We start from the raw sequence: 72,089 nt of genomic DNA on the forward strand, positions 1-72,089 counted from the left end.
GAGCATACACAGCAAGGGTCAAAAAAACAAAGTTATAGTAAGGATCAAAGATGGGGCTTAAAATGTCCCAGCCTGTTGTGGAGCTGCAGAGTCAGAACACTGCCTATGAATATGTTATTTGGTTTTTTCCCCTGCAGCACAGTTGCTGATGAACCATTTGTGTAGCCATGTCTTGGCAGTAGCATGCCGAGCTCTGGTCTTGTCCTTTACGATGGACTGGAAAATCCTGCCATGTACGTGTTTAATTAAGTATCGCCACTAACACTTTTCACTTTACAGACCTAGTGGCTGTCATCACTCACCCTTCTCTTACATATCGCTTCATTCTGCAGTGATGTGTAAAAACTTCCATAATGCCAGTGCCTTAGAAGCGCAGATATGTTCTTACTCTAAAATTCAAGTTCTCCAACTGTCAGCTGCTAGAAGAAACTTCATTGATCGTGACCAGGCTCCTCTGTTTTTCTAAAGCTTTGTGCTGCTGAACTGACCTAAGACTTGCTTTACATCAGTGTAGTAGCCTGGCCTAGTGGGACATGTCCCTGCCTGAGACAGGGGTATGATCTTTCAAGTCCTTTCCCACTCAAACTATTGTATGATTCTGTGACTTACTTTATTGGGGTTTCTCTAACTTTTTTCTGTAATTGAACATCAGGTAGGTTCAAATTATCAGATATAACAGGCCTTCTCCCAGGGAATACCTTTGTTTTCCAATGTTTAAGCAGGAAACAGAAGAAAAGGCTCTAGGGATGACTGTAAAGGACTCTTAATTTGTCACTCCCTTCCACCCTGTGAGTTCTTCTGCTTATAGCATCATTTCGAATAATGGTTGAAATGTACCATTACCATTTGGAGTTTATTGTGCATCAGGGCAAGGCAGTGTTCTAGTTACTTGTAAATATTCCTCTGTCAGGAGAAGTGAGCAAAAAAAGAAGCTAGGTTCAGTTGTCAGCCTGCTGTGCTGCATGGTTGATGACCTCTAAATTAATGGGAGGTGCTGTGTTTTCAGAGTGCCAGCAACTTGGCAAGAACAGAGGTGCGCTTATTTTGCAAGGTAGAGTGCTGGGCAGTACTGAAAAAAACCTTAAAACTTACTAAGGAAATGTTATTCAAGTCGATTATGGATGACAAGTTTACTAGGGGCTGTCTTCATAAACTATCAGTTGCTATCATCTACTTGTCTTTCCCTCTATAACTTACAGCTCAGTTCCCGTGACAGGCCTGTGTTGTAATGTATGCCCTGTATTTGATTTAAAAAAAATATCTATATACTGCTGATGTTCTTCACTGTTGAAGGTTTCTTAGCTCTCTCTATGCACCATGAGTTGGAGTAAGGACTGCTAAGGTTTGGGGTATACCCTACTGTGTTCTGGGAGTAAGTTGTTTTCAAGGCATTAAGGTGATAACTAGGTAGTGTGACTTGCATTATTTATTCAGATGGGGACTATATTTACATCCAGGAACGTGAATAGTAAAGGATATGCATATGGAAATGAAATATCACAATTCTTTTTCTGTGCTGTGTGTTTTGTTTTAAAGGTAAATAATTGCTCTGAGTGTAAAGCAGTTGTTTTCAACACATCAGAGAAGTTTAACCTTTCTTGACTTTTTTTCCTTTTGGTCTAGATGTCTTTTCAGCCAAGTGGTCCATTTATTGCCTACCAGTTGAGCCAATTTCTCCTTTCTGCTTGAGGGGGCAACATCTAGATTGCATCAATGCCACCAGCAGGGACTGCTTGAAAAAGTCACCTTTCTGTGAGATATGAGTGCTGCTTATGTGAGCCCTTAAAGCAGAAAAATCTGGAGGCTGAAGTATTGCGTTCAGCAGCAGTGTGTCAGCGCATGCATTCTGATCAAGCAGTGTCCCTATTGGTGATATGCCAGTCATCCCAGGATGTCTACAGAGTTACTTTGAGTGTCTCAATGCTTAAGGTACTCTGCTGGAAGATGATCATAGTTATGTTAATTGTGGTATTGAAATCGCTTTCCATATGCACATACAGAATGCAGTTTGTTAGCTCGATGAGAAAAGTAAGAAAAAATAACTTTACAAGCTCTGAAATGCTCCATCTGGTATCTGTGATGACAGCAATAGCAATCAAAATAATACACAAAACGGAAACGATCCTAAAACTGAGGGAAAGGGGAGAGGCTGAGCTGGCAAGTTTTAACTGTAGATGAAGCTCGTTTATCTTTCTTTTTGAGTTTACTTCTTTCTGTAAAGAAAGGAATTAGGCATTTCTCAAATTTCCTACTGCCACTTTCTTTGCTTTCTATGCAAACGAGGTTTGAATTCCTTACAGTAAACTGTGCTGCAGTTTTAAAATATCCCGATTGTACTCCATGGATGCGCTGTCTCTATCTATGGTGCTTTTAGCCTGCTTGCCCATGTGTAAATCAATGTTTTGGCACGTGTGGGTTGAGGTCACTTCTTGCATGTATAATTTGGGTCATTGAGCTAGAAAATAAAAACAGAAGATGAGGGAGCCTAACATTGTTCAAGAGACTTCTTTTGGAATTCCTTAAATTCAGCTTTTATTGCAGACCTACTGCAATGCTGTAGTCTTCCAATGTAACTGTGGCAAGTCACTTTGTATCTGTCTCTTCTTCAGCTTCCCACAGAGGAAAATGGTACCTATGTCAGTTACTTTATGACCCAGTGGAGGAAATGGGGTCATACAAGCACTTGTGGAGATGTGGTTCTGGTAAACAAAGCTGGAATTCTGTATGCCAACTACTCCAAGATAAAATCACAACAAATAGTTTATGAGCAATCTTCAGGCATCTTTTGAGTCACTGAATCCAAAAAATTTTTTTGAATAATCAAAATGTCTTTCAGTGAAAGGTAATAATACCTTCTAAATCCGCTTTGAATAGCTTACTCAGCCTCTAAAAGGGAAGGTATTGGAGCAGCTCATCTATTGAGTGACAACTAATAGGATGCTCTGAGTTCAGCATGGGTTGTCGGTTCTGGGTGAAGCTGCACTAGATGCTTTCTACAGCAATCTAACAGCCGAGAGGGTTGACAACTACTGTCATGTATGTGACACACATTGATTAATGTCTTCTGTAGAAAGAAATTTGTGGCAAGGGTGGCATAGGGACGTTAAAGTCATTCTTCTTGTCAGTCATAAATGCTGCTTGGTCTTCTGTGCCCTTCACAGTGGTCTGCAGCCTCTTGTTCTTAGAATCACTTCAGTTGTCTTTTGTTTCACTGATGCGGGCACATAAAAATGGAATTTGTTATGATACGAAACACATGAGAAATAAGTAACTAGTATGAACCAAATTTCTCTACTGTTTAAAACCAAAGGGCAATAATGAAATAGAAAGCAAAGCAGTATTGCGAGACTCAAATTCAGCAGACTAAAACTGTTGATCTTGCTGTTTCTTGATGGGAATGATTATCTCCAGCTTGCGGTTTGTCTTGCTGGGGGGCAGGTGAGGGAGAAGGGAAATTGGGGATGAGTTGCTGTTTGCTTTTTTTTCTTGTTTGCTGGGTGTTTTGGGGTTTGGAGTGTTTTGTTGAGTAGATGAAAGGAGGTGTGCTTCCCCAGAATGATTTTTTTTTTTTTTGTGAACTGGTCTATTTTTACAGCTTGTATGGACATTTTAGGCTAATGCATTAATTTAGTATTAGGTTTGTGTACATTTGCCAAATGTAATAGGGGCAGATACCATTCATGGTTGTAACGGTATCATCCACCTCGGGGCAAACAGATCTATAAGTTAAGTTTATTTTACTTTTCTGTTTGTTTAATGGATGCTCATTAATTAATTTGCCATTTATTAGTGAAAGAATACTGATGAGAGGATGCTGCTTCCAAGTCTTAAACTGCAGAGTTTATGAAAAATCGTTTAAATTGATGGCATTTCAGTAAATGCTACCAGGGGACTAAAATGAATAGCCCAGCAATTACAAGAGAGTGTTTTCTGTCTAATCCAGTAAAATGATTTCAAAGTTCGCCTTAGCTAGTAAGAACACATGTGACATTATTTATAACATTCTCTTTAAAATCGCTTCTTGTAACCACAGTAATTGAGTGACCATGAAACAGATTTGAGATGTGAGTTATGGGATGGGGATATACAGTGTAATATACTGTCAGCATAATGTGTCAGAGGCCTGACTTTAATACAGAAGACAAATTCTAGCTTAAAGTATAGTTATACTAAATGTCTATTGTGTAATGCGTTCATGTGTTTTCTGTTAATATATTCTTTCTGAAGTATAGCTCTGCGTTTTCTTGCTGTCCAAGTCTGCCCAAAGTCTGTGCGGTATGTCTGTAGTGAAACTGGCCCTTTAAAAAGCTTGGCGTGTGTTTCTGTGGAACAGAGGAAGACTGGAGATTTGTATTAAGAGTTGATGGAGATTATCATAGCTGCCTTTTCACAATCTCTTCACTCAAATGTTTGTAAGTTTACTTCTTGTTGAGGTCTCATCATAGTGATAAGCTCCTGGCTGAAAAACTTCTTATTCGCCATGAAAGAAGGCAGTAGGAGCTGTATTGAGTACGTGAAGCCAAGAGAAAGCTTTGACTATGTTTTGCTCCAGTGGCACTTGATATAACCAAGAGAATTCAAGTTTCCTTATAGTTATGCTGAGGAATTTATAATGGATTACATTTTGTGCTGTATATTATATTTCTGCAGATGTGATGAAGACAATATGTACTTCATCCAGATTGGAAGTGTAATAAGGGAGTTACTAAAAACCAAGAAAACTAACTTTCTCTTTTGTGAGTTTTAGCTCCAATACATTGGTTGGTCATATAGTTCAGTACTAATCAGGATAACAATATGCAAGTGAAAAAAACCTGTTACTGTATGACAAATAAGAATATTCCCAAAGTCTTATTGTTCTTTAATACAGTAAAGCGTCTGTACCTTAAGGAAACTTTCCAGTGCGCTTTTATGCATAGGTACACATGCTGGGGTCAAGTTTTCATGCCTTAAATAGGCATCAGGCAACCACTAAGGTGGCAAGTCTGTTTGAATGAAGGATAATGCCTGCTGCTCTCAACTACTGAAAGGTCAGTGAGGTGACTCAGGGAGCTGGCAATTTGTATGTAGTTTCTCTGGTCAATGTAAGACTTATAAGAAGCAAGTGAACATTGGAATAGGGTTTCATGTGTTACAGGGTAGCCAGATGGCACTTACTGTCTGTGTCTGTAGTAGGGTAAGTCATCTCCTTCCCATGGGTCCTTTGTGTATGAGATTGCTCGTGCTTTGTGTGGTATATCAAAGTGTGTATCCTTATAGTTAATGTTATAAATGTGTTCATGAATAACAGAATGTTGTATATTTACTTCGTAACTGAAGACTGTGTGGCTTAATACTTCTGGACTGTGTTCCTTTGCTGAACTGGGGTTTGGTTTGTTTTTTAGTGTTTTTTGGGTTTTTTTAACTAGGTTTTCACAGTAGGTGATTGACAATGTGGTGTTCTAGAGGGGATTTGGAGTTTGTTTTGGCCTTTTCTTTATTAAATGTGATGGACTAAATTTTTGTGGGAATATACTGTTAAAATGGTCCTACAGGAAAAATAACCTTGTTGGTTATTGGCCTTGGTTTTTTTGCCAGTTACGCTTAGCCTTTCAATGTCCTGGAGCCCACAGCTGACTGTTTTGGTCTTCAAAAGACTTGGGTTTTACAATGTGTTGCCAGTATCCTGGGGTCTTCTCCAGGAGCAGTATTATGATTATGATGAAAGCCTGTTCTTCTGTCTTATGTCCACCTTGACTTAATTTTCCACTTTCTTATTAGAGTTTGCTTCCTCCTCAGTGGTTCCCAGCTGAAGATACAGACCACAACACGCTACCCTCTCTGGCCTCGGGGATAATCCAGAGGTGCCAGGCTGTTCCTGCCCACAACAATCAGGCCTAAGGATTCACAGGGGAGGAAGTAAGTCACTTGCCCTCTAGGTATTTGTTATGAGAGAAGCTGAAACCAGCTCAAGCCCAACAAACTTTTCACAAGTCCTGAGGCCCTGTTGCTGTTGGGTCAGCACAGACATCTTGTGGCAGACACTCTACTTATTGATTTTTTGGCTTGCTAGAAGTGTTTTAGCAGGGAAAAGAAATCTTGCCATTTTTCTGCACACGTTCACTAAGAGGTAAAATGTCTTTAGGTGTTTTCTGCCCATTGAATGTTTTAATGTATTATTTAGTTATGTGGAATAGATGAGAACTTTCCATCTTTGGAGAGTTCTTGTTACTCTATTTTTTAGGGTTTTGAACACTGATTAAGTATTAGCTTATTAATTTATTTGCAGATAAATGAATTGCAGTGCTATTTAGAATGCCTGAATTGGTCATCAATCATGATTTAGTTAATTGATTATGAACTTAGGAACAAATGTGGGTCAGACTAGGGATTAGTCTTGCCCAGTAACCCCTTTTGTGAAAGGTTTAATTAGGTTTAACACTTCATTCTAGTGGGTTACTGACTTCCAGGACTTCTAGCTTAAGGATGTCCCTGTCAGGTAGGATTTCTGTGTACACCTTTTATCTCACTGCTGTTCTCTGAATGGCTTCAATTTCTGCTATGGCCTTCTGAATGGAGGGCTGTGGAACTTTTGGTATTCCAGGAATGGCTAAATAGGGGATTCATGCAATGGCAAAATGATCATCTCTAGTTTTATTCAGCTGTGGCAGCTGATTTGGTGTTTGACATCTGTGGAGGATCAACCTGAAGTGTACACAATAAGCTTTCTAAGTGGTAATGGTCAGCTCACAACCTAGTGCTGACTTCACACTTTTTTGTATGATTTAGCTGATGAAGTTTTTCTGTGTGGAAACTGGGAGCTGCGGTGACCAAGAGGAGCAGTGTTGGCTTTTACTCTCAAAAATACTTCTGGAAGGGAAATAAAAGTATTGGGAAAAGCCTTTAAGTGTCAGTTTTGAAGTGGAAAAAGAAATCTTTCTTTCATTCTAGGCTGTCTCTCATGCCTTTAACTCTTCCATTTACACTAGAATGTCTCTGCCATTTTTTGAGGTTTAGCTCTTGCATTTACCTAATTACCAATTATTTTTTGCTAGTTCAGCCCTTAACACTTAGAAGTACTTAATCCTGAAGTAATTGGAGTAATAATTAAAATGGTACTCTAAATAGAATATCAGAAAAGAACAAATACAAATAATGTAATTTGGAATGTTGGTGTGCCAATACTAACTCCTCTTAAAATGACGCTCAAGATACAGTTAATACTGTTACCATAAATGTACATCTGGGTGGTCTGGAGAGTGCTCTATTTAAAAAAAAAGAAAAAAATCCTCTGATTTTAGTTCTGTATGTAGAAATAAAGCACCCTCTTGAGAATACTATCAGTGACCATTACCTGTGAATAATCTTGGCTAGCCAGCTTTGGCACAAAGTTATGTGCTGTAAACCACCTATTGTTTTATTTCCATTTATGCAAAAGTATTTATGCTGGTTTGTAGTGTATTTCTCTGTTTTGCCTTTCAGTTTATCTGTACAGAAATGATTATCTGTACCAGAGAGAAATAATTCGTTACTCAAACCTGGCTATTTTTAGCAATAAATTCATTCTCAGCAAATATAATTCCACCCAATTTGGCTTTTGTCAATTAGTTTTTGACAAAGGGCTTTTGTTTTTGAATTTCTGTAAGCTATAGCAAAACCAAAACTGCTGGGACAGGTGTCAATAATCTCAACTATCTGCTGTGCTAATGCTAAATTCAGAGCACTATGATGGAGGTAACAGCTGTTAGGAAAAGGGCCATTATCTCAATATTGTTCTATACCTTGAGAAGCCTCTGAAATGCTGTAGCAGAAAACACTGGATGACTAGCTGCTTAGAACCAGAGCAAATATCTTTGGAAACTGTGAAGCTAACTTGAAGTGCATCTGCAGGAGCTTTTATTGTGCAAGCAGGAAGCTGGGAAAGAGGCGATGTAGGTGGAAAGAGAAGCTTCCTTGGGTTACTCTGATGAAGAAGAATTCATATCATGTTCTTTCAGCACCATGGCTTATGATTAAGATTCCAAAATGTCTGGGTTCTGTAACTCTCTCAGTAGTGAGCATAATTTGATTCGGAAATCGATCCAACTGTTTTGTTGTGTGTTGCCTTTGTAGGCAAATGACTTACTGTTAGTAGGAGCTGACACACTGTAGAAAGGCAGGCTGACAGATACTGATCTATATCTAGCATGCAGGTGAGTCTTCACTGCATAGTCGTGAATGTTCTTCGCCAGAGTAAAGACGGCAAAATGTGTACCTGACTGCTAAGTGTCTTTGCTCATTGCTTTGTTGGGTCTATGTGATAGCAAATTCTCACACTTAAAAGAAACTATTCAAGTACAGCATAGGAGATATTTGGAAAAAGCTGCAAGTAATTTGCTTGTGTTTTTTTATCTGTTTTACGTAATTTTCTATTTTATTGGACAAATCAGTGTAGGAATCCCTTTTGGCGAAGATACTTGAGGCATATCTGCTAGTTTTAACTCTGCGCTGCCATCACACCTCTTAGACAGAGAAGGTTTTTTTATCATTTTGACTTTGTTACTCCTGAGCAGGATTTCAGGTGAACAGGAGCTCCTGATCATACTGTTTTATATTGAGTTGTTTTGGGACAGTAGGGTTGTTGTGTAATGTAGCCTATTGTTCCTGAGAGAATGCAGTGAAGTAAACAGACCTAGATTTCAAGCTATTACATTTGGACAGGTAAACAGAAAGCACTTTCTGCATTTCAGTTGTTTAGAGTCTTTAGCATTGTTGATATCTGCTAGAAAACACGTAATAGTTCCAAGTTCTGTTTTTTGATGGAAGACAGTATAAATGGCAAAATATAGCAATATTGACATCTATTATTTGAGAAATCCAAGCAACATTTTACAGGCAGTAGGTTGGTACACTTGAGCATGTCAAATTGCATCAGTCCTCAGTGTCACATACTCTTAAAGACAGGCTTGTTATCTGCCAGATAGCTGTTATATAGTTAACACCGTAGCAGAGTGTCCTGCTTTTGCATTCAGAGCACAGGAGCCTCATGCTGAAGCCTGTGTGAGTTGTAGTTCTTTGATTAATGGGGATTGGGACATTTTTGGCCTGAAGAACTGTGTGGTCTATAACAGTGTTGCAAAGCAGTCTAGGCGTTTTGTGGGGTATCTGATCCTGATGTGTGGGATATTTAAAGCCTTTAATTGCTTACATTGTCCACGGTGATTGTGCCTTATTGGGTATAAGAAAGAAGAAATTGTTTTTTGTTCTGTCTTTGCCACTGTGTAACAAGGAAACTGCATTAGTTCTCTAAGAATTATAATTCTGTATGTAGGAAAGGGGTGACATGAAGTAATCCTATCTGGTATTACAGTTTGTACTTAGCAAAATCACAAGGCAACAGAGAATATTAAGAATGAAGCCAATTATCACAAAGCAACTTGGAACTAGTTTTATTCCTTGTCGAGGTCTTTTAGCTCAGAGCATTAATGCATTAATTTTTAAAAAGAATGACATCAAAGTCTGATGAAAGCAGTTCACTGGAAATATGTAGAAAATCATTCAAATTCAAGTTGGTTTGAGTGTTGGCAAAAAGCATAGCACACGTATCCACTTACTATTCTAGCATAACACCAAAGTAAGGTCAAGCAGTCAGCTGGTATTCATGAGAGCACCAGGCAGCGATGCATCTGTTCCAAAAGCAGATGGTGAGGTGACCCAAAGGAAATAATAGGAACAGCAGAGGGCATTTTTACAGCAAGCCACCTAATCTTATAGCTTTAATTTAAAAGCAAGTGGAAGATGCTTGTAAAAACTGCTGTTAGGGAAGTGTTCTCTGCATATAAATATATAGACTGCAAGGTGTATATATAATGATATATTTTATGTACTATATCATTGTGTACTATGGACATAATACCATTAGTTTGTAGTATACTATATACACACATGTAAAATACCGCATATAAAAGAGAGCTGGGCAGTGATGATCTAGAAAAGCAGTTAATATGCATAATATTTCAAATTGAGAACACTCAGTATCAGTCCGTAAAACCAACCCAAGGTATACATTGGCAAGGAAGCTTTTTGTGCAAATTTGCTGCCTACTGCTTGTCCCAGTGCCACATGTTACTTTGGATTTGTAGCCTTAACAAATGTAGCTTCCCTGCTCATTTTAAAGAAAGTAAGTTACATTAAGTCATCAGGCAAGCAGCTGGCACCAAGGAGACAAATTCTCACACAAGCTGCTGGTGACACATTGAAGTGACTGTTACTGACTTGAAGCGGCACTGTTTTGTGCCCACTTGTGTCCTGCAGTTGTGGAATGCATGGTTATTAGAGGTTTTGATTGCATGGTTTTAGATCCTTTCACTCAAATAGCACAAATTTCTCTCATTCACTAGTTGTCTGATACTGTTAGCAGACAGATCCTGCCTGCATGTAAGTGTTCTGTTGACAAAGGTATCTCCTTTTAAATTTTTTTTCTTTTGCTTTTCAGGATGTTAATAAGCCTTAGGATAGAGTCAGAAATGTGTTGCTCTCTGGATCTGTGCCACAATTATCTAGAGTTCCACGTTGTTTCTCACTAATTTTGAACTTATTTACTATATTTTGCTTTAATTGATAGCATTAGGGAATCTCAGTTTTTCTTGGTTATTTACAGCTGTGGTTTACAATGTTATTTACCATTCCTGTGGTATTGATTGATCTTTCTGCTCAAGACTGTTTTGTGCTATGTTCCTGCTCTGCTCAGGATAGTTAAAAGCTGATGCAAGGCATGAAGAACCAGTTCAGTGCTCATTTCTACCTTATCTGTGCCTGTTAGCAGAACATTTGAGAGGGCACGGTCTCTATTTCATAGGTTTTACGTAGCCTGTACGCTCTTTAAAAAGCAAGTTAAAAGTTGATGTTGGCTTCTACTTGGAAATTCCAGCTTCTACCTGCCCTCTTGTCCTCCGATATGTCTGATTTAAGCGCCAAAAAATTTAGGAAGGACACTGGACAGTAACCAGAGCTATAATTGAAGCCATTAGCGACAACGCTAAATTGTTTTGCCTTATGACAAGGTCATAGAATATAATTACTGTGAGTATCAGTATTATAATTTTTAAATGAGTAACCACTCAATTAGTTGTTATTCCTACCTGATTGTTAAGATGAGAATCCTTGAATTGGATTGCACTAGTCAGTAGAATCTATAGCCAGTTTTAAGTTGTTGGGGCTTGAGAGATAACCTCTACAGAGAAGACCACCCATCAATCCTCCATCTGTAAGGTAGATGACTGGTAAGGATTTACTGAGTCTGTTACAATCTCAGCCCAATTTGGAGGGAATGTGCTTTAGACTAAGACAAGCCTTGTTGTTAAGTAGAAGCTAGTTTGGTTTTTTAATAAGAAATGTTATTCCTTTCATGTGTCATCTTGTGCTACTCATGATTTTCTGCATAACGCTACATTAGTTCCTCTTTGTGTTACTTATTCTTTAAAAAGTGGTAATTTTCTTAAAGTGAATTGTTTCAGAATAAGGGACTGGTGACTGCCTTATTATGCACTTTCTACTGAAGGTAACTAACATTAGTGCCTCATTTAAGTTTTAGTCACAGATAAAATAATGTTTTAAGTCATTTGTAAAACATATTGAAATAACCAAAAGCAAGTCATAATCTTAGTTCCTATTGTTGCTTCCTTGTGAGTAACACTGCTAAGTTTTTAGGTAAAACTTGCTGTTACTTTTCTTATCTGATAGCAGCAATGCTTAACATTGATAACACCCTGTGCTGCAGGTGCTGTCTTCAAATTTAGCCTGCTATGTAACAGTGCTGTATCTGCTTTACTAACAAAGCAGCAAAGACCAATTTCAAGCAAGTTTTCACAACCCTTGATGTGTACCCTGGAGAGCCAACATCAGGTTCTTAATTTCATAGGAAAACCTGGTTTACGTGTCACTCCTCCTGGGAATATGCAGATCACCTTGCCAGGCAATAAGAAAAGAAACAAACACAAAACCTGTCTTCAGACTTCCTGAAAAGACATTCTAATTGTGTCAATAATGCTTTTAAAAACAAGATTTAGTCATTGATTTTGAAAGCCTCTGAACATATGGATAGCTTTGACTTCTCCAACACTGTTATTGACTTTTCTTGCAGGAGATTGGAGCCTTTTTGAAGGGTGACGTGCTTATAGGGATGCACTGATTCCCAGAAATAAAGCAAGCAGGCTGAAGCAGAACAGAGGTAGTTTCTGATTGCTAATGCTTTGCATGATATTTGCAGAATGTGAAAGCCAGTACAGTGCTGGGGGGATTATTCCTAATGGTACGGCAGGTTGGTGTCCTTTACGAATGTGGCCAAGTCTTCCTGTGTTCCTCTAAAATTGAGATGGACTTGTCAATGAAAAAGGTAGCAAACTGAGACACAAATTTGATTTGCCCTAAGTCGATGTGCTAATGGCAGAGCAGGAACAGGATTAGTATCTTATTTCAAATGTCTCCGTGTACTTGCCTGATTGTGTAGAAACAAAGGAACTTAAGTGGTGTGATGCCTCTGATTTTTGGATGCTTACTTCAGGAGAAACTGATGCACCTATTTCTGAAGGAAACTTTGGAAAAACAGTGCTTCCACAAGTTCCTCAATTTGGGCTAGAAGCAACTGCAGAGAATGCTGCCACCTAATCCCTGAATATTCAAGATGCCTCTTACCAAAGATTTTTTCCTTTCTACTGCCAAATCTAGGGTATTTCTCAGAAATATTATTTGTAGTTCGGGAAACTAGAGTTGTTCTAGGATACAAGACTTGTTTTGTTTCTACTCTGTAGAAAAAAGATTGACATTTGACTTAGAGAAGACAGATGTCTCTAGATTCAATATCTCAGTTTTTATTTGCCATGTTCTGATAATATGAAGCTGGAAGAGTAAGCAAAGGAGACTGTTATAAATAATTCCATACAATATTCAAGTTGTTTTTGAGCCTTCTGATTGTTTGCCTGGATTTCTGTCATAAGAGAAGGTAAATGAAAATCGGTGCTATGTATAGAGACTGTGTAGTACCACCATTTGAGAAATAACGGCCTTCTGTTCAGAAGCCATGGGATGATGTAGCAAGATGCACAGTACATGATCCCCCCAAATGTGAGTGAAGGCTTTGCTCGTAGAACTGTAGTGACATATGTATATTTGGGATCAGGAAAAAGTGAAACACATGAAAGAAAGAGTAAATCTAATTCAGATTTCTACTGCAAATATCTTCTGCCATTAGGAGGTTCTGAAATTGTAGACTTTGGGCACTTCATTTCCAGCAATTTCTAAACTGTGTAGCTTTTAATTAGATTTCTTGTACGCTGATACAGGTGAACTCTTGATCCCTCTGCCAGGAAATTTTGAAAGACAAACAGGGCAGTATTCCTAGTCTGCTCACCATACACTTTCTACTAAAGCATTCATTTCTAGACTTTAATTTTTTACTGTTGCAGGCCGACAGCAAGTCTTAGGGGTTTTTTTTGCCCCCTCTTTTTTATACATGCAGTTTTCAGTATTAATGCAATTGGCATATTTCTACACAGAAATGTAAGAGCAAAAATGACATCAGCAGTGTATGGCAGACTTGTATGACACAAATATGTGAGCAATTTCTGCTGTAGGAAGATTGGGAAAATCGATGGCAAATTGAAATTTTAATGAGTGTCACTGGAGTGCAAAAGGCAGAAACTTCAGGTACAGTGCATTAATTGGGGTATGCAAAGGAACATTAACTTTTCTTTGGTCTGAGTTACAGCTTTAAAAGCTGAATTTGCTATAGCGTTTTGCATTCCAACAAGTGCTGTATCTGAAAATGTTTGTTGTGGCCAGGCTGATCACAAAGATCCATGTGGAAAGTATAGAAGGTTTTGTTGAAAACGCATACACTCACCCTACTCCACTACCCCTATATCCACAAATACTCATACAGAAGAAATGAAATCTAGGAAGCTCGTACCACTTTAAGTTTTAAAATTCTGCTAAGTTACTTTAAATAAGATCATAAGTATTCACATATTTCAGTTCTGTGATGGCCTTCAATGAATCTTTTCTTTCTGGCCATTTGGCAATTTGTTTTACAGTTCGTTTTTCAGAGCATGGTAGGCAAGTACAACTCTTGGGTACTTACAGACTTACTGTAGCAAAGGTATTTCTGTTCGGGCTATATTCTGTAGGGATGCTTTGCCGAGACTTTCTCTGCTTCTGTGTTTACCATTTCACTTAACCACAGTAATTTTGGTATTAGTAGGCCTTGTTTTATATGAAGTTGTACTGGTTTGTATATTTTGAAGTGCATTTGCAAGTGTTGCTGGAAGATTGTCACTCCTAACTAGGGAGAGTGCCATTAGTTCTCAAAGGACCGTGTGGAGTTCAGATGCCATTTGAAAATTCCAGGTTCTGATGGTACTTGTTGTGGTACAAGTCTTTTAATGATCCAGTAGTCTTCAGAGCTGACAACTTAGTTAATTTGAAGGCCTAATGCACAGATGTTTCATTATTGCTGTGGGTACAGATGCTTTTCCTACTTTTAATTGTAGTTACTATAGTTACAGTCAGTGCAGAAAATGATGCTATTCAATAGGTGGTTGGGGTTTTTTAAAGCATAAAACCCAGAGTTTTCTAATTTCCACCATATGTGTTCCTGGATATAAACCCTAGTGGAATTTCAGCAATTCTGATGACTTGCAAGTCCACTACTTGAAATTTTCCTGCCAGTACTGTTTAGTTGCATCATACCACCCTCCACACCCTTTCCGGATTTACCTTTTGTGCTGTGTTGTCAGGCTACTTTTTCTTGTCCTCCATCCTGTTTTGGGGATGCAAATGGTAATATCTTATCAGATAAAAACAGTTCCAGTCAACTTGATTAAGTACAAAAGGTGCTCTGGGGTGTCCACAACTCTTTTTCAGCTGAAACCTTTGTTTTTTCCTATTAATAGTGACCTGCTGTCTAATTTGTCTGTTAGCAAATCCCACTTTCCTTCCTTTCAGGCACAGTGCTCCTTTTAAATTTCCTCACCCTGTAAGTAATAATAAGCCACCTTTTCTCCCTTTTCCTTTGTTTTTACACCTCTCTGATTACAACAGTCATGTTCTTAAGTTTGGGGTTTTTTTTATATTTACCATTATAATACCATGGTGAAGCTTTAGGTATTTGTGTAACTGGACTATTTTACAAACTGATGAAGAACAACAACTGAACAGGAAGTTTGTATTTCTTTTCAGTTTTTTTGTCATGCATTTGAAGTGCAAATATTTTAATAACTGCACCGGTGCTTTCCTTGAGTTAGTTATCATGAGCTAACTCAACTTTCCTGCTGCCAGGAATGACTTTGGATGTTCTCATTAAAACAAATCAGATTATCCCACAGTATAGCCTCTAGAATGTTTCATAATAATAACTACTTCGGTTGTTTAAAATCTGCTGTAGATAATTCCTGTTTCACTTCTGTATGGCTGCTTTGAATTTTGAAGTGTTGAATTGTACCTCTTCTTTGAGAGATCCTGCAGCCTTAAAATGTCAGGAACCAAAGATAAAATTTTAAACCAAGTCTTAGAATGACTTCTTAGGATCTTTTCCTATCCCCTGTTTCCTCCTCTCCCTTTTGTTTTTTTTTCCCAAAGGGACTGATACTAAGTGTGAAGTTGGTTCCTGTGACTGTGTTGGGGCTTCTTATTCAGTTGTGTTGCAGTCCACAACAATTACTTGCATGTGAGACTAATCAGAAAAGAAACAATAAGAGTTTGAACCATGTCCCATGGTACTCTATTTAAATAGGCTTATTTGATACAGCTAACCCTATTTTGTAAATCATAAAACTATCAGAATCAAGCTAGGTCAACAGTCATTTCTTTTCTATTTTCAAGGGTGTTTTGGCTTATAAGAGTAAGATATATATGTGGTCGTGTAACTTCAGCATGAGAGGAGCAGTGAGCATAGACTCCTTCAGCAACTTCCTCCACGGTTTGATATGAATGAAGTGCACAGCTGTAACAACTGACTACTAGACAAGAAAAAATGTGATGGTGAAGCATTTATTTTGCCACAACATTAAGAAAACATTCAGTGAGTCAGTCTAATTTGAGTTGCACTAATAAACGATTATTCAGTTATTAATATAATTCACTGTAGTATTGGCTATTAAGATAACATTTAATAAGCTGGTATGTGTGTGTACCCTTTATTAGTTTTCCATAATACCTTAGAAACATTACATATTTGGATTAGCAGAAAGTTACAGTGAGTTTAAATGCAATTCAGCCAAGGACAGCAGCATTTTGTATAAAGCATTTTGTTCTGAAAATCATCCAATTCGTTGCCACTGTTCTTGTAATATATGGAACTATGGTACATTTCTGTGATAGCTAGTTAATGTTTGTAAGTGAAAAATCCTTTTTCACTTTCTTATAAGTAAAAAAATGAGATAGTCAAGCATCCTTGGGGAGAGGCCTTTTGTTTCTCAAATGTTAAAAAGCCCATGAGTACCTAAAGCTTCATTACTGTCATGCAAAAGGATGGAGACATGGCAGAATGAGATTTGCCTTGCTCCACATCCAGAGCTTTCTTTCAGTTAGAGGGAGTTAGTAGGAAAGGAAAACAATCAAACCCACAACCAGACCTAAGGAAATAAAAGGTAAATTATAGTTCAGTCCAGTAGGGAGAAATGGGTCTCAATCAGGGCTTTTCCTGCCATGACGCAGTGTGTGCAGGATTTTGGGAACTAATTGGCAAGGTGATGCTCTGCTGACAATCTCTGAGAGACTGAGATCTGACTATAGCCCAGGCTTTTACCATTTCACATGTGCATGATATATTGTTCAAGCTATCAGTTCAAAACAAATACTGGATATTGCTTTTGGGTGAGGTTTTCTTTCTACCTGTAGGTGGTCTGTGTAGTTATTCCTACAAAACCAGCTGAATGCTGATCACAGTTACAAAGTTTACTGAGCAATCTGTGTTTTTCTTTCTTAAGTAGGGGCAAAAGGCTAACATTACGAATGTTTTCATGGGATTACTTATTGTCATTTTATTTCATCCTGTGTTAAATTTCACATAGTTGTAGAATATTCCTGTGGTCCTAACTCGTCCCAATGGCAGTTAGATCAATCAACTAACATTCTTTTCTCCTTCTTTTTTCTATTTCTCCAAGTACTCAAGCGGATTAGAGAAGTGAAATCTTGGAGGCTTCTGTCCCTCGGTACAGAGGAGGTGAAAGAGATTCTTCTGTAAAGCTTGGCCCTAACAGTACAGGGGAAGAGATGTCACTAGGCACTACATTATATACTGGCATCTTTCATACTAATTCTGAAACTGTGGTTTTCAGGTTCATTGAGCCTCATCTGCCATTGCGAATACCTTTTATGATGGTATTAATGGCTTTTTTTTCTAAAATTTAATTAATTTAACTGGAGTTAAAGGTTATATCAGTATAATGAATATATAGAATAACAGTCCTTTAATTAATGAGTTCTTGCTGATGCTAGCTGGAGTCACATGTGCACGTAGATTACTTTATTTTTTCACATAGTGTCTGTGTTTATCATCTAAGTTCTTTAAAGAAGCTTCTGGACATGGAGACCATTGGTCTGTATCCCATTTCAGAATAATGCCAGAAATTATATTCACTTTATTGATTAGCTGCTAAGAAAGCATGTTTCAAATCATTACTGTCAAAACATTTCAAGTGCCCAGTCTGGCCCAGAGCTTGAAAATGCAAACTGCTTATGCAAATTCAGACCAGCATGAATACCAGTTTTGATTTGTACCCTGCAACATTTGAGCAACCACGAGCAAAGGCCAAATCAATTATTCTCTGCTTAGCAGCCATTGAATCTTGACATTTTAGGTGAAAACCAAGCATCAGTATTTTGTAGAATACTGTTACATGCCAAACTTCAGGAAAAATATAGCTTTTCATTGCAGGCAAAATTTGTTGGGCAGTGTCTTAGAAAGTTTGTGGTTTTTCTTTTTGAGTTTATTGATTTTGTTGTTTTTTTTTCCTCCAGCATTTGTAACTTATCTGCCCATGAGAGAGAATTTTGATCGTATTATAAAAGAAAATTTGACCAAAAAACTTGCGGGAGCAAATTGGCTATATCTAACAAAGACATGAAGATTGTATGATCCTGTCAGCTGTAAATTTTCCTCCAGACAGAAAAATATTTTAAAGGTAGCTGTATTTGTATTTTGTTTGGAATTGGGTCTCTAATTCGGGTAATTTGTTATGCTTTATTAAGAAAGAATGCCCTTGATATTTTTTTTTGTTTTCATGTTATTTTGGTGTTGTGACAGTTAAGCTGTCAACTAACAGGCAAACCTAACCTTGTCTTTATGAGCTGTAACGTGGCTCTATGTTCTTGAGTATGAAACTCTTATTCATAGTCTTTCTGTGACTTAAAGGTAGAGCTTGAACACTAAGCCTTATTCTACTCCATTTTTAAATGCCAGGATAACACATTTTAACATGTAATATTTTCCATATATACTTTCTGCCTTTGGGAAACTTTTTTTAATTGTCAAAACAGACTATTAGTTTTAACCTGGTTAAATCAAATTTAAATTAGTGCAGACAGCTCATCATATCAAGTGATTCACCTGCAAAGAGCAGCATCTGTGCATAATTTACTGAAATACAGAAGTTAATATCAAGAGTTTTAGGAGAAAGGAATTGCATCAAATGTTATTTAACCTAATTGAGATTGATTTAAAATTTTATTTTGAGGGGAGATCTGATTTTTTCAAAAGCAGTCTTTCCTCCACTGCACAGACTTCTCAGCATTGTTAACTTTCCTTTATAATCTTATTCTAGTACAGTAGGTAGAATAGTTTCCACACTTCCCAAATTTTATCCATTATCTAATGCTTTCAGTGAATTGCTACAATTCTCTATTTTTCCCCTTTCCTCATGGTAGCTCTCATCCATGTAGGCTTTAGTAAGCAAGATAATACAATAGTACTGTTAATCAAGTCTGCTAATTTGCCTGTATTAAGACATTTTTGACCAAAAGGTGTTGGGCTATTCTGATTTGTGCTATGACTGTATTTTCTGTAGATATTCTCTAATTTTAGTAGACTTAATTATTTGTTTTATTCCATGAATACCACTAAACCTGGTGCTCCTTAGTGAGTATAAAACTCTTATCAGAACAAGGGCACTTGGGTCTTTATACTACAGATAAAGCAAGCAAGTAATGGTAAATCTATTGGCTGATCGGTTTTGTTGTTTGTTATAATTATTTGACAATTGATGTATTGACAACATCAAAAACTATCTAATTAACAGTAACAAAACTTTTGGGAATTGCATTGTATATTTGAAAACATTCTTGGAATTTACATTCTCAGATAGTAAATGGGTGAAATCCAGGTCATTTCAGAGTCAAGAAGTTGCCATGATTTGTACAGAGAATTCTAGAATAATTCCCATATTTTTCAGCAGTCTGAACACTGGGCCTTCTGTATGTTGTTAGCTGGCTGTCAGGACCTGTTGAAATTAAATTGACTTTTGAGTCTTTGGAAATTGATTTCTGTATGCATAAATGAGCTTGTACCCCTAGCTAGGTTGAGTCACTGGCAAGCTTTCCATCATTAATTCTAAAGTTAATGGATGATGATTTTTGGCTTTGGTAAGTGTTAACTGGTTTAGTGTTTTTGTTTGTGTGGTGCATGCAGTTCTTTGGACTTCCCTCATCTTTTTTTTTTTTACCCCATTTAGTTTCCTATATTTGTTTGATTTCTATCCCACTTCAATTAAAACTTGGTGTGTTGGAAGGCTTTCTTTAACTTTTTTCAGTTTGTCTGCTCAGAATTTAAGGATTTTTGTTGATCTGTATGGAAACTGTTCCATCAGACTACTTTAAACACAGGGAATTAAGCAACTGTTACTATATAATTGAATCTCATGCAGAAACAAGAAGATTTCTAGTGTTTTAACCAAGAGAAACCAGGGATGGGATTGAATTTCATTGAACTTCAGATGTCTGCAGATCTCTAGCAACACATCATTGCCTGCATGAAAGGTAGTAATCACGAACCTTGTATTTAGTGGGAAGAACCAGATTCTTCTGGGATAAAACTTGTCAAGCTTATTTTACTTTTCTACTTAAAGTTCCGTTAGTGATTAAATAAATTGTGTTTAGAAATGCATGTTTCTCTCTGATGCAGGAGAACATCTGTATAGGTGGTATTTCAACCTAGGTGAGAAAGAGTCATTATCCAAATGAATTGCTGATGGGGCAACCGGAAATAGATGCGGGGCACCTAAGAGGACTGCAGCCCTACTTCAGCAAGACTCTTTTCCCAGCCCCTTTACAGCTCTACTTACAGTCAATCCAGTTGTTAACAATATCCTTTGAAGCAGATTGATCACATCTCAAATGAAACACTACCTTCTGAGATGTTCAGGAAAAATTCAGTCAGTTTAAAATTTTAGCTTAGTCTGGTGTAACTTATACGCGTTGGGAAGACACTAAAGAAGGAAAGGATATTTGCTGGGTGAGGGCTTCGGAGTGTTGTTCTAGACTGTTACTTCTGAGAAGGGTTATTAAATTCTATTTGTGTTCTTGGAGTGGGCTCTTGAGCTCAAAGATGTTTCCCCAGATGGGTTAGCTTCAGGTGGTCTGAATGTTTCAAAGTAGCCTGGTGAAAAACCACCTATCCAGGAAAAATAGCATCCAACATATGATTGCTGGCATTCAGTCACCACACATAAATACCACTATTTTAAGCATATTATAGTTGGTGGATCTGATACTTTCTTCACCTTACAAATTACTGATGTTTAAAGACACTTATTTCTTGTAATAAAGCTGCATTGGAGATTATGGACTAATAAGGGCGTGGATCACAACAGTGCTGTAGAATCACGAGGCTGTCATCTTAACAAAAAGAGACACATTACTGTATTTTAATGAATGTTAATTACAGTGGGTGAAACAGGAAGCTGTATGGTGTAGTAGGTGAAGACACAGTTTAAAACAAACGTGGAATTGCTACTGAGGCATGGATGAATTAAATAATGAGATTCCCTGTGCCCTGTGAACCAGGCCTTTAAAGGCAGCTGGTAACAGGATCATCAGTGGAATGATGGTTGGCATGCTGTGCAGTCAATAACCTACCAATGAGCTGGAGAATATACAGAAGCATAGAGCACTGTAACTCAAACAGAGAATTTAATTAATACCCATGAAATTTGGCCAGGCATGAGAGAGTACTACTCTTCTGTATGCTTTGGATTTTACTTAGATTTATACTTCCCTTGGTTTGTTTGATATAGCTATGATGCTATTTGTAATTTAACTTGGGCTTTTCTTTTTAGTTTCATTGCAAACCTGGAAATACTGACTGAGGAGATGGGAAGATGAGCAGATGTGAAAACTGGACAGAATTACAGTAAATATTATCAGAATTTTGATGCAGTTGATGTGTTTCTCTGGAGTGTTTGGCTTCTTTCAAATTGGTATTTGCTCTCTTAAAGCTGTTCTGTCAGAAGAGTTTTGACAAACTGTCTGCTGGATAAAGCAAACTTTTCCTGCAAGGGGATTTATTCTACTTATGATTGTGGCCTGAAGGCCTTGAGAGCAAACTGCTGTGGAGAAAGCTGAAATAAGTTTTACATTTTATTTTTTCGAGAAGGAAGAAGGCATTACAGTGACTTTCTGCCAGGAAAGCTGGTAAATTGTACTGTTTTGCTTAGCAGAATTAGTCCTACTTGATAACAAGGTGGTAGAGAGAGAGGAAGTGCTCATTTTACCTCTTTCTCATGGCTCATCTTTTGCAATCTCGGTTTATTGCCCACAGATAGGTGTTCTCATGTCCAAGTCTTTTAAAGAGAAAAGAGTACAGCAAAGAGGGTACGGAATGGAAATCTGAAGTAGTGGATTGTTTGTGTAAGGATATTGTCTTACTTTCAGTTTTTAGATCTAAAACTTTAGGCAATTAGAATTGACAAACTAGAAATCATGTATCAGTAGAGAAAAGGTATGGTAAGCACACTTAGAGATAAACTTAGAAAATAGGGTATTTCAAGAGAATATTAGTCTGGTCAGAGGAAGGGCAGAAACAATGCATGTAAATTTAGTCAGTGGCTGACAAATGGTACTTCTTAAAGAATAAGCTCCTTCTTTTTTGTGGATAAAAAGCTCTTGAAGGAGTTACCCCCGAGGAATCAATTCCCAAAAGGCTATGTAATCCTCTGAGGCTGGCTCCAGTGCTCTTTTGTCTCTAATTGTATTGACAGCTGGTAGTTCCAACTTTTGGGCAATTTATCTTCCCACTGCATATTTATTGAGAGGTTTCTTGTTGTAGTATTGACCATACATTAACAAGGAAGTGGTGGATAACAGTGAAATCCCTACGGTCCTGGCAGGTGTTTTCGTGGTACGGGAGCTTTTGCTGGCAGCAGCGGGTTTTGTGGCATATGCACAACAAAGTGAAAGCTAACATTTTTGAATAAAAATAAAGCATTGGTTAAATGCAAGAAGTGAGTCAATCATCTATATCCAGTTCTGCATTTAAAACCAGATTGTCATGGTAATTTTTCTGCATAGACACATGCAAAATTACATGGAGATACATTTAATTTAACTTTGCATATTTAAAGCAAATGCTGAGAAGCTTGTGGTGATTTCAGTTTCTTAGAAGATGATTCCAAAAGAAAAGATGGAAAAAACTTCTGAATTTAGTTATACTACTTTTTCTTAGTTTTTACCAAAACGTTCTTTAAGTGACATACTGGTATGATAAAAGTCAAAATAAATCGACCAACCCCCTTGCCAAGAGCAGAACAAAATCCAAAGTGCCTCCCCCTCCCTTTCACTACAGAGAAGGCTGAGATACCTAGGTTGTCGGGTTCTGTCTTTCGCATCTCCTGCAAAACTTTTCCCCAGATAAAGCCAATGGAAATGATTGGGTCAGGAGAATTGTTGCCAGTGACTTGAACAATGTGGAGGTGTGCTGTTCTGTTGGAATTCTATTAAGGGGGGATGTGTGTACACGTCTGCCCAGTCACCTGGGGTTGTTTTGCGGCCTGGTTACGACTGCTAGTGTAGGGCTTTGATAGTCTGAAGTATAGATGCTGTTACTTACTGCATCTTCAACTCTTCCAGCCTGGGTGAAGTGACTGGAAGAGTTTAAGACGTGACATGATGAGTGTATGACTTAAAAAACTTCTATAACACCTCTTAGACTTTTTGTGGGACACCAAAGAGTGTGTGAGTAAAACCAGCAGCTTGCAGCCAGTTCCATCCACACCAAACCAGAAGAGAAGGTTATGTACTTGTCACACATGTGCTTGCTGTTTGCATTATTTTTCCTCAGTAAAGAGTTAACCAAATGGTGCGCTGCAGCCTTTGTGTCACCAGGAGGGAATGGATGTTTTTTGAGCATCCCATTGTCAGACATAAGCTTTTTTCTTTTTAATATTATATTGCTAATGTAGATACGGTAAATTTCTCTTCATCGCAGAGAAGATGCTAAAATGTCATAGATATAGATGGATAAATCTTGTCCAAACAGGAATTTTATATTATGTGAGGAGACCTTTCTGTTGTCTGCTGCTCATTTTGTTTATGAAAGCCTGCTCGGCAAATTAGCATCTTCCTGTTAATTTCTTCTGCATGGCAGATACTTGGACCAGTCAGTACAGCACTTGAAATGGTTTTGCACAGTAACTGCTGCCTTAATGATCTTTAAGTTTGGTTATACGTATTAACATTTAATATTCATTCTATCCAAGCCACTCATTCAACCTTTTAGCAGGTACTAGGAAATACTATTATGGACACTCTAATTAAAATGCATGTATGACTTATTACCTTAGTTACAATGTAGTAAGTTCCTTCTCTTATCCATACCCTTCGCATTCCCTGCAGAACTTATAGAGGGAATCAGTGGAAGTCCTCCCAATAACTACATTGAGTCATTTAGTTTTTCTAGCTCAGTATGTACTCCCAGTCCAGTAATGTACCAGGCAAAAATTCATCCCTCATTTGCTAATCGTCTGTTAGAGCCTTTCAGTCTTGCACTTTCTTCGTTAAAGCTGTGCATCTATGATACTTTTTGTTTCTCAGGTGCTTTAGTTCGTGGTTCTGCTGCTTCTAAGTTCAGCCTGTGTTCAGCAGGTAGTTCTGTTATTTGTGAGACCAACTCTGGAGTTTGTGCTGCAGCATGTTCTGCAAGACACTTCTGCCTGCTGACTTGGTTTTGAAGCTTCGGTAGCTTGGGACGAAATGAAGCTAACGAAGGCACATGTGATTAGGAGCATTATACCTAAATGCTATCAAAAATACAGGAATGAAGTTTTGTTTAAGCACTAGCATTGAATTCCAAGCCTAGAATCATGCTCCTGAGGTTTAACAGTTTAGTTAAGCAACAAAATTCTTCACCTGTTATGAGGACGTGGAAATTGTTCAGGTGGAGCTGAAACCAAAGACAATAAGTAACTTCTAGGGATGGTTTGGCAGAGAAGATTGTAATTCAGATGGAATTGAATTTCCCCAGGGTCTTTGTCTGCCTGTGCCCAATGGATTCTACTGTGGATGTAATTCAATACACGTATCGTAAAAAAAATCAGCCTTTTTGAATTTGGCACAACCCTAGATGAGAATACATTTTTCCTTGTGGTACAGCTTCCTGGTCACATCATGGATAGCACCTTTTAGCATATACAGCCTCTAGAGAAAGTTGTATAAGAATACTACCCCCCAATAAAAGGATTGTGTGGTAAAGAGGAGAGTTATTCTTCTTTAGTTGTGGGTGCTCTTGATGATTCCAGAGAATGACATATTAAGTTTAAAATGAAAGATCTGGAAAGGTGAAGGAACAGCCTAAGACCAGAAATGAGAACAATGATGAATTCTCCAAATAAGGGGAGACTGTGTGGTACAGAATGAGACATCATTCCATTCTGTGAAAGGGTAAGCATGACATTGCCAGGTTTGGCAGAGAAGGTTGTTGCGCTTATAATAATCATGCCTGTCTACAGTAGCGTATGTTTTCTTGGCTGTAGATTTCATGCAAATAGAAAATTTTACAGATGCATAAACAGGCCTGAGCATTAACTGATTTTCTAGCTCATCTCAAATTTAAGGCTGTGCTTTCTGAATGTTCATTTACTAAATTTTAATACTTTATCATGACAACCTGTTTTCCTGAGACGTCACATTACACACCTTTCACATAAAGCAGCTTTAATCTCTGTTTCTCACATGTCTATCATTAGGTATATCCTACCCGTGCATCAGAAGGAAATCAGATTAGAAGCAGATAAGGAATGCTTAACGGTGTATTTGACTTTGAGAAAGCTGTTAATGTTGATTTCATTTTTAGGCTGTTGTGTTTTATGGTTTGCATTTTGATTATATCTGATTAACTTAAGGGGAGGCTACGGGATGAAATATTAAGTCATGTTATTTTGAGGGAGATAAAGGATGATGACAAGAATTAAATAACCCACTTGACCCAGCTCATGTGTACAGTAATCATTAGTCACTTGTGTGATGCCCATGGTGCTTCACCATCTACATATGAGCAATGCAAACTTGATATATAAATACTTTTCCAAATAAAAGCTCTGTTCACTGTCTACTTGGATTTTAAATTACATTTAATTTAATTATTTTGATAATCACGGGGTGTTGGATCAAATAATAGCGAGTCTCCAAAGCATTCTAAATTGAGGTATAAATATTCTTTTGTAACCGAAGTTTTGAAGTCTTGTTTATTATGTGACCATTTCAGACTGACCACACAGAATTAACAGTTTGCCAATGTCAGTACCAGAACGCCAGAATTTGTGGGAGAACCAAATCAAGCTAAACCTTATAGTTAGGCATTAATTTCAGATGACTGCAACATTTGTAGGTGTGGTTGTCCTGGAGAAAAATAGCTGCACGAAACTTGCATCATTAATGCAAGTGGCTTACAACTATGAGATTGCATAACCAAAGTTCTTAAACCTTGCGAATGTTTCTGTAATGCTCCTTGAGAGTACTTTCAGTAATCATCTCCAGTGTTCCTGTAATTTGAATGCTTGCTGTTGTTGCTGGTTTTGTAGACTGTATGACTGGATAAGAGAAAGCAGGATCATTGGTTAGCCCAACTGGGCCATATGTGTAGAAGCTAAGTTGGCATCTTCGCAGCGTTTGGATTTGTTTGGGGTTTTTTTAAGTGTATTTAGCATGCTGGTCCTTCTCCAAACAATTTACAATTGTTTCTCTAATTGCATTATTTTTAGAATATCACTGTCAACATTTTGTAATTTTATTTACTCTAGGTTTGAGAACTAACAACAATAAAAAGTAAAGGGCATTAAGCGAATCACGTTGTTTTGAAAGCTTCAGGACTCTGGCAACTGACATAAGGCTTCTTTTGGAATCTGGATTAACCTGGGCTGTGACAGAGCCTTTTTAATGAAAAGGGCAGCTTTTGAATGCAGTACCTAAGGCTAATTATCATTTTCTGGGATCTTATTAGCATGCAAAGTGGCAGAGGCAGAATAGCAATATGAGCCTCAAGAGCCAAGTGAGGGGACAGTAATGCATATATTATTGTAGCTTGTGCAATAATATTTAGCTGTATCAAGGGATACATTGGAAAAGACTGCTCTGGCTTATCCAAGCATTTTATAGAATTTCAATGCCGTAATATACTCATTTATTATATACTGCGATTAGATCCTCATTGTGGATTTAAGAAGGTAAGGGCTGTAGTTTATTCATTACAGAAGATTCAGTTACAGTAAACATCAACTGACTTGATGAACTAGATCCGTGCTTTGTGGCTACCTGTCTATCCATTTGATTTGGGCTTGTTTTTTAGTTTGGGGGGGGCATTTATTTAGGAGTGGATTTGGCTGTCTGGCTATTGAAGTCTCAGCTTAATCCAACTAAAGGTTACTGAAGTTCTGTGCAAATGTAATACTTGAATTCGTTTCTTTAACATGGGACTTCATTAGTACCTGGTCATGTGGAATGTAAGTTCAGCCCACTTTGAACAGTGGGGTTGGGCCAGAAGACCGATGGCAGTTACTTTCAACCTAAACAGTTGTGCGGTTCTGTATACTTGTGCGCTGCCTGTTCATGCTTTATTGTTGCTTTAATTAAAAATAGAAGGCAGTGTTGTTTATTTTTGCTACCCTTTCTAGGCATGGAAGTGTGGGCGTGGAGATGAACATTGACCTGATGTTGTTCATGGGCCTTGAAGTAATTTATTCCATGCATAGGTCAGGTGTTGGTTCATGTGGAGAAGGGCTAACAAAGCAAATTGCTTTGGTCCAATTCTATTCCAGGAACCTTGTGGTATTTTTTTTAATATGTATTATATACTTAACTCATAATTATGTAGATTCTTCGGGAGATCCCTAGTCTGCTTTCGCATTCACAATGGGGGTGGCTCTGAGACCAGACCCAGCTGGTCTTTGGGAATATATCCCAAAGATGTTGAAAGTCTCCAGGGATGGATAGGCTGGACAGCGTCTTCTGCTGCCTGCCTGTCCTTGGAGGCCAAGAGCTGCTCCTTATAGCAGACTTTAGTAACTTTCTACCCTACCTCTGTTCTTTGTTTATCTTAGTTGTATTCTGGATAGGATGGATCTAATATGGAAAAATACTCTGTGGCAGATGCAATGCTCCTGGGAAGTCCTAAGGAGGAAGCTGTCATGGATGGTAATGACAAACCAGCTATAGATGGGTGGCAAGCAGCTGAGACTTTGAACCTAGTGACTCATCATATATCCTTGTTTCCCAAGACTATGGAATATGGACAGTAAATACAAACGAAGGTCAGAGAAGCTTGGTCACAGTAAAAGGTTTGCAAAATTTTACGTTTTGGGTTTGATTGGAATGAAATATTTCAGAATGTAAAATATTTTACAGTGTATTAAGATGTCAGTGCTCCTTAAAGCTCAAATTCCCCTCTAGAAATCATAGGTTGTGTAATTGTGGGAGGCTTAAGTCTTTGAAAATATGTGAGCAATTGCACCTGCTAATGTGTATTTTTTCCTATTGCTACATGTAATTTTGTAAATGAATCCCTATTTCAGTGTAAGGGCACACTCAAAATTTAGGAATTACCTTTATTGGTCATCTGTATCTATGTTTTCAAGATATTGCACTTGAAATTGAAAACAAATGCGTAATAAGGAGGAAGAGTAAGTGGATGTTTTGGATTTCTACGAAGTGAGGAGGTCATTTAAGGCAAGGTCAGCAAAACTGTTCAGGTGTCATGAGATAATGCTACCAATGGAAGTTTCAGCAGGAAGGAATTTAATTTCTCAAGTAAACTTGAAATTTATGGTCAATAGCATAAAATAAAGTGAATAGCTGAGTCCCAGGAATCCCTTGTGCTTACAGGAGGAGGCGTTTTTATTAGCATCAGGTAACAGGTGGTAATGGCTTGGTGGTTTAGCTTGTTCTTTTCTATTTACATCAGCATTCCTTCCTCACGTGAATCAATAATGAGACATTGGAATAGCTGTTATCAGATACATGGGAATGCCAGGTTGCCTTTCCTCTGTCATAAGCACAAGGAAGGGTTAGGAGGTTGATGCCTTTACGGACTTGTTTGAATATGGGCACCCTTTCCCCTGGATCCCAAAGTTGGGAGTGGACACTTAGAGCATCAGGCTCTTTACTACTTCAGACTGCCTCCTAATGCTTACCCAGGTTCATTTAAAAGCAGTGACATTTCAATTGGAAATCTCCCTGGAAAACTTCTCTGCAGTCTGTCAAAATATTTTCCTTTGGTATGACACTATGTTCCTTTTCTGATTTCTACTATTACTGCATATAGAACACTAAATACTTGATCCATCTAGGAGTTTTCAGACTTCTGTACTTCCTCTGCTTAGCAATCACTTCCCAAATATGTGCCTGTACTAGTGGATATGGAGCAATATTTTATCTCTGTGTGGGCAGACATGGAGTTTTAGATCATCTGAGCTTCACTGAATGTGTATGATGGTCTCCAATGCCAGATACAGAGCTGTTGTTGGGTGGGCAGAGAGTATAACCAGCTTCCCATCCTGAAGACATGATGTATCTAATGTTGTTTTGTGAGCAATGTTGTTAGTTTTTTAGTTTAAATGAAAATTCATAGCATGGTTTTTAAATGCATGCATTTTTACTCAGTTTTTCTTGGCTCTTTTGTAGACAGAAATGTTCTCAGGCAACCAGTTTGTTTCCGTGTGCTATGACATCGTACACCTCAGCTCTTCTCAGCAAACGTGGGAGATCATACAGTCATACTAGACCCTTGTAGACAAAAATGTTATACATTGCAGGGGGTCTAGTGGCAGAGGTAGTTCTAGCACTGCTTTTCTGTATCACACAGCCTTATGCTCTTTCCACACTTGCTATTTTTTTCCTAGTGTTTGTTTAAAGGAAGCTGCTGGTGTAGTCTTTCTGCTGAGTATATATGAGGAGTGGCGCTTATGCAAGGCGGCTTCATAATCCTTGTACTGCATGGCTTGTGATGTTTATGTTTAAAAACTTGATATTTTTTTCTTTAGTTAATTAAGATCGAGCTGATGTGTAGTTTTTCTGCTGTCAAGTCTGATCATGTGTTAAAGCCACTAGGAAGGGCTGAGATTAGCATGAAAGGAGACAGAACTCAAAATTCACCTTCCTATGTATTAGCACCTCATGGCCAGGAACTAAAGATGACTATTTTGTGTTTTCTTAAGTCACTGAGCTTTCTAATAAATCAAGTTGGAGACTATTGTGATGCATTGGACTTAACCAAGTATCTGTTTCTAAGTATCAAGGGAACTAAGTTGCTTGTGTGAATAGTCTAGTAAAGACTATCTTGGAAAATTCTACTGTTAGTTATGTTTATTTTTCCTTTTCTTATTTTTCTTTTAAGTTAATAGCAGTAACATCACTCTTAAGATTTAAATAATTTAAATAATTTGAAGAAATGCTGAATAGTCCATCAACATGGGCAATAAGATAAACCTCCCCTGAGGGCTACCTTGCACATACAAATGAGGAAATCAAAGCTTTGTTTAAAATTTGAAATTTCAGTTATTCTCTCCTCGACCCAAATTGACATCCAACCAGTTACCCATACCACTTTTGAGAAATAAAGAGCTAATACTTTTAGAAGGTAGAGGCTGCCTTTTCCTTTGAGTTTCATTCTGTTTAGCTGTTAAATTTAAAACACTATTGAACAACTATAATCAAAATAATAACAGCCCCCTCAGGCCCTAAACTATAGCCGTTGAAGTAAAACTGTGCCTTTATTTTAAGTACTTGTGCTTCTAGGTTCAGTCTGTATAGTGATCTTTTCTAGCAGAGTTGTCAAATAATGCAAAGAAGCTGGGCTAACTTAAGCATTGACTGAAGCTTTTCCATTGCATATTTGAATTGTTAAGAACAGGTAGTATTTATGACTATGGAAAATGACAACAAGTGTTTAGACACTTAGTGTTGAAAGATACTTTGTAGAACAACAGTGTGGGACTTGTAGGATGTGAATGCCCTTTTATTTTGTCACAGAAACCAGGCTATGACTGAAAGTCACTACCACCTACAGCATCAGCTTGTTCAGCTGTAAATCATCCTTCTCCATCTGACCAGGATATTCTGACATGCATCATACACAGTACTCTGTAGCTACAAACACCTTCCTTTGTAATCTGGCTTTACACGAGTCAGGTGTACATGGTTCTCATGTAGTAAGAATGATACCCAAAGCCAGTAGGAGTAGAAAAATACTGTTAAAGTTGTAAGATAAATAATGGAAGGGCCACACTTCGGTAAAGCAGTGCAAGCCTCATGCAAGCTACAACTTTTTGTTCATGTGTGCCGTTAACAGCAGTGTCTTTTAGAGGTACCTCTACAGAACTTCAGAGCTCTTCTCTGTTTGCTGCAGCTCTTGAACATCAGAGAATTAGAAACACTCATCTTCTCAAGGTATCTGAACCTGTGCTCAGATTTACAGCCATGTTTTGTATTCTTCTCTGTAATGAAAGATGATCTTGGCAAGTTTCAAGGGAATTAATGGGAAGAATACCTAAGGATTATTACTGGGGTTTTTAAAGTAATTTTAAGTAGTAAAAGTGAAGGGCAATAAGCTTAGCTTCTTTGATAGGTATAAATATGCTGCAGACTTCTTTATTTTGAATCTTCTTCTATTATCTGAATCACCAACTGATGGTGTTGGGAACTCCAGGCATGGACACTGATTTTAGCTTTTGAGTATAGGAGCAAGAAGAGTCAGAGCAGCAACTTCCTGAAGAGGCTCAGGTAGGACAATGAAGGGTTATTTTGATGACAGGGAGGAGCTTTAGGCAGTTTAAGTGCACAAATAATTTGAGTCAGAATTTGCTAAATCTTCTGATAAGTCTTAAGTTTCTCTCTCTGGTTTGAGAAAAACAAACTAAAATATTTTGTCGTAGAAGCAGACAACAGTAAGCTGTCCATTCTTTTTTTCTTGACAATCAAAGGAATATAGTAAGCAGGATTTAAGTTGTATTTTTATTTTGAACTGTTTTCCTTAGTTCTATTAAAACCTTCACCCTAAGAAGGTTACAGCATGAAATAATTGTGGATTTGTGTTCTGAAGTATAAAGTAGTTGAGTGTTTGTGGTCGAAATACTCTTTCAAAAGTTGTTTGGACTTTTTCAAATTACTTCAAGATGATGCAGCAGCATTTTCTAATCGGCCACAGAATATTTCTATGTCGTCCTAGCCTGTATTTCATCATAGGAGCTTCCTCATTTCAGGCGCAGATGAAAGAATTGCCTTAAGTGGTTTGCAATTTGATCTGAAATTCAGCGGAAGATGTTTTAGGCTGGGATATAATATTTGTATCATCTCCTTGTAGTCCAATTAGTTACATGGAGGCTGGCTATACCCCAATAAATGAAAATTATTATTTATAAGCTTTGATTTAGACAGCCATGCATTAGCTTGGGATCTTCAGAAAATCAGTTTTGATGTCTGAAAAGTGGATGAAATAAACTGAGAAGGGTAAAAAATTTGTCTGAAGAAGATGGCATGTTCACACATATCTAAAACCGGTATGATTTATCCTGTCAAGCAAAACTGTTCTTCTGGGAACCTCAGTCCCAGCCTGTGGCAGTGTTATCCAAAGGAGAAGTAGCACTTAAACTTTACACTAGAATGTGTAGTGTGCTTCTACTTTTCCTGATGTAAGAAACGATAATGAAAAAAAATTTTCCTTTAAATTCTGGCATTAACTGTCACCAGGATTATCCAAGTTCATTATTTCAATACAGTTGCTTTCTATTAATAAATGGAAAGGTCATGGGGAATTTCCCCTTTCTGGTGGCTTATGCTGTGAAAAGGGTAAGGAAAAGAAGACCAAGTTATTTATTACGCTATTTCTAGAACTTTGCAAGTTTGAACGTTGTCCCAAGTTATTTATTACGCTATTTCTAGAACTTTGCAAATTTGAACATTGTTTCCATTTCATCTTTCTTCCATTTCCCCTGTCTCAGTTTAAGCACTTGGTATGTGAGCTGTTACAGCCAAAACATGACATCTCTGGCGTCCTAGAAATGTTCTTTCAGCCTTCTGCTTGTAAGGAGTCCTGATTCAGGAATTTGGGGGTCACAAAATAATTCTCCTCCTTGGAAGTCCTTTAGGAAAAGGCCTGCAGTACTGTGCCAAAGCCTATTGGAAGCAGAATAAAAGTCAACACGTTTTGTGAGTCGGCACTACTATGGGAATTGCTTTTGAAGTACTGTTGGTTTCAGTGGGGAGGAGAATCATCAAGTCTTCCAGAGGCTTTTGTTTTTCTTACATTTTGTCCAATGTTTGAAATGTTTTCTCAGAAGCTGAGAAGCATTACATAGTTTCAGAGAGCATGTGATATTCTTCTCCCGTATGTGCAGTGTACTTCAAAGCATGTAAGGCCAGCATTTGGAAGCACATGATACGTGGTGACAAGGATGAAAGCATTCTGTCTTCCACTACTCATCCACTGTAATACAACAATCATTTGCTTACTCGCTGTCCTTGTCCTCTTTACTGTGGGAATTGCTTTAAAAGGTTTATTTAAGAAGTGAAATATAAGAGCCATCTAGTTAACAATCGTAAGCCTCAGAGGGATTTGCAGGTCACTTATACAGGGGAAATTAAACAGGTAGTATCTTCAGTGACTGAAAAAACGGTGGGTGGATAATCACAGCTTAACTACAGAAGTTGTGTCGCGTTTGTTTCAGTTTCTTTTTTAAATCCTTGAAATAAAAGCTTTACACCCACTCCTTCAAAGAGTTTCATACCTTCTTATCTCAGTACAGTTATTTTTATTGAACTTGAAAGAACCACTTATAAATACAGTTAACCATTTTCATTACGGTGTGCTGAATCAAGTCTATTTGCTCTTACATGCAAATGTGAAGTCTCATCAACATGGCATTTTTGATAAACTGCCATGGCTTATTATTACTAAAGATCTGAAATTAACCTGGGGAGGCCTACTGTTTTTTGTTAAACCTGTAGCAAAAAACAAACAAACAAAAAAAACCCTAACCCCAAACTGAAAAAGTAATTACATTTTACTGTAGATATTTCTTGTTATTCCTTTCTGTTTGTGCCGGGTGGAAATAATGAAAATTCTCAGTATCTGTGTAAAAGGTAGGACTTGGAAAATACCTTTAACACAGAAAATTTAGGATGAGAAGGAAGCCAGTACGTTAACAGAATAAGGAGAACACGTTTACATTGAGACATAACTTGAAGTGAGAGCAATAAGCAGTTTATATATAAACCAGTAAGTTTTGCAGGTTGGATGCATAGAGGTTTAGGGCCAGGCTATTTTTCCTTTTTTTTCCTTTTTAATTAGAAATAGAGATTAGAAAATAAAGACAACTGCTTGCTTTGAAAACTGAGAGGACTCTTTAATTCTAAATTTAAGTGTAAAGACACAAAGTTTAAGGATCAGTGGCAGGCAACCACCAGAATTCAACCAGAGGCAATACCCCAAAAACTTAATTTGTCTAACGGCTGGCTTTTAAATGACTGGGGAGGTTGTGTAACATGTGCCAGCTCATGGTGCAATACTCCAGCCCACTGTCGGACTTCCCATGTCTGCTGAGAAGACCTGAGATGGATGATGTCATAGCACGCAGAAACGAAATGGGTGCCTGAGAACACCAGGTTCTTGCTCAGTTACTAAAGCCACAACTGAGGCAGCACACTTGTTAAAAGAAAAGTGTTTCCTCCCCCCACTGCATGAGTTCATTGCATGGAACATCTCCTTGCCTAGTTTTTTCCACACTTTTAAATGCAGCCTGAGTTATTTTTATTTATGCAATGTGAGGGCAACTGCAGGATATGCTTAGGACATGATGCACCCTAACAGCAGAATACATCTGACCTGGTTGTGGGATGCAACATGAGGCACAGTGTTTCTGGCTATTTATTTGGCTTTTGATGTTATGCTCCGTTTTTAAAAACACATCTAGCTAAATCAGTGCAGTGCCCAATGTAGCTTCTAAAATCTATAACTCTCCTCCTCAGTCTCTTGGAGTACAGACTGTCACTATATGTAAATGTCCTGCAGGTGTGATTTTAATGCCATACAGCTTGGAAGTGTTCCTTTAATTAGGAGGGCTCTAGGTATTTTGAGAGATACCAGGTATGGATATAGAGGTCTGTGTTCTTTCAGAAGTTTGTTTTCTTTTTCAGTAAATGGTGAGGAATAATTGGTGTGGTTAGCTAGCCGGTTCTCGTGTTGAAATGTTAATCTGTTTTATGTAGTGTGCACACTTGCTGAAATAATTGTCACTCATTTTTCGTGTGTTCATGTCAATGGTCCTTAATGTATGCAGGTATGAGGGCAGATGAATTGCAAAATACAATTTGGCAACATCTACATTTTAATTTGTCAGCTTTATAAGGGCACAGAAGTTGGTAGTTTTATGTTAGAGATAAAGAAGCAGAAGGCTAGAAAAGTGCACATCTAGCAGAAAGATTGAGCAGCTGTCTTTTATGTTTATTTCTTCATTGTCTAAACTTGGAACAAAAACAAGTTACTATGTATGTAAATGAAAAGCATGTGATGTTCTCTGTTTCTCCAACAAGAGGCTTATCGTCTGCAGAACAAACTAAATTTCAAGACAATATTTGAAATCAACAGTAACAGTATTGAACCCAAATGTTGTAAGACATCTTGCATCTTGTGTTGTTAGATTTATTCAATTCCAGAGAAGGCTGATGTTTAAATGAAGTTGGGAGGAATTTTAATTAAGTTTAATTTTAACTTTGAACACTAGGTTATTTTTCTTAGCTGGAGCTTCTTCTTTCTATATATCCTTTAGTAGCCAAACTTGATACTATTATTGACTTATCTGTCCTCTGTTGTTTTGGCAGATAGCAACATTCGGTTACATGACTGCACTCTTGGTAACATATGTACCCCAAAGGGGATTTTTTTGCCAAATATCAGTGACAACCCATTCATGGACTTGGCAGGAGACTGGGGCACACCAGAACATGTAACTGCGCAGCCTCACCCTTCACAGTCTCTCCATTGACAGACTCTGCATGTCTCCTGGAGATGATGTGAGAGAGATGTCAGGCTCTGCCAGGCAGCTAAGCAGAAGCTGTCAGCTTTTCCCAGCAGTGAACAAGTTCTGTGTAGCTTTGGATACCATTGTCAGAGCGGGTATAATAACAGCTGTAAATCTCAGTTCTGAGCGCATGCTCAAATGAAGTGCTACACAGGAATGAAACTATTCTTAATTTTGCGTTCTTACTAAGTAAATTGAGCTTACGTAGTAAACTTCCTTGAGCAGGACTGTCTAGTTTGTAGGATTGTGGAAATGACACCTACATTCACTATCTCTTGGGTTAAGATAAGTGTTACCATGCCATGTGTGAAACTTGACTCTGTGTCTGAGTCATCCATTCAGAGTAAATTCTGGCATGGAAAATCTCAAGCCAAGATATGAAGTCTGGAGAGGTTCTGAGCCTGTTAAGACAGTTACAAAACTGTGTAGGGACTTCAATTTATTGGACTTTCTGTTAGTCAACACTTCTATTTATTAGGCTGGAAACATGCGTCCCTACCTGCTCTAGCTCTGCCTCCAACAGCCAGTTAGAGCTTGTGCTGATGTCTGTAAGAAATTAAGAATTGCTAAGTGTGCGGTATAGCTAGTGCTGTTTTCTTTGTCCTATTTCGAAGCTCATCAATAGTCTCCAGCTCTAGCAATGTCTTGTGGCTGATTGGATAGTGGAACATGGGAGACAGGTGGAATTTTTGAAAAACAGTCAGAGGTAGAGATGCTTGCCTCTTCCTGACATTTTGATATTAAGATAGAGTATATACCCCTATATGTACTTAGTGCACTGTAGAAGTTCTTTTTAGTATTTGCTTAAGTTTTGGTGCCTCCCAGGTAGTCTGAAGTTTTTCTTGAATGTTATTTTGAATTGCTAAATGTAATAAAAAATTCTTTAATTCGTTCTTTTAAATAATGCATTACTGAAATATTAATACTACAAAGGGTTTTTTTTTCCACTTCCCAATAAAATTATCAGTATTAGACTGTGTTATTTTTGAAGGTTTGTGAATGTTCATTGAAGGTACCGTACATTCGTCTTAATGCAGCGAGTGCCAGGAATGACTTGCAGTTGTGATGAAATCCACTTTGTTATCAGTTATCACTGTTTATCCTGATCTTCGGTGTATATTGCTGTTCAAAGCTGGAGCTTAAGAGGGACAAAAGTGTGACCTAGTTAGAACTGAATCTTAAAGCAAGCTTATCTCCTGTTATCTGTGCTCTTCTGTTGCATACAAAAATGAAGTAGACCTGTGCATAATGCATGAATCTTCTCATTGTGGTGAGTTTATGGTGATTAAAGTGGTCTTAATTAGCTAGCACATACAAAGAGGTTAGTATTGAGTTAGACTCTATTCTCCTCTCACATCAGGTGTCCCTGTTTTCCTCTTATTCATGTTAAACCCTTCAGAGATTCCTTCTATGAGCCACAAGCTGTGAAGTAACATTCTTCAAAGGGCTTCACTTGATCCTGGCTTCTGGTCTTTGGGGAGAAAAAGCAGCTGCTGGATCAGAGAGAGGTGTTAAACCTTAATAGGTTCTGGCAGAAAGATCTATAGCGAAGTGTAGACGAGCTGTATGGATATTGATATGACATCCAGTTATTTCAATAATCTATTCAGGATAGCTCCTATTAAAGCAAAATGTGTCTGGGATCTGTGTAATCAAGCTTTCTTCTGGTCTCGGTTATTTACATAACCTCATAATGGCAGAGGAGGCAGAACTGCTCAGAGCAGTAGATAAATTTGAGGGGGACAAAGGAAAAATCCATGCTGCCAAAAATGTGCCCCTGACCCACAACCGACTCCTCTTATGTTTGAAGAGAGTTAGTATGCATATGCTTCGTGTAAGAGTCTGCAGATGTTGCAGGCTGGGACGCTGGAAATACTGCGTGCTGTAGTCTTCACTCAGTGTGGTTTGTCCTGCGTCATTCGGAGCTTCACAGGCATCATTTCACCTCCATGTGATCATTTCTGAGCCTCTTTTTCATCTGGCTCCAATTCACTGAAGTGTTTCCCACACTGTTTTTATGATTGCAGACATAATTAGGATGAGACGTAGTTAAAGTCGTAAACACTTTTTATGGATATTTTTGTGTGACTTTTGGTTGTTTACATCTGGTATCTTTGAGAATTCACCGACTTGCATACAATCTTATGGATTCCAAATAATCTAGATGAAGTGAACAGTAAATAGTAAATCATAGTTATCAATTCACTACAAAATGTAACTTTAAATCTATAGGCTTTGGGCCTAGAACCACACCCAATCCCTGTGGTTAATTTGATTGTGTGCACATACGATACTGTTTTGTGCACGGTTGGCTATTCGCCTGCACGTTGTATAAACAGGTATGGAAAGTTCTGAAACGATGGTCCTATCTTCTAGAAATAAAACAACTTCAGTAAATCAACGCTTCAAGCCACATACTTCTAATCTAATAAATCACTGCTCTTCATTTCATCACCCAACCATTTTCTGAGATTTTTTTCAATTTGACCTACTAGTATCCTTGTTTCTTTATCAGTTAGGTCAAACTCTTAAAATGTTGTTTTTGTCCGATGAGGAAAGAAAGTCACAGCTGGTGTTTTATTCATATTAGTCCCTGTGTACACAATACTTCTGTACCTGTCAAATGTTGTATTCTTTGGCTTTATCTTCAGTCTAGTAATTTACTAGTTGCAGCCTCTTAGTATCTTCTACCTAAAATAAAAATCGCAACTAGTAACAAGCACCCCTGTTCACCCAGATAATTAAGGCCTTAACAAAACCCAGTAGCATAAATAATAAAATTCAGTGCCCACATGCAGCTAGGAATGGAGTTAAGGAGTGAGCTGGCAGAATGCAAAGGCATTTAAGTATTGGTGCAAAACAGTAACCATTTAGCAGAATGAAGGTTGGGGCTTAATGAAGTTAAGTGATTTCCTTGAGGCTGTGCAGTGAAGTCAGCAGTTTACAAGACAACCATGAGCACAAGCTTTTAAAACCTTGTTTATCTACTTGGCCACCAGAGTATAGAAACATCACTTCTAGGAATGACAGCTTGGTTTAAATATAGCTCAACTAACACTAAAAATTGGTTGCAAGAGTAGCAGATGTGAAAGGATATGCTCTTTGTGCCTTTGCTCTAATACAAGGCAATGTTTTGCATTTCTTGTGATTTGGTGGCATAGGAAATTCCACAAATATCCTTAAATGCTTTGAGGACCATAACTGAAACTCATGGAAAACCATAGGTGGCCTTGTTTTCACGCCCTATATTGGATATTATTGAGCCATATACAGAATAATACCCTGCCAAATGGTGATCCCATAGCCCAATCTAATCTCTGTAGAGCAGATGGGAGTTTGACAGGGGAAGAGACAAGCTGACAGCTTTTCCTCAAATAAGAATCATACAGTGCGTTTCCAGTGCCAAGCTGGATTTGACATTTAATTAAAAAAGTACCTTAGGAAAAAAAAAACAACACCAAAAACCCCATCCCACAAGCCCCAAAAAACAAGCTAATGCTGGTACAGCTACACAATAATTTTGGTCTTACTTAAACCTGAAACCTTGGTGCCCAGAAGGTCAGTCACTGGAAAGAGGGGAGGAAAAGAATCAACCAAACCCGAAGAAAGCACTGAGGTACCATGGGGAACGCAGACAGCATTAAAAATGTATTTTGACTGCTCTCTGCAGTCAAGCCGAACTTGACTTGAGGCTATAGTGGTGCTTAATAAGCAAAAGGAATTACTATAAATACTCAGGCAGAGGTACTAAAATTGGAATATGATATTGTAATGTTGATGCTATATTTTCTGATAGGCTTGAGTACAAGAACTGTGTAATTTTTTTGTGTATGTGCATGTGTGGAATCAAGAATGTTGAAGATGGGGAAAAGCCTCAGCACCTTTGCAGAGAGTACTTGCAGTCATAGAAAATGTTTGTGTTTCAGTTGTGTTAAAGATCACCCTGTCATCCAAAACAGAGGCAACATACCAACAACCATAGTTGGCTCTGTATCCTTTTGATTGTTAGGGTGTTCAGCAGTTTCTCACCATGAGGTGATCCTGTGTTACTTTTGGGTCTCCCTTGGCAGCAGCAGTTGCTCGCACTTGATTCCTTCCTTAGAACTCACGCTCAGAGGGGAGACAGAAACACCAGAATTGGCGTTTAAAAAGCTTTAAGATTCCAGGGAAGGTGCCCCAAACCCTTGGTGACAAAACACATTCCTTACCCTCAGCCCTTTTTTATTCATAGTTGCCTGCTTCTATGGAGAACCTAAAGGTGGTGAAACTGATGACAGCAATATGAGAAAAGAACACAATTGAATTAGTAAGCTAATATTGTTCCCTTTGCAGTTAGGTGAGGATTATTAGTGACTTGCCGATTTTATGCTATTTTTTTAAGGGTTCAAGTTCAGTGTCAATTAACATGAAATTTGGGGAGGAGGGAGAGCAGCATAACACAAGTTCCTTGAGGTTTCTGTGTGACTTGGCACATAAATACATTAATTTTATTATTTTAATTTGTACATCATACATACTGCTCTGAAAGGAAAATGAGGATAGTTCATTTCCCAAAGGGCTTTTCATTGTAAGTGATGGATGTAGAGGTGACAAGACAAAAAATTAACAACAAAACCCCTCCGCATTACAGCTCTCTAGTTTAAGTAATTCTGCGTAATCATTTTAGTGATCATGTGAACTTCTAAAATCCTACACAAATAATTGCTTCACTTTGGCTAGTAATATAAAAGCAGTAGTTATTCCTGTTTCATAAAGGGATTTATTATTGAGCAAGATTTTCAAAGATGCTGAGGTAGGTTCCTGATAATGCCTTGATTTTGGAAAGTGCAATGCAAGTTCCATTGTTGTTTTATAATGTTTCTGAAATTATTTCATGTTGTGGGTGACTTCTGAAAAACTTCAGTAGTTGTCTGTTGGTGCTTTTGGACACATGGGTTTCTTTCATATTTTGTCCATGTGGAGCTTAGCTGTCATTCAGGGATACACTCAGTGTCTGGGGCTGCTGCTGAATTGCAAAGTCTGAGCAGCTCAGCCCTCGGGCATCTCCAAGCAAGAAGTAGGTGTTCCTCTAGCTGGAGCCTAGCAGGATTTGCAAATGAGATCACAGAATACGGTGGGGTAAGCACTGGCTCTTAGAAGCAAAAGTGATGGTGCCCCGTTGATGGAAAGGCAAACTGCTCGGAGCACTAATTTCATTATTTGAGTGGTGGACACATGATCAGTCACAGAATCTTTCTACCTTCTCCCTCACCAACTGGTTTAAAAACTTGCCTTTCTCAATTTTCTTGTTAGGGAAGAGTCACAAGTTGCCTCCCTATGGTAACATTTACGTCTGGAGTGGCTTCTCTTAGGTCTGAGATTGGTGGCTTTGCCTTAGAGAGGCATGGGATTTCTGAGCAGCTCCATTGTAAGCACTTTCTAATAATGCTTTTTCTTTCTCTATTTTTCCAAGCAGTTGCAAGTCGGTGTCATGACTTAGCTCCTTGACCAGCTTGTTAGTTGCTTTGAATCCCACATATTGAGCCCAGGCGCTGAATTCAAACCCGTGAGATTTCCACTGGTGTAACAGTCCTAAAATTAAGTCAATTGGCACAAGACTTCAAGGAATGATTCCTTCACTGGTATTCTACCCCTCGTTGCTTTTAAAACTAATCTTCAGTGTTCTGCTGCATAGCTTTGACTCTCTTGGAAACATGTTGCGCTTTGCTGTTTAGGTTAGCTATTTCATAAGTAAGTACCAGACATCAGCCACTTTAATTGTCATAGCAGAAATAAGCTTTTGAAACCATTGTTTCTACTTTCATTTATTTCGTACAACTTCATGCTAAGGAGGATTAGTACTGATTTTGGCTTTGTTAGCTTAAAGCACTAACTGTATTGAGATTTAAAAAAACGGCTACGGTAATAACTCCAAAATTACCAATTCTCTAGGAAGCCAAGTTTAAACGTCAATATAATGTGCCTCAGTAGACTATTTAAGTCCTATTGACAACTGATCGTGAACTTTCTTACATCACCTTTGATAAGAGCCAGTTAAGACCATCTTGACAGATTTTTGTTTTTCTCGTTGTTTTATTGAGTAGTGAAATTAGTGCCTGTGGAACTTTAATAATTTTAACCATAGCAGGAAAAGATATGTTTGCCTTTAAGTTTGTCTCTTTAATAATCAAGCAAAGGAGAGATTGGCTACTACTCTTGTGTTTCAGTGACTCTGAGATTTAATAGAAGTTGAGATGGTGTATAATGTAAGTAAAAAAAAAACCAGTAAAATGGTATGCAAGCATTCTATACTCATTGGTGTAGGTTTTGAGACACTTTATTACTGGACATTTGTAAAACTAGACTACCACAGTTTGTACCCAAAGTATGTGTATACTTACATATTGGCAATAATGGCTTTGGAGAGAAGCAATATTCTTGGAAATCTCAAAATTACATCAAGTGAATTAGTGGGGTCTTTTTTTATGAAATAATTCAGGCATGTTGGCATTCATTGATTCTTCTTCTTATGGTCCCAGTGGGTGAATCAGTGTTAATCCATACAGAAAGCTGCTCACTGGGCTATAGATGAGTGTGCCACAGCAGGGTATTACTAGGATGGAAAATGCTACAGCCAAAACCCACAGCTTTATTACATTTGGTCTAGTGTTTGTTTCTGTGAATTATTTGAAATGTCTTCTTTTTATCCCATGTTGTGGGGGACTTTAGTCGGTAACTTGATCTGTAAAGCATTGAGAATGTTTTTAATCTATGCAAGAGACAATAGCAAGGAAGAGTTCACAAGAGACCTTGAAAATTCATATCAAAGACAGCAAGTCATTATCACTAAAAATGAAAATGAAAAGCAATACTGAAGTCATAAATAAAATCAGAACTGTCCTAAAATTCAGGAATAACCTCTCTTTCCAGGCATGCTGTAAAGAATTGAAATTATACAGTTCAGAGCATTTGTTATCTGTGCAGTGGGTAGAATAAGTACGTCTTCCAAAAACCAAATGATGCTTGGATAATTGACAGCATTAGTGCAACCTCATGTAAATAGAAGTGAAAGGTGAGAAGAAGGAAGCAAATATCAGAATTTAATGACTATCACTTCTCCTTGAGAACCTGGAGGCATAACACTCGTAAAACCTTACAGACACCAAGAGATCTAATGAACACACATATAGCATCATAAAGAGATGGCATTTGCATTAAGAGGGGCTTTATCTTTGCATAATTACTTCTAAAGTTATATAGAAAACTGAACGTAAGCATTGCCAACCTAACTCACTAAATCAGAGGGAGGTCACACAGCAGGAACCTGATAATCATGCCATAGTCGTGCTTAAATGGTGCCGGGACATGGATATGGCAACAGCAGCAGATGCTGAGTGCAGCCCAGGGAGTCTGGCTTACAGTAGACTCTGGAGCTGTTCATCATGTGAAAGGAAGAGCCAAAGGAGTACTCATGACTTACTAATTTTAAGTGACAAAATAATCAGTACTTTTAGGACAGTAAAATAAAAATATGTATTTGTTTCCCAACTACTTTTCAATCAGAGAGCAAATGATCAATTCTTCTGTGGAGGTATGATCTGTATTGTGAAGTTCTGTTTCACAACAATGCTGGAATTTTGAGCCTCCAAATGTTTCTGTTATGGAAGAATACAGGCCTTTTTGTTTGTAGATGACACCAATGATTCAATGGAGTTGTGCACATGAGCAGACTGTGGTGGTGACCCATAAATATAAGGCTATGCAGCAACATGCAGAATCTGGGCATTGCATGTGAACCTGCCTACCCAACAAAAAACTTCTGCAATCCTCGTATGTGGCATCATTTTTCTCACTGTAGTGTTTATGGCAACTGTGGCATCTACCAAAAAACTGCGCCCATTTTATGTGCTTGAATATTATTTCTTAACAAAGCATTCATTTATCTGCCTGTAGCTGCAGCTGGCCTAGACCATAACAGCAAATGGACTTCATGGCTTGAAGGACCACACTGATGTTCTGCATATTTGTGTGTTTTCCTAGGGCTCTCTAAGAAGCACAGGGGGCGCGTTCATGTTGTCAGCCTTGCCATTTTTGATGTCTTATCGGTTTATGCTTTACTTAAGTCTTTCTGAGACTTCGGCTTTGTCTCTGATTGAATGCATTGATGATCTTGCCAGTATGTTTCAGGCTGTCAATCAGTTCCCTGCTCCTGTGACCTTAGTGTGCTTTTTTTTAAAGGAAGACCACCAAAGATTGTCTGTTGAACCACTTTTTTGCCACTTAATTTCTGTGTTTGGATCCTTCTCCTTTTCACAGAATCACAGAATTGTTTAGGTTGGACTCAATTTTAAAGGTGTTTTCCAGCCCTTAACCCAGCAGTGCTAAATCCACCACTAAACCGTGTCCCTAAGCACCGCATCTGCAAGTTTTTTAAATACTTCCAGGGGTGATGATTCAATGGATGATGATTCTGTAGGCAAACTGTTCCAACTCTTGACAACCCTTTCTTCCCTTGCCCTGTGTTTCACCACCTGTGTGAACTGAAGGATAAATCTTAATTTAGAGCAATGTGTCTTCATTTTGGATTTCTGGATGGAGCAAATTTTACTACTTGAAAATTTTTACTGGGGAATGATTTAAAGTAAAATTGTTCTTTGTGTTTATCTGCATTACAATGTAACAGTAGCATCCTTTCTTAGGCATTTGCAGGAAAATATTTCCATTTTTTATTTTCCTTGGATCAAGTACTTGATTAGGCTTGTGGGAAGTGAAAGGGAATGAATATTATACATGAAATACAGTCACTACAGCATACTTTCTTTTTCTGAAGCATGGGGTTTCAAGTAAATTTTACCCACTATATAATGATGTGGTGGTTTTTAGAAGGTGCTGGACACTGTGTAGTAAAGGTCTTGTCTGTCTTATATGAACCTGGGATTCAATTTTTTCATTATGCTAATGCAGTTCTCTTTTGTGAAGTGTTGCTGATACCTGTGACTTGATTTGTTCGCTGTCCTCTTGTTTTATGTTAGTAGAACTGAAGCTCGCATGTGGGCAGAAACCCAGCTTTCTAAGCTGATAAGCGTCTGTAAAACAGATATGAGGAAACTTCCTTGTGTTTTACTGAGCACTTTGGGTGTGCTCTGAACCATGAGATGGCAGCAAGGACTAGAATGTGCCGTAACAGAGATCCTGCTGAAGGCCACAGTGAAGTCATCTGATATGTTACGTACACCTTGAAATTAGAAGTCTAGGGAAGACATAGTGAGGTAATAATCAGAAAACCTGCTAAGCACTGTCATCTAAACTGTTCCAGCTGAAAGTAGAAGCTGCATGAATGTAAATGATGCATAGATTCTAAGTGCTACAAAGAACAATACTAATGTTGGTATAAGTAAGTGTGACTTCATGCCATTTGTATTTGACCCTAAAAGTTTCTCACTTCAACTCCTTGTCATGACTTTTTAGATGTTGGGTTTTTTTCACTTCATTTTTGCTCCTTTACTTTTTTTACCTCTGTGTTCCAGGAAGCATTTACTGCCTGGAATATGTATCAAATAGCAGGGAGGGGAAGATGAGGTCAACAGCCAGTACTTCTCTGCAAGTTCAGTAACTCCTGCAGTGACTGCTTCCTTGGAATACCTCTATGGGTTTCACATTACTTGGGATTTTAGGGCTTCAGATTATTGTAACTACACAAAAAAGGAGTAATAAGGATCAGAGTTCTTTGTAGTCTACAGCAGGTGACCAAGCTACCATGGGGGCTGATCCTGTGAGCTACAGGAGAGATCTGCCTTGTGATGTCCTCACAGCAGCAAAGAGAGCACTTTGGAAGTTTAAAGTTTTGTTCCATTTGTGAACTTCTGATATTTAAACAATTTTGAAAGTGATCCTGTACAAAAATACAGGAAACACAAAAGGATATTCTTCCCCTGTGGTCTTATTCCATTGCAGAACTCTGCAAACCTACCTCTGAGGTATTTTGGTTTCTGACAGGCTTCTTAAAGGAGAACTCATTGATAGGTCTGTAACATTGAAAATGTATTTCCAGGTCATTGAGTCAGTGGATGGTGTGGCATTTAATGTGTAACATATCCTGGAAAACTAAAATCAGGCTCTGATAGCAAAGTGTTCAGCTTAGTTAAGTTACCTTACTTCCCACTGTGGGTCTTCTACAACTAGTTATGGCCTGTAGGTTATTTTCTCTGCAATCATCCTTAGCCACATTATGCACGGCAAAATGCATGAAGCAGGCAGTCACCTCTAGAAGCACTAAAGTGGCAGTAGCTCTGCTGCTTTAGCACAACTACTTTTGGTCTGTTCAGCCATATCTCCATTTCTCACTGCGGTATCACAATCTGCGGAGAAGTGGGAAAACTACAGGCAGACCTCCTACACATGACTAACACGTTCGTAGGATATACAAAGAAAGACACAGTATTATGGATGTTCTGTAGCCTACAAAGAGGAGAAATCACAAGTGCCAAGGTCAGAATTTATAAATACTTTGCCAAGGAAAAGATAAAGAAACGTCACTCTGGAAGTCTGGATTCTTGTCTACTGAGAGTACAAGCACAACACAAAGTAGGTATTAGAATTTTTTTTATCAGAGTGTTTGTACCATGTGACAAACATTGACTCCTCAGGAGTTGCCATGCTCAAATCCCCTTCCTGGCTCCACCTGTGCTCCAGGGAGTAGTGCTCAGACCTCTTAAGAGAGCAGAGCTGCTAAAATCTGTATTGATGCTAACGCATTCTTGTTGGAGAGTGAAGAGCAAGGACAGTAGAACAAAGATTTCAAATCCTGTCTGATTTTAGGAACAGACTGAGCAGTGCCAGTTGATGTCAGAAATCCTGCTGCACACAGTCCATTTTCCTGATGAAAACATACTAAATAAACTGAGTCATGGTCCTTAAAATATGCAGCTAGAAGGTTCTCTGGTTTGTGGTTTAGTTTAGGTCCTTTACGTATTTAATCCAGCCTTAAAATGAAAATCAGAGGCTGGATTCTAATACTTACTGTGTTGTGCATCTGAATATACTGTATTCACATCAATGTAGTTACTTGGTACTGCTTCTAGATAAGTGGGATTAAAACCTAACTCTAAGCCTGTTCAGCAGGGTTTGCTGTTTAATTTCTTGTTCAGGGAGGTTGGGAAATAAAGTTTGCACTAAATAAATCTAAGCTCTCAGACATTAACATTACAAATACTCTGCCTCTGTACTTCATAATATTATAGAACAGTAGTTTGAGCTGGAATGGACCTTAAAGGTCATCTGCTCTAACCCCCTTGCGGTGAACAGGGTCAACTTCAACTGGGTCAGGTTGCTTGGAGCCACAGCCAACCTGATCCTGAATATTTCCAGGGATGCAGCATCTACCAGCTCCCTGGGCAACCTCTGCCAGTGCCAAACAACCCTCAGAGTAAAATATTTCTTCTTTACATCTACTCTAAATCTATCTTTTTTCAGTTTAAACGCGTTACCCCTTGTCCTATGGCAATAGACCCTGCTAAAACAATTGTCCTTGTCTTATAAGCCCCTTTTAGGTACTGGAAGGCTATAATAAGGTCTTTCTGGAGCCTTCTCATCTCCAAGCTGAACAACCGCAACTCTCCCAGCATTTCTTCACAGGAGTGGTATCTATGCCTCTGATCATTTTTGTGGCCTACTCTGGACCTGCTCCAACTGGTCCATGTGTTTCCTGTGCTGAGGGCTCCCTTTCTTTAGATAGGGAAGAGAGGTAAGTATGACTACAGTATTTATTTGCTTCTAAAATAAAAATAATAAGCCACTTTAGATGATGCCTTGAAAGCAATGAACCAACCTCCCGTAATTCTCAATTATTACTATGTTATTAATAAAAGGCAAGGAATGAAATGCCCGCATAGCACTGATACATTGCCAGTGACTGTGTATATCCAGTGGTGGACATAGCAGCTTGTAAGAACTTTTGGTCAGGAGTTGCTGTTGGTGTAGTTTCTGATGTGGCTGTTTGTCTGAGAAGTGCTTTATGCAATGTGGCACCCTTCAGCATTTCAGTATCAGTCTATATAATTCTCCATTTGCTGCTGTAACTTGTTCAGCAAGTGCTGCTTGTTCATGGTTCTGCAGAGTCATATGTTGGTAACTAATACTTAAAAGTCCTGGTCTGCATCTTCGAGATCCTGGCACTTAAATGACTGGCTTCTAGACTTCATTGCTTCTGCGTGTAACTTACTACTAGGTGGTACCACGCTTGTTTCCTTAGTGTCTCTTGTTATTTTTTTAGAAAACATTTTTGTTTTGCCTGTGAGACTTAGTGCCAGGATATTTATTCCTGATTTCATGTCACATTTTATAAACTAAAATTATAGGGAGTGGCATCCTTGAATCTCTATTGATAAGCAAAATAATTCTGAGATACAGCGCAGTAAGTCCAGATTTTTTTCCAGATATTGTACTACTTAGTTATTCAGATGTAGGAGAGGAAGTCTTGCATTGCCTAAGGCGACCAACAGACCAGCTGCATGATGTAACCCATCCATGAGAGCCAACAGCTCTGATTTCTGTAACTTTGCCTAATTGTTCAATCTGTGTGATTATGAATAGGCTATTTCTGTTGAGGTGAGAAAGAAAAGCAGCTTTCAGGGTAGGATTTCTGTTGGTTTCATAGGGTGTTGCATGACTAACCACTAATTGAGGTTCTGAGGTTTTGTGCTCATTTCCCAACAAAGTCCTTTGAAATTTCAGCTTTGGAATTTAAAGTTTCTGTGCCGATTTTGACATCTCATCTGCATTTGTAAAACAGAGAAGTAAATTTTATTTTTACTATCAAAATAATACTTTTCATTTTCTAGCCACTCATCATAATTTTCTCTATATAAGCTTGGGCAGTCATTGGGAAAAGGGATATTTGAGAAGCTTCCTGCTTGTATCCAGGCCACTGCCTGCGAAGTGTAACCTGAATTAGGCTGTTTTATTTTGAGCTTTCAGCTAGCAAATTCAGTCATAATAGTATGCGACTGAGCTACCAGGTTAGACAACAGGAATGATCTGTGGTTTAGATGTACTCAGATCACAGAAATGAGGATTCCTTCTTTGTCACATTGGGAGAAAGAACTTGACAACAGAAGTGTTTATGCCTACTCCAGGCTATGATCCAGGAACTTTCTGAGAAGATGGCATCCTGTTACACTGTGTGATTCAAAGGGACAGCAATGAAAACAAAGAATAAACAAATTTAGAACTTAATACCCAAGTCCATCTGCCATTTTACCAGCAGGTATCCATCTTAAGAGGCAATAGTGTCAATCCATCGTTTTGTTTTTTGAAGACTTTCTTAAAATCAATTTACAGCTATAGAAGCTGTTGAGCATAATGAACTGGAAGTTCTCTGTACTTTTGCTGTGGAATTGTGGTGTCATCCTGCTTGAAAGAGCCAGAAAGGGGGAGGTCGTTGCAAAACTATCCAGATGAAAGTGTGTCCTTTGATCTCTTGCTGATGTGCGTTTGTCTATACTATTCCTTCTTTGTGGTAGTACACCTGAAGTTTGTAGAAAAACATGTTTCTGGTGTGATTTAATTACTGATAGCTGGGTTGCAAATTATATGAGGAACTAGTTTCCGTAACCTAATATTGAGTGTATTTCTCAAGTTTATGCTTATTTAGGAAGAGAGTATAAGGGAGAAAAGGAGTACGGATTGTACTTTGAAAGGGAGGAGAAATAGATTTATTTCTTTTTGTGAAATGAAGGTTTACCATTTTGTAGTGCAATAACTGCTGAACTAGGTTTATTTTTATTATGTATTTATCTTCTGAAATTTTAAAACTTCCTAGGAAAATGTCAGTTCATCAAATTCAATTATGCAACCTTCAGACTTACTAAAACCTTCCACTCTTCTACTTCCCACATGCCTTCTATATTTAACAAGAGCCTTTTCTGCAGTAACTAGCCTTGACAGAGATAATTGGGAAAGCGGTTTTGTTTCTTCCTATGTACTTAATTTATGTTTTTTACTTTTTAAACTAGTTCCTCACTCCAAGACATACAACCTCAATTGTGAGAATGTTTTACTGGTCACAAGGGTTTCCTGCATGAGCAATTGCTTAGGAGTGTTTTAAGTCAAGGCTCTGCTATTCATTACAATTCCAATGCCAGGTTGGTTTTAATGGCTCATTTTAAGATGTTCTAACAGCAGTGATAAATCACGAGGAGGAGTCTCAGTGGATCCTGCTTTAATTCCTAAGGATTTTACATAGCTATTTGATTTTTCAGTTTTTATAGTTGATTTAGTCAACTTGTCTCACAACAGGAATCTTTCTTTGTCTCTTCATTTTAACTCGTATACTAACTTTGTATGCTGTGTAGTGTGGAACCTGTGAAGTGGCTGGTATTGTGAAGCACAGTGGCATGACTAATTGTGACAGGGGGTGGCACTTACTGGAGGTGTTTGGACAGGTTTGAGGATTTGCATCTTATGCTGTGTTTAAAATGTGATTGCACTTTGCGAAAGGGTTCGATGTAGTGTGTCTGCGTGTTACTGATTTGCTGTAAAGGACATTTTCTCAGCATAATTTCAGTTACAAGGCAAGGCTTCTGTCCTTGATGTAATCACCTGTAACTAAGCAGTAGGTTAAGATACGTTCAGACACATTCGGCCTTTGACACTCATTTATTGTGATGCTTATCTCAAAGAAAGCGTTGTTAATGGTCTTTGTAAGAATACATTGGATTATGACAAGCTTTTATAAAGCAGATATTTAATACTTTGGTAATAAGTTCTGTAATTACTAAGCAATGAATACTTTAAATAGTAAGCGCAAGCTATTTACCTGTTCCAGGTTTCTAAAAGCTTAATGAAGCACAGCAATTGTGTTCCATACTGTAAAATGAGTGATGTGCACACGTATCTTGAACACCCATATGAAGAAACCTGTGAAAAAATTGTCATGAGCTGCATCTATGAGGACAGGAGGTAAATCAGGGCTTAATGGTGTGTCCTCAAAGAATGCGCTGGAACTCTGTTGTGCTCTGCAGGAAGCTCCAAAGGGAGGAGTGCTTCTCAGAGTACTTGGATGGGTGATGCAATATTAAACTATCAGCACAACCCTGCAGCGAGGAGATACAGTGGGAATTTGCAGGTTGCAAATGCTTTCAGCCTGACTGTCTTTTCAGTTATTTGCCTTTTTTCTTTCGTTACTGCAATATCCAGGAGTAAGAGCAATCCATGATACCAGGATCATGCTCCCTTAAATATACTCTTAGAACTTAGTCTTGTTGGCAAGATCTCAAAATGGGTTCTCTTGATCCATTTATCACCTCTCAGCCTCATGGGAGTATCACAGAATCACAGAATAACCAGGTTGGAAGAGACCCACCGGCTCATCGAGTCCAACCGTTCCTATCAAACACTAAACCATGTCCCTCAGCACCTCGTCCACCCGTGCCTTAAACACCTCCAGGGAAGGTGACTCAACCTCCTCCCTGGGCAGCCTGTTCCAGTGCCCAATGACCCTTTCTGTAAAGAATTTTTTCCTAACGTCTAGTCTAAACCTCCCCTGGCGAAGCTTGAGGCCATTCCCTCTTGTCCTGTCCCCTGTCACTTGGGAGAAGAGGCCAGCACCCTCCTCTCTACAACCTCCTTTCAGGTAGTTGTAGAGAGCAATGAGGTCTCCCCTCAGCCTCCTCTTCTCCAGGCTAAACACCCCCAGCTCTCTCAGCCGTTCCTCATAAGGCCTGTTCTCCAGCCCCTTCACCAGCTTTGTTGCTCTTTTTTCTATATGAATAAGTTTAAAGTTGTATGGAATAACTGAAGATAGTTTTTTACTATCAACAGAGAAAATGAAAACTTACTGTGACATTACTATATCTCTTATATTTATAAAGGTCTGTTCTCTCCTTTCATCTGATCAGTTTTCTAAAGAAAGAGACTGTCTTTTCCAGATATACACCTCAGACAGAGTAGTACATTCTTCATTTTTTATACAATAATACTCCAGAATATTAGCTTGATTCAGAAACATCTTTTTTCCCCTAGATTTTCTTTTGCCTCTGAGGAAGTCCGTTTAAAGTACGAGTGTTAATACACCTATTCATTCATTTAAACTACTTTCCAGCTTTCCCACTTCTAATAGGAAAGCTTCCTTGTATTCGTTTTCCTGCACCTGCAGTTGCTGAGCTCTCATCCTAGCAGTCAGCTTACAGGACTGTAGCTGTAAGAATATCCAGAATTAGTGGTGAACATTAAAGAGCTTTGAGAAGGATATAAATCGTCATGCTTAAAGGCTTAAGCAACATGAACCTTTCCCTGAAACCAAATACTCTTATAGCTGCCTAACACGGAGTTATTCCTGTTTCTAACACAGGTGCCCTTGGCTGCAGGTTGAAAGAGTCGAGGTCACTCCTCTAACACATAGCGAGTGCAGTTTTTGTAGTCTTCGCCTCTCTACTCTCAAGTATGCAGAGTGTGAATCCCAAGTATTTTCAGATAGAATGCCAGTAGTGTTTCTGTGGGGAGCTCCTGTGAGTCTGGTTACAGAAACTGGGCCCCAAACTGGAAGAGGAGCTGAAGAACACATGTATTCAAACTTCAAGAAACAAAGACACAGATTTTCTGTTGTTAGTTATCGAAGCCTGTATTCTTGCCACACATACTGAATTACTAATAATGCTTACTAGTTTTTTTTTCTAGAAATCAACAGAGCTTAAAATCAACATTGCCAATTCCATAGTTCTTCACTGAACCTTAGAGAAGTTCCCAAAGCACTGAGGGCAAAGGGCTAGCTGCATTTACATCAAGAGCAGCGATTTACTTCAATACCATCAACAGATTTTGAAAATGCAGTTGTAAAGTAATAGGAGCATGTTTTATTCTCTGCACAGAATGTTACGCAGCCTGTACATCTCGGAAGCAAGAAGAGCAGGGGGCACTATGTGACTCTTTTCCAGGATGTCCACATATTTTTTTGTTTTGCAGCCTGTGTTTAGTTTGTTGCTGTACCACCTTTACTAAAGTGGTTTTTAGTCCAATTAGCTGTTTATCTTGTAAGAGTAGCTGGTTTTTCTGACTTTTCTCCTTGTTATAAGGTACATGAGGAGAACATACACTTATTGGTTGTTTGGCTCAGGAACAGCCTGGTTTCCACTTCCCTGTGAAGTGTGACTGTGAACGTGACCATTGTCTGTATCTGTTTCCCACCTACCAAGCGTAAAGACTAGAGGATGGAGAGGGAAGATATCAATTGACAGAACATGCCTGCTCTGCTGAATAGTGATACATAAAGTACATTATCTTGTAGATGCTTCATTAGAGAGACTGGCAAGTGGTAAAGAAAGGGCAAGGACATCACAAGACCAACACCTACAGGCAGGTAACACAAACTTTCCCTGTAGGATGCAGTTCTATGGAGTGATAAACAACTGCTTTGCCAGGAGCGACTTGAGCACTTTGAACATCCAGTGTGAGATATGTCAAGACTCACTTCCAGCTTTGGTGTTAACTGGTGTTTGAGGATCCTTTTCCCATCCTGGTGTCCCTGAGAAGAGCAGAAGGCGTGCAGGCTATGACATCCCCATGGGATGAACTTGCTGTTTCAAGTCAGGGTCTACAGAGCTACTGACTAGTCCCACCCAAGGCCAGTTTACTGCAGCACTTAATGCAGATTGGCTCTAATTCATTGATGTCGAATTGCTGCATCACTGCATGAGTCAGACTATAATTTGAGATGAATATTAGGTTCCCATCTGTTTCATTATACAGTGCTTCATGTACTGTACCTCCCACTTTGAAGTCAATGTAGTCCTTTTGTAACCAAACACACGTGTGCCCAGCTTCCTAGTAAGTTTTAGGAAATGTCCCGTTTCTCAACTTTTCTTTCATTGAATGACTGTGTCAAGGACTTGCTTGTTTCTTTTGTTCTCTTAAAAAAAAAAGCTTTCCAAACATGGAGGAAAGTGGAACTGTTTTGAAGACCTTGCTAATGTTGTAAAGTCTCTGCTCAGATTGTTAACTTACCTCATTATGCTGTATTCAAAATAGATAGGGATCAACAGCTCAAAGAGGCATGGGAAAAATATATTACAGGCAGAGTGTTACCATTTTCATTTTTCATTAAACCTAACCCCTCCATTTAATTTTTAATTAATTATATCTACAATTATGCTATATTCAATTACACTCTTAAACTTTGCGCTAATGAAAATTCAGAATTTGTGATTGTATCAAATTAGCCCTGAAGACTGAGAAACTACTTAGTAATCTGTGCAACATGGCCTATATACAGTACCGGTTGCTTTGTTGTATATGAAGGCATTTTATGAACTGAATGAAATAACAAGTGGAAGTGAATAACCTGTGAACAACATGCTGTCATGGATTGCGTAGAATAATTAAAGTTTGTGCATGCATGCTTGTATGTAAAGGTATATGGGCTTTAAATATTTAGAACTGATCTGGAATTCTGGTTGTCACCATTTCTGCCATCATTTTCTTCAACTATTCGTTTAGTTTCGTCCTTCAGAAATAAGTCTGTGATGGTTTTATCCCATAGTGTTCAAATGCTGCCATAATGACCACATCCTGCAAACTTCTGTACACACAACTTGACTCTGAGTAAAATCTGTCAGTGAAATTTCTCTTGCATTACATGTGCAAAACAACAGATCTGAATCAAGTCTTGAATCAGATTAGCTTTGAGCATGCTTAAAAGCCTATATATTTCACAGTGTAAAGAGCTAACTAATTTTGTGGGTTTGCAGCGTACGTAATTACTATGCTAGATGGTTAAGAAGAATGTACCTCACTGATTTCAGTAAGCCGTTTCACTTAAAAGTGTGTGGCTAAGGACTCTGATTTTTGTTGCTGAAAATTATTACTTTTATATGGAGTCAGGTTATATTAATTAAAATCCTATTAAAACTTAGAAGTATTAATAGCGGATTGGGTGTTTCGTGTTCTGTTGTGGTGTGCATTTTTCCCCAGGCAGTTTGTTGTTGTGAGTTTTATCACTTAATATAATTTTAACAAGAGTAATAGGGAAAGTAAGTAGTGAATTTAAATAAAGTTCAACACGTTTTGGGGTATTTTTATATATAGTGTTTATATAATATGTTTATACAATTAATTAATAGCAGTTAATTAAGTTGTTTGTGTTACTAAGGAGTATGTCCAAGTTGCCTCAGAACCAGAGCGGTTATGGTTAAGAACTTGGAGGGAACCGTTTAGGTCCTACCAGTCTGGAGGAGATCAAAGATTGAGGGGGACCTAAGGAAGTAGCGTCTAGTATAAGTAACCAGAGTGTTCAGGCAGGTACCAGAGTAGATTTGGGAGTGCTTGGTTTCTGTGCCAGAACAGCAGCAGAGCAAGGTAAAGATTGACTTGCCCAGATCTGTTGAGCACAATTCACATCATCAAACAAATCTAGCTTCTTGATCAGAAGACCAGCAGAACAGGAAAACAGGAAGGAAAAAAAAAAAAAGGTACTTTGAGATAGGAAACATTAGAATTTCATATGCAGAGAGTTGAACATTCTAGGCTGCAGACTGAATAAACCTTTGATGTTCTCAATCCAATTCTATTCAACAGTTTCCCTGACAAGTCACATTGCATCCATGCCCCTCATTATACGATCCTGCTCCCACAAGCTGAGAGGCCTCTTAGACAATGGGAACAGAATACAACAGGTTCTCAGAAAGAGTGGACAAATTGCGTGAAGTCATGAAAAAGAAATTAATGTACAGAAGTACTGTAAGGAAGGAAAATAGTTTTGCTGCATGCAAAATGAATAATCACAAGATAAACACAAATCAAGCTTCTATTGAATGGTTAAAAATATGATGCTGTAAAGAAAAAAAACACAACACAGCTAGTCTGTTAACAGGATTTTTCTATGTACATTAGTGGATGTATTTGTATTACATACTTCTGTACATTTAGAAAGAAAATGCAATATGCAACTATATGAATGCAGTAATGTCCAGAACTAGAGGCCGTGGATGGAGTGCTATGCCCAGGTCCCTGCTGAGGGGAAAGGATTAGAGAAGCCATGTTTGCTTGATCTGGAAAATGGTAAGGAAATGTGAATATGCTAATAGTCTTGCTGTATGTTAAAGGAAAACTAAAAAAAGAGAAGGAGGAGGTTCCTTTAAAGACAACCATAACATTTTTGGTGCCCCTTGGAGCTATGAGAAGGAGTAATGGAGAAAAATAGGGACAATTTCTGATAACTTGTGAAACATTGCAAAGGGCTGTCATGTCCTGCGTTTGGAACTGTATTAGGCAAACTTCTTTGGTGTGGTCAAAATATAGTTCATCTTGTCTGAGGGCACGAGCAAGGCTTCCTGAGAGCCATTCCAGCCCTACGTTTCTGTGATTCTATCACAAGTCTTTACAGATCTAACATGACTGTATTATTGCATATCTGAAACCTTGCAATGTGTTGACTAAAAATAGCTATATATCTTTCTGCATTAGAATTTCTAAGCACAGTTCTCCTAGCCTGCAGCAACGTAGACCAAAGCATTCTTCACAGGCAGCAGTATTAAACTACTCTGTGCAGCACACAGATATATTAAAACAAATACAGCATATCATTGTCTGTCTGGACAAGGCAGGGATGAAAAAGGGAATGCCCTAGGCAAGAGAGCCCTCTTCAACCCCACTCAGTCCACTAAAGACCAAAGAGGAGAAACTGGCTCTTGCACATAAATATGTTTGGAACTTTTCTAAATGGAATCTTTATGCAGAGACTTGAAACGAAAGCAGAGCCATGAAAAGACTGTTCCAAGGGCAATCTCCTGAAAGTCACAGCACATTATAGAAATTTTAAAGTCACTGAACCTGAGTTTAGGCACCTGTGTGTTGAGGTCTTAAAATTTGTGACTGCGTTTTGGTGGAAAGAGCGAGGAGGAGGTAGTTCCATACTGGGCTCCCTTCACACAAGCCTCAATTGTAATCCGTGGTTATAACGCTTCAGTTAGGCTTCAAAACATGATCTGTTCACTGGTCCACAGCCTGAGGTAGATGGGTATATTAATTTAATAGTGCAGCTTAGTAAGAGGAGAACTGCCATGTTACAGCAGGAACAAAATCAACTAGTGGGGAGCACCTTATACAGGCATGAACTCTGTGTAAAATAGAAACAGTTTTATGGCTGCTTTTTTTCTTTAGTATTTTTCTCAAGAGTGCTGAAGCTAGCCAATACCCATAAAATTATCTTTGTAAAGCCTTTCAGTCCCCCAGCGAAACACGAAATGAGATCACCTTCTGAAACAGCACAACAATTTCCTGTAATGTTATTTTTCACACGGAAGCGAAATTCAGTGCTTAGCCAGAATGCCAGCCTAAAGCCAAATAGCCATAAAGCCTGTTTTAGCTTGAAACCATTCAGAAAGGAGTTAAGTGGAGCCAAAGGGCACTCCTAGTGTTCCATTGCCCTGTTTGTTTGACAATGATTGTCCAGAGTGAGCTACTTACTAAAAGGTACATGAGTTCCCTTGTGCTAAATGGAACAGATAGACTTTTACGTCATTGGCCACTTGGTGTTTGATATATTTTGATTTGCTTTTATTATTGACAGTCATTTCAGTTGAAAGGTAAGTATATACTTCCTTTATGTCATATTTCTCCTTAAAATTCATCATTAGAGAGTTTTGTTTTTAAAATAACCCAAGTTTACTCACAAGTTTATCCTGCATTCTCTAAGAACTGACAGCTGTTGTTCTGAGCCTATGGTTCCTGTAGCTTAACGCAGCATTTTCCCCTGAAATAATAATTTATTGTAGCCAAATGGCCCTGCCATTCCCTTTAGAACATTATTATTCATACTGGAAGAAGAGGTTTACATACTCTGATGTTGAGGATGATTTATTTCTACGCTAATGTCTCAAAGCTGAAACTTAGAGCCAACTCCCTCACAATTTATGGAGGTTTTTGAATGAATAAATACTTAAGAAGGGTTTGTCAGGTAAGGAGCCTCTCAGTTACAAGAATGTGATACCCCAGAACAGTCCTTCAGTAGCTTGTTTCCCAGGATTTGCTGGAAATTAACTCATATTTCTGTGTATGAGCTCACAAGAGAGGGCACTGCTTTTCCGAGGTCTTGCTGACTCGAAAGAATCATGTTGCTGTAGATGTAAGGAATTGAGTCCTATACTGCAATTGTGCTGTAGTGATGTAGATAATAAGGTATAAATTGTGATATGCAAGTATTTCTTAGCAGCTTTGGTATTAATTTAAAAATCAGCAAGCTGGTTTTGATTTGAAAAATCCTATCAAAACTATATCTAATTTTTTCCACTTAGTCTTAAAAAAAAAAAAAAGGAGAAAAAATTGAGCATTTTTAGGTTTTTTAAAAAACTTTATTTGTTTTGTTCTTGTTCCTTGTTTTTAACTCAGTCTTACCTTGCTTATACTCTTAGGCAACTTTTGTTACAGGAACACTGCTACTCATTTAGATTGGTTATTTGGAAAGAAGTTCTTGCAGAACTTTTACCCGTTACTAGAATTAAGTGTTTAAAACAAAATGCTATTGAGCACTTACTGAGAATAAACTTTTGTACGATTTTTACAGTCTAAATAGTTAAGGTACCCAGTAGCTGGTAGCTAGAGTATTTGGAAAATTTCATAGATTTGCTCTAAATTCAGACTAGTACAGTGAATTGAGAACCAGTTGACTAATCCAAAGAAGTGAGAGCTCGGGGGGCGGGGTGGGAGGTGGATAGCATTGAAAAGGCAAACAGTGTTGTTATACACCCCATGGAGTTTGGCTAATCAGAGATGAAGTATCGTACAGTAATCAAAATTGAAGTAGCACTTAACAAGCTGAAGAAAGCACACAAGTCCTTCAGCATTTGCTTTATTCTGTCCTTCATGTAGGAAATGTCAAGTGCCACTTGAAATGGAAATAAAGTTTGCAACACCCAAACAAAGTTTCATTTGCTTTTAACTGTAGATCATCTAGTGGAGAAGAGCAGTGTGTTGGATTTCAGTCAGGACTGTTTTTTTTGGACATAGCATCTTCAAATTTCTCCGAGTTCCTTTATTTTGTCTTTAAGATGCTCTTTCAAGGGTAGTTTTAGATTTTTACACTGCTGTTTCTTAAAGGAAGCAAACGGTTTCCACCTCATGAATGCATAGTTATCTGCATATGGTAAAAGGAGGGAAAGTTGGTTTAAAAACAAACATTTTAAAATGTTTTTCTATTTCATCATACATTTTATGGTGATTTGAAGGCATAACGTCTGTAACTATATATTTTACAGTCGTCAAGAGGTTTTGTAACTGATTGCATACATGTGAGTTGTGTACTTACAAGTGGTTTATCCCTCCTTGAGGGAATATAGACAAGAACAGATTTGTCTGGAAGCTGACAGGGCATTTGTACTGTTTTGTTCAAGTTTGGTGCTTTATAAAATCCCAAGTCCTGGAGACCAAGTGGGAAGTCTAGATTAAGTAAGACTCCCATTTGTGGAGAGCAATCAGGATAGAGAGCATTTGGGCAAACTTGGCTGTATGTTGAGGCCCTGAGCCCTGCCGGGACGCACCCATGAGCTGGCTGGTGGCATTGTGAGGCCTCTCTAAACTCCAGAGATGCCTTCAAAGCTTAAAGGGTCTGTCTGATTCTGTGATGCTGTCTGCAAGTGGAGTTTCAGGTTGGGTACCTGTACTGCTCAGGCTGAGGTCATTGTTATGCTAAAATTTATGAAGAGACGACAGAAAACTTCCACCTCTTTAAAACATGATCTGTTTTACCTAAATTAAGACTAGGGACTTCTGGTAGCTCGAATATAATCCAATGCAAGAGGCAGTGGTTTTACTTGCTGAGAGAAAGTGTCCTGTATGGATCTCTTCCCTTTGCCATGGAGTACTTAGAAGATATTGCTGTGATTATATTGACTTTTGTTATTTCTGACTATCTAGAATAGCACGCTAACCTTTTCCTTTAGCATACTGTGGCATACTGCAGATAGGAACTAGAGATATTCTTTCTCTTGCTCTTTCCATTTTAAGAAGTGAAGTAAAACTAAATGCCACTTCTATCACGTATTTCTAGAGCTAGTAGTCTGCATCTTACTGCTTTTCTCCCTCCCCTCCTGTGTTTGTATAAAGTTGGGAAAGGTAATGTGGACAGATACATGCTTCCCCAGCTTTATTTAAGGTAAACGAGCAGTTGCAGTGAGGGCCTATGGTTCAGGAGTCAACACAAGCTGTGCTGCATCCCTTTGAGACCGTGCATTTACTTGGGAGGCAGAGCATCCAGTCCATGTTGTCACGTTTATTGCTGCTGTTGGCTGATCTCGTTAGCCAAGCTAATTAAATTATAGGTAGCACAATTACACCTCATGCGTGTTACAGTGTTAACATTGGGCATGTCTATAGACCAATTTTCAGAAGTGACTGAAGCACTTAGAAGCATCTCCTACATTGACTTGCCATGGACTTTCAGTTCCTAAGGGTCATGGTTGCTGTTCGATTGCGACTTTATAGACGGGCATTATAATAGTGAGGAGGAGGAGAATGGGGAAAATATGTGGCTACCCGTGTGAAAAAGGGGAAGGCACAAAAATTAATTGTGATGCTTCTGTAGAGGCCACTGAGTGTGTTCAGCTAAATATATGAATAAACCAGACTGTCTTCTACTGACTCTAGCAGGAAAAAATATGGATCTCGGGGTGCAGGGTTAGCAACATCAATAGAAAAATTCATGCTGCTGCTCTAAGGCTGACTGCTCAAGGGCTGCCTTCATCTCTTAGGTGTGGTACACGTGAGGGAATACAGATGCCTCTGCTAGATGGCCACAAGGTTTTCATTTGTCTGCGTTCGTCATTATAACTCCTGTTCCTTAGTGTTGCTCTGAAGGCCAGCAAAACGAGCAGGCTTCCTATGCGTCTGTGCAGGAATAACCCATACTGTTGTGGTTTGCTGCACTTACTTTACAGAAACTGGACTGAGTCAGATTAACTTATGATTAGTTTTATTTACACCTGTCTTTTGGCTTGTGTTTTCGTAATTTCAGATGTCCACAGGCAAATACCATATCATGCATATTCTTGTTCCTTTGAAAGTTTTTGAACTGTTGATCAACAGACTTTTGTTGAACAGAGTAAACTTCACTGTGTCACATTAACTTTGTTAAACAATAGCGTGAGTTACGAGGGAAAATAAATTGTTAGGGCTTAAAGGGTGAAAATAAATTTTCAGAAGATTACTCTACAACTATCATGATTATCTGAGTATTTACCCTAGCTAGTGTAATCAGTTGTTTTATCAATGTAGATAAACTGGTTCAAATCCACTACGTTAATACTTTTTATTTCACTTTAGCTCGCATATATATGTTTTCTTTCATGCATTGGTTAAAGCAGAAATAAATAGACAAGAAATTAAATCACTGGGGGGAAAAAAGAAACTAAATGTTACCCAGGAAGCTTTTAAAGGTGAAAATTGTGGGCTCTAGGCTACTAGTGCTGCAGCTTCTAGAGAGGCAAGGAATGTGCGTTTCTCTTTCCCAAGCATGCAAAGTGAGATCAGAGTTAGGCTGCCTCGGAGGTTGATTAGAGAGCCTTGATGTGAAAAAAAAATTTGAGATTTACTGATCTAAAGAAGCCAGTGGGTTTTGGATATTTCCTACCTCTGCCTGTTTACTGAATTGTACCTGTACTTTCTCAGTTCTTCAAATTTAGAGGCTTGTCAGCTGGTTGATCCAGTCCTTGTGCTACAGACAAATGTGATGATGTCCTTTATTACTCATAACAGTAAACAATGGATTTGTGGAAATTAATAAGTTGGAAGAAGCAGCCACACCAAGGAGAGAACTTGATTTAATAAATTAACAACCACAGTACCTAAACACATCAGAGTGGCTCAAAGGTTCGAAATGTTTCTTTCCCCTAAGGCAGCAATTGGTAAGTAAGGAAAACAAACAAAATCCAATAAACTTGGCCCAGAGTAGAATAGAATCGGGGACCATCCACGATGCCAGTAACACAGAGAAGTCAGCAACTAAAGACAGATGAGATAATAAAAAGAAGCAGAGGAAAAGATGGTGAAGGCTACCAGCTTGCTACAGTTACAGTTGCTGCACTGTCCCTGACTGCCAAGTTCACTCTGCGGGCACACAGCACCAGAGCACGGCTAGACCTGTGTTGCTGTTCTCAGTGTGCAAACACACCTACATGTGTCTGTCTTCAGAGAATTTCTGTAGGCACTGGAGGAGAATGTCAGAAATGGGAAGAACAGCAGAGAAAACAGAGAGCACAAGCTCGAGAGTGGCTGTCCTCTCCGTAGCTGGATTCAGTTCCACTGTTCACAAGGAGGAGACAGATTGAAACACCCGGAAACACTCCCTGGCAGATTTATATGAGCCTATAAGATGGTGTATGCATTTGTCAGCAGCGATGAGATGTTCTAGAGAGGCTGGTGATTAGGATAACAAGATTGCTGTTTGAACATTCCGAGTTAGCTGTCAAAATCATAGGATTACATAGGGAAAAATTAATAAGAATTATTGGTTTTAGTTTCACAGATGCTAAATCCCTCAACCAAGACACAAGCAAATAAAACCTCAATATGTTGTCAGTACGTTTTCTCTGTGAATAAGACCATGTGATATGGAATCACAAGTAATTAAGGAAAATGTACATCAATGAGGGGAAAAATAGAAACACGTCTTAGGGAAAGAGGCAGAGGGAAAATCCAGTGAGGACTAACTCCCTTATCTCAATGTAAGTTTTAGATTTAGAGCTTTCTATCAGTCTCTCTAATAGTTCTGAATTTTTAGTAACAGTTGGGGAAATAGTTGGTGAGTTTCCTGATATAAAGACACCACTGGAAGAGGAGAACCCAGGCTCCTTGGTCAGCGATCTCACATTTGCAGTGACAAACACCTAAACCATCCTTCTTCTTTCACTGCCAACACCTTATCTGCATTCTGTGTTCCTGTATAGCTGTTCTCACTCTGCACATTAGTTATTTCTGTAGTGATATTTTCCATAGGATTTTTTTCCCTCTCTGGTAGATTTCCAGTCAGATATCTGTTATCATGGAAAGGGACATCCCAGCTTTGGGAAAGACTGTGCCTGAAAGGATGTGGAATTGATTGCTTTTGGCAGTGCTGTAGCCACTTTTAAGTTCTAATTTACACCAGACAGACAGAGAATGCCATCTGGTCATGCCAAAGCGATTTGAAAGGAAGCACAGAAATACACATTTGAGTTGGCCATCTGTCCTCATGTCTGTAACATCAGAGAGGGAGGAGAGGTATTGGCATGTCTGAGCCCAGTAGCTGAGGTTTTGTTGTTTTTCTTGCAGGGCAAGGGAGTAGGATCTGGCACAGTCCTCTGGTACTAGAGGCCCTTGGAGTCTTTCAGGCTCGATTGTGTAACATGAAAGGGGAAGAAAGCCAACTAATGTCTGCATCTTTGGTTTCTCACTCATTCACTTCCATTTACTGGCAAGAGCATGAGTTTGTGGATGTATGGGGGTGGCAAGGGTAAATATAGCCAGTTATGAAACCACTTTCTTAGAAGTAGTTGTCTTCCCACTTTGGGTAAGGAAGCTTTAACAGCTTAAAGAAGCGGTTTGTGGTTGTTTTGGTTTGGGTTTTTGTTGGTTTGGGGGCTGGGTTGCAGAATTTTTTGTTTTGTGTTTGGTTTTTGGTAAGTTGATTTGTTTGTGTGAGGTTTTATTAAGGCCTGGTGACTTTCTGTGAACCCACTGGAAGTAATCGCATGAAAAGAAACCTTGGCTGCTTACTTCAGAGTTCAGATGTTGCACCACACACTTAAAAGAATTAATCAGGAATTTGATGGATGAGCCCTTCCATTTATTTCTTTAAAAAAAAAAAAGTTTCCTACGTAGCAGCTAGGATCATATAAGTTGCCCAGAGACAAACAGATGAATTCTTTACTAAGAAGGTAATGCTAGTAATTAGTGTTAAGACTGCTACTTTGTTATGAAACTTTAAGCACATTGTCTTTTGAAGTTGCTGACCTATTGACAGATGACTAGAAGTCAAGGATGAAAAGGCTGGGTTTATAAGCTCCTAAAAATTATTAGCTGTCTGGAAGGGGAGAGATTTTGGTTTTGGAGGTGTCTCGTGTGATTGGTTTTTTGGATTTTTTTATGGTAGATGAGGCAATCTAGGTATCTGAGGGTAACGCTAAAAGATGGATGAATTTTCTGAGAGAGGCGCAAATGGTCTGGAAAATGGAGCAGATGAAGGAAATGCATCTTTTTCTGACACTCCTTTTCATCAATGTTATTGACAGGCTACTGGATATAAATGGGTATTAATAATCCATTAATATTACTGCCATAATGATTCTTTCTCTGTCTCTATTCTTTTTAAAACTGAGTTTTTGTTCCTGTCGGACTGGGTAAATACCTTCCCCATGAAAGGTGGTGTCTTGTCTTCTCCTATAACTCCTGTTCATGCAAATTAATGCCAATAGAAGTTATATGTTAAAGGAGAACTATTTTCTTGCATTTTCATAGGGATGGGATAGCTTTCAAGCTGAATTTACTGTCTACAGTTTTGTGAATTCCCATTTTGGTTGCTACTAAGGCATTAAACATAGTGTCGCTGGGCAAAAACGGAGTCTGGATATGCTTCTACAAATGGACAGCAAACATCGAGCTGTATCATTTATAACTGAAAGCAGAATTTCTACCTGAAACGTGCTTCACAGGGAGGGAAATACTGTCAACACGACTGTTAAAGAAAAATTTTAAATGTGAGGTAGCAAAATACTGAATTGTTGGAATGTGCTTGCTAGGGCACAAGAGGCTGGAGTATGTTGTAGCAGAGTTACGGAATTAATCCATTTTTTTGGTACATGAGAAACAGAGCAGTTTTCCAATCTCTGTTCATTTCATTTATTACTAAATGAATCTCTGAGCCACAGATATGGAGGATGGAGGAGTGTCCTCAAGAGCTGTTCTTGGACTTTTTCCCCATTGCTGGATGCTTCTCTGGGCCTCAACTACTTATGGCAGATGAGAATGCAGCCCTGAGCCTGAGGGAGCTTTGTGCTGACCTAGGATGGCAGCTCTTATTTACACCCTTGATTCAGGGGAAAAATGGATGCTCTGAGGTTTAAAGCTGTGCTTGTAATGCCTTCTAAAGTTTCAAATCTTGCAGTACAAGAGAAAATCCTATTCCTGCAGGATGCATTAATTAAGTATGCTTAAGTCTTAGCTGGTGTTAGAACTCCGGCAGGAGCTCCTTGTGTGATTTCAGGTTTTCAGCAGTCGACAGCTAGGCCAGGAGGACTGTTCACACTTCTGACAACAGGAACTGTTTTTTGTGGAGAGCTTCAGTCTTATCAGAGGCCTTAGGACAGTGAATGAGTTTTGGTCATGAGCAGGTTCTGGAAGTTAATACTTTAAATAAAACTAGTAATATCTCTTTTGATGTCCAACTCCTTGCATGTTGCTGTGTGTGCACAGCTACAGTCTTACCTGCTATGACTCTGATTGCCAACAATGTGACATGCCTGCATGTGATCGAGTTACACTTAAGCATTTCTCAGTCATATGGGTGAGTTGTTTGATGAGGCCTAAAAGAGGTTCAGCTCCCATCAATGTCTAGGAATGTCTGTACACCAAAGAGGAGGAAAGATGTAGGAAATAAAGATGCACAGAAGACTCCTTTTTTTTTTTTTTTCTTCTCTGGTTTTATTTTAACCTGCAAATGCTCCTTTACAGGAAGAAACGCTTATTAGAGGTGTTGTATCGCATAATCAAAAAATGATAAAATATTCCCAAATTCCCTAGCTTTTATATTTATTTCATACAGAACTACTACTTCTGTGTATTTGGGAAGTACTAGTACAATTCTAGGATATCCCCACCTACCAACAGGTGGCTCTGACTGCATGGCCTAGAGGATTAGTTTCTGGTTTACTTGAGATGCTCAGTCGGTTGGTGGCCTGGCAGCCAGAGGAATGCCTACCTGAAATCCATTAACAGCAGAGGGTTATCCATACAAGTAGCAGCTGAGACCTTTTCAAAGCCCTTCCTGCTGGCCATGATGTAGAGAGCACGTTTCCATCTTCGTGCTCTAGCCAGGGGATTGGTATGTGAAAGATGAGCTCATTTTACTCCTGTTGTCTTTCTGCCCTGAACTCCAGCAGTGTACCTGGCAAATGGAGTTTGTTAATGGGTCTAGGGTTGTGGATGCTTGAATTTGGTTTCAGTCAACTGTTAGCAGCAGATACGTGCCTGGGAATATTCTTGCTTGTTGATAATGCCGGATAACACACATTTATGTGCAGGTTGCATCTAAACAGACTCAGGTAGGGCTTCTTTGAGCAATTTTCCAAGCTTGGTATTTTTAACAGCTGAATGCTGCCTTTGCTCTTGTGTTCGATGCTGCATCAGCAAAGCAAATGTGAGTTAGGTGCTGAATCAAACCCATAGAGTGAAGTTAATCCTGGTAATATTGATGTTGATGCATGGCCCCACTAAATGCTACTTTTTTAGTGAATGAGAGTGCTTTAAACTCCTGCCCTTAGTTCTGGATTGCTGCCCTCTCTTATTTAGCAAGGAGAAAATGTGATACATGTTTCTGTGATGGGAGGGTGTGAGAATGGGAAAGAAGGCGGACACCACGTTTGAACATGAGAGCATTGTAAAATTTTTGCCTATATACAGGAGGCAGAAATATGCAGGAAGAAATAAATGGCAAGACAGAATACTCTTGGAGAACAAGAGACAGTCCTCCTTGCATTTTGGAAAGCAAACCTTGGGAAATACAAAATGTAGATCACAGCTGGCGTTCCCAGTGTGCTACTTGGTATGCAGCAAATCCAGCGAGCAAGGCCCTAAGCAGCAATCTTTAGAATCTATTACATTTGTTCCACAAAGTCACTCTAAACCTATTTAATCTCCTTCATCACTGCTTCTCACATCCGTATCTTATGCACTGAGCAGACAACTGAAGAAGGAGATTTATAAGGCAGCTCTCAATTGATTCTTAGAAGGGTAGGTTTTATGCTTTAGGAAGGATAATGCTTCACATTACTTTATTTTTTCCTTTGCTTTCTTCTGTCTTCTCCCATACTGCACAGCACTGCCACCACCCAGTAAGATTTTTTTTGGTTTCATTAACTAACAAAATAAAATGGTGGTTATACATGCCACCACCTTGGGGATTGCAACATAGTCCCCCTTCTCCAGGTGGAACATGGAAATGCTGGGAGCAGAAAAACAGTGAGGGATTGTGGCTTTTGTGTGTATTCAAATGCTTCTTTGAACCAGGCATTTAATAGCAGATTGGTCTTTTTTCAAAGTTCTTTTGAGGGCTGGAGGGCACAGAAGCTGTGGCAGAAATCCTGAATACAGCAGAAGGAGCAGCTTGTTTCACACACTGGTGCTGGCATTAGTGAATGGGCATTGGCAGGGTGACTGAGTGAGGAACTCTGGACTGGGAGGTAAACCAGCAGCTTTCTGTATATTTTTCTCCTTTTAAAAAAGCCAGTGCTAAGGAGAGGGAGGCACAGAACACATTAAACTTGCTGTGGAAGTTTTAGAAGTATTCAGTAGTATCTGACACATTGAAGTTAGTAAAATCCCCTACCTAAAGTCAAAGAGGGAAGAGTTAATCCAATGTTTTGTGCTTTTTAAAAGTCCTACCCTAGAGAATGGGCTTTTGCTGAGTAAGCAAGCCTCTGAGGCAGCTGGATTCCCAGCAGCACTGGCAATTTGCCCTCTGTTAAGGTGTGAGCTGAATTGGCAGGCAAAATCCTTATCGTGTCAGACTACAAATCCTCTGATGCAGCAGCGTCAAAGGTGCATCTGTCCCCACTGTTACACTGGTATTGCTGGGAGATGCCTGTGCTGTGTGCCGTGGCCTTGCTGCTTCATACAGGCTTTCACAGGGAATGACTGGTTCTCTGGCAGCAGCTGGTAGTGATGTTGGTGAAGAACTGTGTACATTTTCCCTCAAGACTTTTCACAGTTCAGAGACTGAATACGTGGGAAAACAGTAGCCCAAAAATGATATTGGAATACCAAAGAAAATGAGCCCAAAGCATAAGGGGCGTTGGAAGAAGTTTTCTTAAGAGAAACAAGATTGTGCTGACCTTACCAGTGAGTAAGTACTGCCAATGTCAGTTCAAGCCGCTTAAATTCTCTTACCTCGTTGTATATTGTGAAAAGCAACATTTCAGTAGCTTAATAATGATAATAAACAATAAACTTGCTCTAAAACTGTATTTTTTTTTTTCAAAGGTAAGTAACAAATGAAAAAACATCTGCTAAAAGAGTCATGGCAATACTGTCCTCTTCAGTGCATCCCTTCTGGTTATTGTAGGCAAAATAGAGTGTATGTTCAGAGAAAACAACAAGACAAGAAGTAGTGTCATCCTTATTTTGTTGCTTACTCTGGCCATGGTGACAGGCTCTATGTAGGCCTGAGAACACTCTGTGTTAGGTAATGTATGAATTTCGAGTTGCATTCATAGCGGGGAGAAGTTCTATGACCTCATCAAGGCAATAGAGGTTGCACTAGTTGCATTATTTCAGATGTGTTCATTTTTATTTTTATCATATGAAAGAAATTGAGATGGGGATGAAAAATACCGAAGGGGATGAATGACAACTGAGAATTTGTGAAAAAGGAAGGATGGGAAAGTGGGTTACTGTCACAGCAAAGATGATGCTAAGAAACAAAAAGCCAGGGAGCAGTCTAAGTTCTGTCATACAAAGAGATCAAGTTAGTCAGGCAGGTCCTGCCTTTCCTAAACCCATGCTGACTGAGCCTGGTCACCTTGTTATCCGATTCATGCCACATGATGGCACTCAAGATGATCTGCGTCTTGACCTTCCCTGGCATTTAGGTCAGGCTGACAGGTCTGTAGTTCCACAGATCCTCTTTCTGGCCCTTCTTGTAGATGAGCATCACATTTGCTTATCTCTGTTCAACTGGGAGCTCCCTTGTTAGCCAGGACTGCTGATACATGATGGAAAGTGGCCTGGTGATCACTTCTGCCAGTTCCTTCAGTACTCTCAGGTGGATTTCATCTGGCTCCATAGACTTGTGCCTGTCTGTGGAGTAGCAGGTAGCTAACCATGTTCTCATGGATTATGGGGGCTGCATTGTGCTCTCCCTTCCTGTCTTCCAGCTCAGGGGGCTGAGTTTGTCTTGGGTTCTGTCACCATCACAAAATGTAAGATGCTGAGAGTCAGCGATCTTTGTCTGCTCAGAGCACAACTGCTTCAACTTCATATGCAGCTTTCCTAGGAAACAGCTGAATCTTGCACTGTTTCCTACTGAGAACCTCCTGAGGTGGACGTGGTGAAGCTCAAGGAGGTGGTGTTTTGTGTGTGATATGATGGGGTTTATTCAACAGTGCTTGCATTTCTGGTCGACAGCGGAGGAAACTAGGCATTTGTAATCAGATCAAACAGTTGTTTATATGAAGAGACTTACTTTTGGAGAAATATCGGCTCATATTCGCTTGTACTGTTCAAGGAGCTTAGTCTTGAGCCAAAAAAACCCCATAACCTTTTTAATCAAATATCTTCTGTTTGGTTTTACTTGTGTCATATGATTGTCCCCCAGCACAAAACAAAAAATGAAATGATCCAACATAGACACAAGTATGAACACAAACATTGCAATGTGTTGAAGCTAAAAGTATTTAAACTGGTTTTTTATGTGTAAACTATGTGAACTGACTACATTCATATATGTAATAATTCCCTTTTTGCTGCCAGGGAAAATAAATTTGTAGCGTGCGTTAAGTTATGGATCTAGTAGGGAACAAAATGTGCAGTTGATAAATCTCTACAAATGTACAGGGAGCGCAGCTACAGCTGTAAAATGCAATAGTGGATCCAAGTTTTCCTTGAAGATGACATTTAAATAAATTGTGACTTCTTTCAGAGGATGGGCTGTTAGATGACACTGAATTAATTTGTATGTGCTTCCACCTGTTCGATAGAAAAAATCAGACCATTCAACCAGCTGACACACTGTATCAGCAGGTCACTCTTCTGGTCTGCTCAGCTGACATAATGACGCTGCCCAGTCCATAGAGAAAAACAAACAATAGCTTAATAACTCTCGACATTTAAATTGGCGAAGTGAAACCCTTCAAAGCTGGAAGTATGGAATCACAGTTTTGAAATTCAGAGTTTAATCTGGCACTTCTATGTGTAAAATTTACCAACCCCTTGTTTATATCTCCTTATATCAATGTATACACGTCATCTTTTCATAGTCCTTCTTTGGGGCAGAGCACAGAGTAGAGAGCCATCAGTGACTGAGTGACAATCCAATAATTTTTAGAGTTCAGTGTAAGATGCACAGTTCTCTACAAGACAACATCCTAACACCGCATTTGATTACAGACTTATTACTATTCTCATGAGCTTGTCATGGGGTTCATTATCAGAGCATCAGAGTGTTTCACAAATGTTAATGGGTCTATCTTCACAACTCATTCTGAGCAGTGGTATTATTATAGACTCCTCTGAGAATTTCCTTGCCAGTCTTTAATTATTTTCCACTGAATTTTTGCAAATGGTGGCTTCAGACACCTCAATGCGGTCAAAATCAGGCATGTATTTCTTGGACATCAATAAATCCCCAATTCCTGAGCATTGCCTTTGCCAGTAATCCAGCACTGATCAGTAAGTCAGTGCACATTTCAATAATATACATGCTATGCAGCTCATCAGCTTGTTTGCTTGGTTTTGATTGTTCAACTTATGTGTGTTCTCTGCCTTTGTTCTTGGAAAAAGCTGAGCCTTTTTTTTTAAAAAAAAAAAAAAACAACTTTCTAAAGCAGTTTTTTCTATTGACTGTGGGCCAAACTGTTTCAAACCTGCAAAATATTAAGCGATTGATAATGGGATTTAAGAAAAGCATGCCAGATTAAAAAAACATAATGATGCTGCTTTATAAACAGCTCAGTAGCTTCCATTTTTTATAACCTAATTGTGAAAATAAATCATGATGTATTAATATGATGCAAAGTATGGCAAAACTCTATTAGGCCATTATGTATTAATTCTAATAAATATTTTTAAGCTAACTGCTTAAAGAGATTTTAATTAGCTGAGGAATTTCTCCAAAATGTTGACATGAGCCCATTCGGTTTCCACCAACCCTTCCATTGCTCTCATCAGATGTGCTGACATCTGGTCTCTAAAGGCTGCTTCCTTTCTCTGTGTGTTGCAAGTATATCATCTCGTTACAGCAATACTGGAAGTGAAAGGTAGAAAAGACAGAAGAGGAAAGGGAAGTAGCAAAGAAACTGGAAAAGTTCATAGAGCTTACATGATCTGTCAACAGGAAATCCAGAAGTAGCTGTCTTGAAGAACCAGGTTATAACCCAGGCTTATAAAAAGCTCCAGGCTCCACATCTAGGGTGAAATGTTTGCAAGAGCAGTGAGGGAAATTAAGCATCAAGGGCTAAGATATTTCCATGCTGATGAATTCTTCCCTTTCTCATGTGTGGAGAATGTTGGGGGTTCTTTGGGGGGTTTTTTGGGGTTTGTTTTTTTATTAAGGTACAAATTTGTAGGGTGTTATGTGGATGAAGAGCAAGGGCCAAATGGAAAAGCTTCAAAAGGGTTCTGCCAAAGTGGGTTTTAGCACATTTTCTGCATAGATTTTCATGTGTCTTTACGCTTAGTTACTGATGCGAAATGTAATTCCCCTTAGATGTCACCTTGGAGGTGCTGGAAAGGCTGTGAAAATCCCTAGGCACCAGTTAGCAGAATTAATGCCTGTAAAAGGTAACATATCACGACATTCCATGATGGCAGTCAGTTAGCCTCAGCTTTTTGTATTCTAAAGACTTCTACACATTCATCTTTTCTGAGCATGTTTTATTTTATTTCTGCTTATGTGACTTTTGCTTTTATGGGCTGATACAATATTTATATTTTCAGAAGCTATCCTGAAGTATCAAACTCATAATTGTATCTCCTCTATATGTATGACTTTGGGGAACGGTGGTGGCCTTTGGGGCAGAGCTTCAATATAATTTTCATTTGAGTGTGCAATGGTTTTATGGGGTCTTAATTATGTACGGAGAGGTGAGACGTTTTATGGATATGTATGGTTAAGGAAAAGATGATTGCACTTCTCATCTGTGCTTGGAAGAGCTTGAGTTATGTCAGGAAATGAAGTCTCAGGGGATAGTTTACATGGCAGCTAGAAGAATGAATAACTTAAAAGCTGCAGGGATTTCTCTGCTTAAGGCCCAGATGTGGAAAAGGGCAGCAGGCATGAAGTCTTCCCTGGTGCTGCATTAACAGACGTGGAGTGCTGGGATAGAAATGCTGTTGTTACTTGCAATATTGCCTTCTGGAAAGATCTCTCATCCTTAACATCATCTTGTGTTGGTAAAGAATCACGAAGAATGATACTCGTAAAACTGGAAACACCAGAAGAGCATTATCTCTCCAGCTGCTCTTACTGTATCTGTTCCCTTCTCTTTCTCTGTAGATTTTGCTCTCCTGTTAGAATTCCTGCAACAATTCTGTTAAAGAAACATCCTAGATACCTTTAGATTTACTGAGGGAATTCATCTGTTCTTCATTGAATCCTCACTGTTTTCTCGTTGTGATGTTCAGTGAGATGCTGTGATCTTAATGAAATGAGCC

This window comes from Phaenicophaeus curvirostris, chromosome 4, assembly GCF_032191515.1.
Source record: "Phaenicophaeus curvirostris isolate KB17595 chromosome 4, BPBGC_Pcur_1.0, whole genome shotgun sequence".
Classification (NCBI taxonomy): Eukaryota; Metazoa; Chordata; class Aves; order Cuculiformes; family Cuculidae; genus Phaenicophaeus; species Phaenicophaeus curvirostris.